Here is a 72,089-nt window from a genome sequence, read left to right on the forward strand (position 1 = left end):
GCAAGCGAATGTCGCAACAACAACAAAAACAAAGTCACCGCATGTAAATTAATCAAATTAAAAGGTAAAGCCAATGAAATTCTTGGCGGCTTTAGCAAGCAAATTAATGAGCGTTACCAAAAAAAAAACCAAAAAAACAACAAAAGAACTCAAAGCTCAAAGCAGTTGTGCGTGCTGCTTTGCTATGTGTGCGTGTGTGAGTGTGTGTGTGTGTGTGTGTGGGTTGTCAAACAAATTGCAGTGGCAAGCAGCTAATGAAACGTCTTTGCTGAAACTCAAAGTCAAAGAATCGAATCAGCGTAATTTGCGCTCATTACCAAACCAAAGACCAAACGAACTTAAGACTAAACACATAGTAATTTTCATTAACAATAGCGCGCACACACACACACACACACACATGTGCTTACTTTTCTTGTTATTGTTATTGTTATCGTAATCGTTTTTCGATTGCATTTTAAATGGCAAACGGTGCAGCGAACTGCATTTAAAAGTTAATCTCAACAAAACGAGCAACATAAAGTTGCAAAAAAAGCAGCTGCAGAGCAAAAATTTGAATAAAACGAAATTGAACGACATTGAAAATTTGTTGCGCTTGTTGTTTTTAGTTTTGCTGCAAAGCCAAAAGCAAACGACAAGCAACAGCAGCAGCAGCATGAAATTCGCATTTTGAGTTAAGAATTTTTCGTGCAATGCAAATAATCAAAGTTTCATCAGCAGAGCAGCAGCAGCAGCATAAATAAAAATGAATGAATGCTTGGCAAATGCCAATTTAATTTAAGAATTGCACAAATTATAGCTGCAACTCAAAAACTAAACTAATATTACATTTTTATTTGCCGTCGCTTTCTCATGCTGAGCGTAAAATGAAATTGTTGAATTTGTTGCTTATTGTTTTATCCATTGATTGTGTTTGCATCGTAGCAGATGTTGTGCAGTTTTAGCCTTGGGGCCAACTCGATTTGCATATAAATTATTAAAAATACGCACACACACAAATACAAATACCAAGCGCATATAGTTTACAAACGACTGATCAATTAAGCGAGTAATCAAGAAAAAATTGCTCAATATATTGTGAGCAGCCCCAAAAAGTAGGCTTCGCATTTCAAGTATTTATATTTATTATATTTATATTTTATTTTATTTATTTCTTCTATGTATATTTTTAATTTTTTATACTCAGCTCAGTTGTCTTTTGTGTGCGAATATAAAATTTTGTGGTTTTGCTGCTTTTTTTGTTTTTGGTTTTTGTTTATGGCAATGTTGTTAACTTTGTCAGTCACTCAATTCACACACACACACACACACACACAGAAGTTGTGTGCCTGTGTTGTGGCTTTGTTTGCGGCGCAATTAAAAAAATCAAGTATACGTCTAGCTTGACATTTGTGCCAAAAGCTGTTAATTTTGCTGAACACTGTAAGCTTTAAAATTTTATAGCAATTGCTTTGTGCAAATTCATTGCATATTTCGGTTTGAGATTTTGTTAGTTTGCGTGCTGTGAGCATGACGCAACGGTTTGCGGTTGTTTATGCTTTTGAGGTCTCATATCGTGGTTAGCCAATTGTTATGCGCATTTTGTTTTATTGCAAACACACAGAGAGGGAGTAAGAGAGAGACATAAAAAGATGAATTGTTGTTGCTGGCGGGCGCGTTGACATTTTGTGCGTGTGTGTGTGTGTGTTAGTGTGTGTGCCATAGGTGTTAATATTTCAATTAGTAGCCGTTTATGTTAACGTTGCGCACCACAAACGGCAACGGCAACGGCAACGGCAACAGCAAAAAGAATTTCTCATGAAATGCTTCACGCAACTGTTACGCTCTGGCTCTAGTAGTCGTAATGGCTATTGCGTGTAAACTGTAACTGTGTGTGTGTGTGTGTAGTAAATGTTTAATGTTTGCCCTTAGCCAGTTAACAAATGATTCGACTTTTGTGGCACCAAAGGCATTTAACATTAACATGCCACACAGATTGCAGCGCCATTTTATGCTTTGAGTTCTTCAGCAACAATTAAGTCTGCTCATTGGCCACAAGCCTACGACACTCGTTAAACATTTCACAAATCATAAATGCTTATTATAGCAACTTATTTTACAGTCAGCAGCTCAGTCAGCAGCTCAGTCAGTTGCGAATCGAATTGAAATTGCTCGACTGAAGTTCAGTACTGACTAAAAATTCTAAGCGCAGCTCAGCAAGACACATAGCTACTAAATTCAATTTATTTTTATTAGAATTAGCATTACTTTTTTTATGCAGTTTATATTTTTTTTTATTAAATATTGTAATTCAATTGACTGAGCATTGATTGCATTAAATTCTTTAGCAATTGTTATACCTATTTTATTTGTTTGCATAAGTTTATTACTTATTTCTTTTGTTTTAATAATTGCTTCGAAGCTTAAAGATTTACACTATTTCATTGCAATTGCTTAAATTAAATCTACAACAAATTTTGTTTCAACTTAAATTTCAAAACAGCAATCGAAGTATATTTCGCAACTCAAATTAAGCAGCTTTGCACTTAATGCTACTATTCTTAGTTTTAAGCTTATTAATAAATATTTTGGTTGATTCTTAATGATATTATTATTATTTTTTAAGGCATATTGTGCATATTTTATAGTCTAGTTTAAGGCTCTTAAGGCGCTTTTAGTCCTGCAGCTTAGCTCTAATAAATTATTGCTTGGCATACAATTAATATTCTTATTAAAATTAAGCCAAAAATAGGTTTTTAAAATTGTATTTAAGATTGAAGAAAATCTTTATGACTTGATTTTAAGCCATAATAATTTTTTTTTTTTGAGAAGTGCATAGAATTGTTTCTAGATTTTTTTATTTCCTAGTTAGTTATATATTTAGTATAATTTGAAGTTGCAGACTTGAGAGCTGACTACAGAGCTTAGTCTGAAATCCAAATCGCAGTAGAAGCAGAAAATTTAGCTTAGCTTAAAATTTAACTCTTGATTCTAAATGAGGTGAAAAATTAGAAAATAAATTCTAAAATTGTAGCTTAGCCAACTTGGAGTGCAGACAATTTTGTAATAATTGCAAGTCCTTGTATTTTAATAATATAAACAATTCAACTGGCAGTTGCTAAGTTGTGTGTTTTGTTGCTTAAATAATTAAAGGCAAGCTGCTCATTTTGAATAAAAGTTAATCTCTTACTTATGATAAATTGCATTTAACACTCGACAAGATTTATTTGCACAATATTGTTTAATAATTCATAGCGTTTAACATATTAATTTATCAATTGTTAAATAGCAGCAGCAGCGGCAGCGGCATTTATTGCTTTATGCCTATAACTCATATATTGATTGACAAATTGCTTTGTGCATTTCCTTTTTACATTTATTTATATTCGTACGCTCGTATTCTCGTATTTGATGAACGACTGAGACGGAATATGTGAAATGTTGCACGGCCATGCTCTTAATTTGTTTTAAATAAATACCAAGCTCAGCCCAGCAGCTGTGCCCCATGGCCACAAACTGGGGCCCACCGCCCTAGCGCTCTGGCTAACTAAATGACATTTATTGTCAGTTTTTGGATGACTGCGGATGCGGATGCAGATGCAGATGCCGCTGCAGATGCAAAAATCCTCGTTTGCCAGGCCAAAAATGTCTTTTCATATTTTTACCCATGCACAATGTCAAGAAGATGCTCCCGGTTTGGGGGGCAGTGGCTGGAGTGGTGGTTATGGAAATTCACAGTGGGCAGCCTTTGGAGCTCGGACACGCTCTTGTATATATTTTCACTTGTGTGTGTGTGTGTGTGTGTTTGTTTGTATTTATTTATTTACGTGACCAGAGCCAGACGTTGGCACAGCAGCAGTCGCAGTCGCAGTCGCCTGAGCGGCTGTGTAGGCGTTAGTGGGTGGCTGGGTGGGCGTGGCGTGGGCTCAGTTTGTTGCAGTTTGTTGCCCAGCTGGTAAAGAAAGAATATTGCAATGGCTGACAAATTTATTTCGTTGTCATTGGCGGTTATTTTTTTTCACTTGCTCTTATTTTGTTGTTCAGGCTCAGGCTTTTTGCAATGTGTCAGCCCTGCCATGAATATTAAAATGTTAAAAAAATCCTTACACCGACACGGTCACACACACACACACACACACACACACACACAGCCACACATGTGTGTTGGTATTTACTTTTGCATATTGCATAATATATTGAAAATATATACGGCACAATTTATAAACATGATAAGAAATAATAATAACGGGAAACAAGGCGTTGATAAATTTTGATTGCCAGACAGACTTGAGTTGACTTCGAATATTACGCAGGCGACATTTTCAGTTTCATGCTACAGTTAATCCAACAAATAAATAAGAATGGCAAATAAATTGCAGACACACATGGAAATGCAAAATAAAATTGCTTAAATGCATTTTGATTTATGTGCAGGCTTAGACAGACAGCTGTGTGTGTGTGTGTGTGTGTGTGTGTTTCACACTTGCTACATGAAATGCTTTTCAATTATTGACACTGAGCATTAGAATTTGTGCTAAATGCTAAACTTGCTTGCTACAAAGTCAAGGCTGGAAGACGCTGCTGGAATTGCAATTGCAAATTCAATTAGGCTCAGCTATTGGTATCAAGCATACGCAGTGTATGCGCCACTGTATTGTTTATTAAATTGCTCAGGTCTTGGCCAGAGCTGAGCAGCTTTGCATGCAAAACAATTTGTAAACTATAAACATAAACTGACGAAAAGTCTAAAAAAAAAGAGAGAAAAACACTTTGGCCGCTGATGAAATGGTAGTCAACATGTGTGTGTGTGTGTGTGTCCTTTGACAACTGCACGCTTACATAAACAGGATAATAAGGCACTTAACATGCACTCGCTGGCGCTCGCTGCTGCTCGTTGCTGCTGCTGTTCCATTGTCCAACACAATGGCGAGCTTGGAGGCCAGTAAACTGCAAAACGCGCCAAATGGCTTCGCTGTAGGCGTAGCCAACACAACAAGAACAACAACTCAGTGAGTTGACAACAGCAACAGTCACAGCAGCAGCAGCAACAGCAGCTACAAAGTCGACCCCACTTATGTCAGAGCAAATCAGGCGTTAGACTTGCAACAGCAGCAAGCTCTACTCACTGACTCTGGCTCTGACTCAGATTCAGATTCAGTTTCAGTTGCAGATTCAGACAGCGACTTCTGTTGCGGCCCGCGTCGCTCTGACGTTCAGTCACTTTGCCTTAAATTACGTTTTATGTCATGTCATGAGTGTAATTGAAAATGTTCATGTTTTTTCTTTATTTCATTTCATTTCATTCATCAACAGCTGTTGCTTGCATAAAAATTAGCCAAAGCATAAGCACTAATATCATCATATTTGCATAAAAACTTTATTTAATTATGCTATGAATCAGATTTTTTGTTTATTTGCTTTCATTACTTATTTTATTTAAAGCAAACAAATGCATTTTTAATAAGCAAAATATCTTTTTTTTTTTTAATATTTAATTTCGTTTTGCTTATGCTCAATAAAGCATAACAAGCATTTATTTATTCTTATTTATTTGTTTGTTGGTGAATTTATAATTACTCATAAAATGTTTATCATTTTCTTTAAGCAATTCAATATTTATAAGCAATTTACCAGCTGTTAAAATATATTTTTTAATTTACAAAACAAAATTGGATTTTTACTCTATTTGTTTTTTAACTAAAAATTATGCTGCCGATTTAATAATTATTTATATCAAAAGTTTTGTCATATTATTTAAGCAATTCAATTTATTTTTTATAAGCAATTTAGCAGTTGCTAAAATATTTTTTTTTTTTTAACTAATATTTAAAAAAGCACAAAATCATTTAATTTTTATTATTTATTCTCATTTATTTATTTACTTGCTGGCGAATTAATAATTAGCATTTTATTTAAGCGATTCAATTTAATGTTAATCAAATTTTATTGTAAGCTTAGTGCTTTATAATAATTTAGTTAATAATTTCAAATTTTTTTGCAATGCATTTAATTTTTTATTTATTCAATTATCAATTGCTTTAGTGTTTAAAATTTGAAATGCCTAACAATATTTGTTTAAATGAATTACGTGCTTGGCTATGCTTTTGAGTATTAATAGTTCTGCATGACAAATGATTGCATTTATTTTGTTTGTGTTTTTGTTTTTTTATTTAATTTACAGTTGTGTTGCAATTATTTAGAGTTATGCCAGATGATAAACCATCTTCATTATTGTTGTTCATGTGGCCTGATTAGTTTGGCTTCGCTGCTTGTGGCGCTGGCTCTGGCTCTGGCGCCCTCTGACTCAATTGCAGTGGCACTTAACTTATGTGCTTGCTTGCTTCCTTCCTTCCTTCCTTGAATCCTTGCGTTTCTCTCGTTTCTCTCCCCAACCAACTGCGAGAGTCTGACGCGCAGCACTTTAGCGCTGGCTAATTACAAAATGTAAAAACACAATTCATTTTACTTGTGGTTTATGCGTTTCCTACACTGCTCGCTCTCGCTCTCGCTCTCGCTCACACTCTCGTTCTCTCTCTCTCTCTCTCTCTCTCTCTCTCTCTCTTGTTTTGTGGGAGGGACACACACACGTTGCTCGCAGCTAGTTGCAGCTGCAGTTGTGCAGAGTTCACAACCTGACGCTGGTTGGCAGCGTTATAAAAATGTTTATGGCTGACGTTGCTCTTGCCATAAACTTGGCAAGCTTGACTTTGCTGCTTCGCTACCGTTGCCAATGCGATTAAAGTCCAGTTTGCCCCCCTCCCCCCACCCAGCTGACTGGGTGGACTGCAACTCAAGCTTCCGCTTAGCCCACACACTTCTCCAATTTTATGCGCTGCTCTTCGTCTTTATGTTGTGCGCTCTGTTTGTTAATAACATTTGCAGTAAATGCAATTGCCAATGCCTCAAATGCTAAGCCGTGTACATAGTTTATACACAAATACATATAAACAAATACACATACTATACTTAGTAGTAGCTTTCAAGAATTTATTCATTCATTTTTGTTGCTCAAAATACTTTGAGCACATTCAGTAAATTGGCATATTCTAAAATCTATAAAATGTGCATAGTTTTATAATTTTAAATCGCAATTATTTTAAGCGTTAAGTAATAGAAAGTTTCAGTTTCCAGGCTGAATTCAATTTGGGAAGCTTGTTTGATAACTGAACTGAAAGCAATAAGAAGCGAAGCTTAAAAGTAAAAATGGCATATGGTTAATCGATGATTAAGTTAAACTATGTTAAACTTCAACTAAATATATTTTGATTAATAAACAAAAAATAATATTAAAATATAAACATAATGAATAAACATAAGCGTGGCGACTTGAAAATTTGCTCAAGTACTTCTTAGACCATTAAAAAAATAAATTTAAAAAAAATGTTTTATGCTTTAAGCAAAAAGTTGGGATCGAAAGGCCTAAAACTCGTTGCCGCTGCGCACTTGTATTAAAAATTAAATTAGCATCGCCGTTTAAGCTGTGGATGTTGAAGTGACAGTCTTGTATTTAATATTTGAGTACACAAATTTTGTATTATTTATTTTATGTTTAATATAATTATTTGAAACTCTAGAAAAACTAATCGATACTTAATTGTTTCGATTTATGACTGCTTGATTTTTAAAACAAAACAGACTTGAGTGTACGACTAAAAAGAAAATTAGCTGAGACTTTAAATATTACAAAGCAAACTTAAAATAAAAAATATACCAAAAAACCAAAACTAATGGTAACAAATGCTTAAACTAAAAATCAATTTTGTATTTGAATCAATTAAGTCAGCAGAGTTTTGATTGATTGTTGGCATGCGCATGAATTGCCAACACTGCGTATGCTTAATATATAAACTGTTTTGTATGCTAGCCAAGCTGCTTAGCTTAATTTCTTGCAGTAGCTTAGCCAGCTGGCTTACGTCTTAGCCAGACTACGTCTTGGCTTGTCTAGCTGGCGATTAATTTATTTCAGCTGCTATATGTTTTCACTATTTTTTTAATGCGCGTTTTTCGTTCGCAGTGCAATTACGTTGAGTCCTTGAGGCCGCGCGCCTTGCAGCTGCTGCAAAAAAAAGGACATCGAAACTTTGAGGCAACGGCAACGGCAACGGCAGAGGCAACAGTAACAGCAACAGCAACTGCAACTGCAACTGCAATTGGTGTAGGAGTCGCCACACACATAATTCAAGCTGATGAAATATGGAGCTGCTGCAGGCGCTGTGCTACACATTTCTGCTGCTGCTGTCAAGGATGCTAGGTGAGTGCAAACTGCGAAATTAAAGCAGTGCTTTGATCACTAAATGTTGCATGCAACGGCCCCGCCTCGAGGTCAGTGTCAGCCGTGTCAACGATATGCGAAGTGCAAAACTGACACGCGCTTGCATAAAACTTTTGCAACTGCTGCACAAGCATAAGAAGCAGCATAAGTCACGTTCCATGCTGTTAGGGTTGGGGTTGGGGGCAGCATTGCGCTTATCCATGTCATAGATCTGGCCCCACTCTAGGCACATTAATTACGCGCTGACCCTCGCGCCTGGCAGATAAAAATGGCAGCGCCCAAAGTGCAGGGCAAACAAAGTAAATAAATAAATAAGCGTGACAACGAAAAAAAAAAACACAAACACACAATTTGCAATAAATGAATACGTATACGTTTGTCTCGCTCTCTCGTACGCTCTCACTCTCACTCACTCCTTAGTGCAGACAGCGGATGCAAGTGACCAAAAGTTTGCACATTAATCGAGACTGCTTAGCAACTGATGGGAATGGCGATTGCAATGGGGTTGGGGCACAGTTGCAAGGGTTGGAGTGTGGCAATCGATATTGCATAATATGCTTAGCTTAGCAGAACTTTTATTACCTTGACTGCAATAATACTTAATTAAATGACAACAGCTTGAAGTCCAGAGTTAGTTTAGCTTTTAAATTTCAAATGCTATTTTACTAATGTTTACTGTTTTTGTTAGTAGTTGAGCTTAGAATTACTAATCAATTAAATTATTTTTGCAAAATAATCGTAGTTCGCTTGTTAAAACTGTATGATTGATGATTACGATTTCAAATAATAAGACAACAAACTAAAATTACTACAAATTTGTACAAATAATCAGATTTAATCAAAAATAATATTTTTTGTTGTTCAAGATTTTGTTTTGATTTTGACTATTTTTGATTTATTATTTTATTTTTAAATTATTTATTTTAATTTATTTTTTACATATCCAAATGCCTTCAGAGTGGTTTATGCAAATAACTGAAGAGCTGATAGCAAATTAAAGAAGATAAATGTGAATAAATTCAAAAAAGTTTGTTCAAACCTTTTCCAATTGCACATACAAAAATTTTTATATATTTCTTAAGAGACGTTTGCCACTTAGGCTGAAATAAAAAGCAACGAAGTGCTTCGGTCTAACATTTAACTGTGTCGGAGACTGCAAATGAGTTTATTATCGATAACATAGTTGAATTACAGCCTTGCCAGATTATCCGTTTTGCTTATTAGCATGTAATTGAAAATGAATGCAGAATTTGTTGAACAACATTAAATTAAACTAATTAACTAGCAATTGTTAATAGCTGCAATTATTGCTGCAATAATTTTCAATTATTTTATTGAAATCTAAACATTTGTTCAGCGGCAAAATAAAAAATAATCTAATTACTAATAGTTACAATTACTTAATATTATTTAAAATTTTTCTTAATCAAAAATGTTTATACAGTCGAAGTGACTCTTCGACGTATTTTCATTTTGCTCTATTAACTTTTTGCTTTACATATTTTGGTTTAATTTGTAAACAATTCGAAAATAAAATTTAGTTTTTTGCTGATGCATTCAAAGCATAAAATTGCAACTTTAAGCTCACTGAGCTTCACTGTAGCGTTCGCATAGCACAGCAAGACGAACGAACGAACGAGCGAACGAATGAATGAGAAAAAAAGGATTTCAAGCAATAAATTTACGTTGAATTTTTGCAATAGTTGCTGCTTCGTCTGGCGCTGGGCTGGCGATTTGCAGAGCATCAAGAGAAATAAAACAGGCAACACAGCAGCTCAGCTTAGCTCAGCTCAGCTCAGCTCAGAGCTCAGGTTGCTACACTGAGAGAAACAGCCAGCGACACCCTTGGCGCTTTAACAATTGCTCAATTCAGAGCATTCAGCCCAGCTCAGCTCCTCTGGCTAGTCAACGCCGATGCCGACGCCGACGCCGACGCCGACGACGACGCCGACTTCAGCTCCTGGACGCTTCTTAGCCTGTGCGATAAGCAGGTCGCGTCTATGTTTGTGTGCTCCACTTGAAATGCGCCTTTCGATTAAACTAAACATAAATTTTATGGACAATAAATCAGTTGCCTGTGTGCCTGTCTCTGTGTGTGTGTGTGTGTGTGCTAAGCAGCAGCTAAGCTGCATCTTTGGCTGCGCTGCGCCACTGAGCGGCACATTTGGGAAATCGCAATAGTGGCCAAGAGCACAAACAGCAGCAACAAAAGCAAATGCCTTGAGTTTTGTTATTCTTTGCGCTTAACCAGCAGCAGCAACTAAATGCAATAAAAGAAAATAGTAATATTAAATCGGCCTTCATGGCATATAAAAATAATGAAAACAATGCAAACAAAAGTCAAGAGCATAAGCAATAAATAACTGCTATTTTAAATTTCATTTTGCAGTAACGCGTGTAGATTGCCATTGTTTTTGCAAAGTTAAATTTCGAACATTTTTAGGAAATTGAATATCGAGACCACGATTATTTTGCAAAAATAATATAATTGATTTGTAATTCTAATCGAAACTTAACAGCTTTGAACTTAAGATAATACAATAATACATATCCATACAAAATTAACCCGTTTGATAAAAATAATCTAAAAAAATAATAAAAATCAAAAATAAACAAAATAAATAGAATTTAAGCAATCTACTGCTAAAATAAGAATATTTTTACAAATTTGTGGTAATTTTACAGTCTTGCTGTTTTTTTTTTTTTGTAATTTTAATAATTATAAAATGCTGCAAAACCGAAAATAAATCATTAGTTACTTTTCTAGGAGCTCAAAAACTCACTTCAAGCATAATTTTATATATGAAATTCGAACTTACATCGATAGCTTACAAACTATTTTCAAACATTATTTAGAATTCTTGTGCTCATTTGTATTCGAATTATTTGTATATCTTATTAAAACAAGAAGAGCATAAATGATTATTTTATGATTAAAGCTAATAATACGAGCTATATGGTTAAGTGATTATCTTTATCATACATCAAATCAGTTCGGGAGTATTTTTAAAAGTGGTTAAATTTTTTTTATTTTTGAAATATAGTTTTTGATACTATCGCGTTATTCAAAGTAACGCCCTGAATTAATACTTAAGACTTGGTCCAGTTTCAAGCCGTAAAAATTTTCAAGGAAACGCTTCGATTATAAATACAAATTAGCAAATTGTTGTAAGCACTATTTTTCATCTATAAACTATTTAAGGTGAATATTAAGTGCTTTAATAATAAGAGAATCTATTTCATGTTTGTCTTCATTTAAAGTGAAGAAATTTTACAATTTACTTTATTTTTAACACCGCTTGACTGAGAGCGTTGGATCGTCTGACGCTCTGACAATTCTTTCAATCCTTAGCATTAATTTAGCGATTAGCACTTAAAATATGTTTTAAATAATTACGTTACTTTGATTGTTTAGCAGACAATGTTGACGACAGTTTGGGCCATCAGTTGCAGTCGCAGTCGCAGTCGGCGTTGCTTTTGTTGTTATTGTTATTGTCGGCATTTTTACGCATCGTTTGTTTTCAAACTGATTTCAATCTGTTTTAGCTGTCTTTCGATCTCTTCTGCCATTTATACACTTGGCCATTGTTTCATTGCTACGCCGAGAGTCAACCGCGTGGTTTGTTTTTTTTTACTTTTTACTTTTTGCCATCATCATCATCATCATCATTGGCATTTTGCCTTCAATTTGCGGCAGAGTCTTTGGAACAAAACCAGCTAAAACGAAAAAAAAAAAGGGAACACGGCAAAATGGGAAATCAAGCAAAGCCACAATGCGCCTTGTGCACTAATGAAAACCCAACTCGGCAGTGTTATTTGCTGTCATTGTTGTTGTTGTTGTTTGTATTCTGCAATTGAGAGCTGAGAGCTGCTGCAAAGGGAGTTTCTGGTTTTGGCCATGTTGTTTGTCTTGCCAGCCAAGTGGCTGTCAATTTGTAAGATCTAATCAAATGCAGCAGCTGATCGACAAGCAATCAAACAATAAATTTAAGCTTTAAATTTAATTCTATATAATATATAATTGCTCTATTATAATAATAAAAGCTAAGCGACAAACTTTGATTCAACAAATAAACAAATTTAAAGAAATTAAATTTACAGCAAACAAAATTATAATAAAATTTGTTCCGCTCGATCGACAAGTAAGCAAACAATAAATTAAAACTTTATAGTAAATTGCATAATTCTATATAACGCATATAATTGCTCTATTATAATCAAAAATTGTAACAACTTTAAATTAAATTGCTCAACTCTTTTCTTTCAACAAATTCAAATAAATTAACTTTACAGCAAACTCTGTAGTTGGAATAAAATTTGATTAGCTGATCGACAAACTTTCAATTCAATTGCTCAACTCTTTTGTTTCAAAAAATAAATAAATGCATTATAAATTTACTCTGCAATTGGAATTAAAATTGTAATAAAGTTTGATCAGCTGATCGACAAACTTTCAATTCAATTGCTCAACTCTTTTGTTTCATTTCATGGCAGCGTATTTAATATTCGAATTTGGTTGCGCGCTTTTTCTTTTTTTCGCTGCCATTTGTTTTTTTTTTTGTGCGTTGGCACAATGAAAATTAGCAGCTCAAATAATCAAGTGCAGTTTGAAAGTAATTTGCACAATGCGCTTGGCGAACTCTGCGAGCGAACGAGCGTCAAAACAAAAGGAATCAGGACTCAACTCAGCGCGCTGCAAAAGGCGCTCCAGGACATTGCCACTCGCCAGTTGCCCAGTTGCCCATTTGCCCATTTGCCAGTCGCAGTGGTTTTTGTTTAGCGCGCGTTCATAGTTTGAACCTTTTCTTTTGTGGCAGCCAAGCGATGTGGTCACAAAATAATTGGCCAGGCGTTTGACGTTTAAATTTTATTGAATGCCAGCTGCAATTGTCAGTTTGGGTTCGAGCTCTAAGCGCGCTTAATTGTTGAACGACTCGATGCTGGAAACAATGAGTAGCATAGCAAAGCGGGGGGCGGCGGGGGGTGGCTATGGTGGGTGGTTTGCTGGCGATTGCAAAATTCTTTTTCAATGCGTTAAAAACTTTGCTAATAAATGGCACCGGCCAAGCATAATAATTTCATTTTAACTTCTGCTTCTTGCTTCGTCCTGCGTCTTCAGCTTTAGCTTCAGCTTCGTTGGCAGCTGCCTTTTTGTTTCTTGAGCATTTTGCATTAATGTGAACAGTTTGTCTGCTTTTTACTAATCTACTGTATAAATTCTCTAGTTAGTTCACATGTGTGTGTGTGTGTGTGCATTATTCACGCATCATTTGGCTGCGGGCATAACCTAATTTGCTTCATTTCAAGTGCGACAGCATTTTACGCTTAATTTAGCATTGATAACATTGCGCATACGCCACCGTTGCCAACACACATATGTGTGCGTGTGTGTGTGTGTGTGTGCCAACACCTGTTGTATGTCTCTGACCCTAAAATGCGGAAAACGCACTTTTCTGTTCAGCCAGCAACACAGCATTAAGCACTTTAGACCCCAAAATCAACAACAACAACAACAATACGCATATCAATAATCATAACGAAATGTGGAAAGTCGTAGCGTCGTCGTGGTGCGGGGCTCCAACACCTCTTAAATGTCTCAAGATGCTGGCAAAGCTGTTAGGCAGCCAAGCTGGCGGCACAGTGGTTCAGATGTTATGAAAATTGCTACAAATAAATATGAGTCAATTAATTTTAAAGCAGCTTGCAGCTCATAGCATGAATTCTAAGTTACAATTAAATAAATAAAATATTATAAATAAATTGGCGAGTTCTCAAAAGCGGTTCTCAATTCTCAGTCTCAGCTGCAGTTGCAACCGTTTTTCTCACTTTTTCAATATCAAAAGCAAATGCAGCTCAACTGTTAATCAGTTCGCTTCGAACAGTTGGCCGACAAATAAATTTAATATATGCACGAATTTTTTGCTTGCCAGCAGCTTTAGCTTTCATAAATTTAAGAGGAGTTGTCCCTTTAAATTTTCATTATTCTTATGCACAATTTTCGCTTCGCTGATTTTTGTTGCCTCACTGTGCAGCGCATAGACAAAATCGCCCCCTTGCCCAAAACTTGCGTGCTGCTAAAATTTTATGCTCATGGCTCAGCTCATGGCTGGCAGTAACCGTTGCCATTGCCGTTGCCATTGCCATTTCCATGCAACAGCAGCACTTGGCTCAATGTGCTTGCCGCACAGGTGACGGCAAATTGATGCTGTTATTGTCATGCGTTGCCTCAAACTCGCAAAAACCCAAGCCCCGAACCTAATGCGCAACTTCTCGACCTTTGGCTTGGGCGCCAAAATGCCAAACGCTGTCAACTGTCAACGCTGCGCGCCGCTCTGCCCGCTTTCCGCTCTGTGGGCAAAAAGCCACAGTCACAGTCAGAGAGGAGGAGCAGCGCCCTGCCCTGCCCTGCGGCGCTTGGCTTGGTGTCCTTTTTGCACTTGACGCCCTCGCGCGTTGAGTGCTCGCTGTCATGTCAGGCAGCCATAATCATTGACATTCATATATAATGGACTCATTGATATTCGCAGTTGGCAAAATACAAAAAGAAGAATAAAAGTAGCAGCAACAAAAGCAGCCAAGTGACTTTGACTGTTTGGCTGCTCATTGTTGTTCTCATTGTTATTGCCGCTCCAGAGTTTTGTGGCTGACACTGACCCCAGCAGTAGCTACTACTACACGCTCAGTGGACTGGACTAACAATAATTGCCAACAAAGCGAGTGATTAAGCTGGCCAAGTAGTGCGCCCATGTGGGCGCGATTTGACCTTGTGCTGTGGCAAGCTCTTCGCTTGGCAGCTGCCATTGTGGCCACGTTCCAAATGCAAATGCCAATGCCAATGCCAATGGGTGAGCGACAATTTGTATCGCCTATTGTTGCAGCTTGTCACATGCAAGTTGCAAGCTCAATTTGTATGCAATCATTCTAAGAATGCATAAGTGGAATCAAAAGCAAAGTACAAAGTACCTTAGAAATCGCATTGAAAAAACAAATATATGTTGCTGATTAAAATACTAATTAGACTGTTTAGTGGCATTTAGTCAATGTGAATTGCATTCGAGTACAAAGTATGAGCTAATGATAGAGCTTAACAGTTAACTGGCAATGTGAAGTTCGCAGTAGTGAGAAAAGCAAAGCGTTGAGTTTGCTCTTTGCTTTGCTGGGGTAAATAGAAGTAACAACTACGAAGATTTGCTACATTCCATTTACATCATTTCGTATTATACAAACTAATATGATAAATAATGGTGGGGAGTACTAATTAATATGTCATTGTTGTCCAATTATTCAATTAGCAATTTTACACTTGTATAAGTTGTTGAGGCACAAAGAGAAGTTTAAACAAAGTAGTGCTAAGAAATATAGAGAGATGCAAGTTGAAGTGTAATTCAGAGCAGAGAAAGTCCCGAGTCCAACATATATAAATTAAATAGGCTACCAAGGTAGGCAGCAAAGGCCTGCGGCTATCTTTATGCCCAATGGATGGAGCTCTCAATAGCTGTTCCGTGTGATCTCCACTACGTATTTTGGGTATTGCTTGTTTTATTGAACTTAGAATAATTTTCATTAGCGTCAGTTCACGCTCAAGGTTCTTCGATTTTTATACACTTTGACATTTTTGTAAAAAATTTTGTAAAAAAAAGGTATTTTGAAGTTGCTCAAATGTATTAACAGGAGACCCCCAATAAACAAGTATATATATTCTTGATTTAACAACTCGACCGACGAGTCGATAAGCCCATCGCCGTCTGTCCGTCCTGTCCGTCTGGTCCCGTCCGTACGTCTGTCCGCTGTATGGTGCGTGTTCCTCAGCCAACTTAAGAGCTAGACAACCAAATTTGGTATCTACGTCCTATATTCCAGCACGACGCTTTATTTATTCTTTTATTTCCTCCCCCTCCCCCGCAAATCGAAAAAAACCATATATAAGGCAGTACAAAAATCTTTTAAAAATCTGAAATAAATCACAAAATTGCTTAGTCATACGTTTTTACGACCGATGTAAAATTCACACAAGATCGGATAATAACATAGGAATTATTTACATATCAATTTCAATATGACCAGCGGGGGCACGTCGACCCGCCATACAAACGAACGCTGCCCCTGAGAGCGCGGCTCCGCTGCTGACGGCTAAGCGAAAACGACTGTGACGCTTTAGCTGTTTTGTGTGTATGTTTTGGATGCCATGCGTGTGTTGCTGCGGTACACTAGTCCAAAGTCTTTTTAGAATGTTGGTGGCGCCCAACTTTAACCTGTCCACTTGTTTCTTCTCTTCTTTCTACCAGCACCGCATCAAACTTTAGAGTCGAAGTGTTGAGTAGCAACTACGAACTCTAAATAGCATTGCTGGAGTTAGATTTAGATGCAATAGACTGTTAACTATTGTTAACTTATATAAATATATATCGGAGCATGCGAATTGTCTTAGTTATAGAAACCCTGGTAGAGTAGGGCTGCAGTTCGCGGAACTGTAACTGCAACTAATGACAAAAATGAGCGCTGAGCAACTTAAATTTGGACTCTTTTCCTTTGTGCTGTTGGTCGAGTAAGACGTGCCGCGTAGATTCATTTCGCTCTATATTCTATAAGTTAATTAAATATGGCCAGCAACAACAATAACGACGCCATCTTAGGTGAAACTAGTAATCAGTCTACGATATATACATATATATATATTTCTTCATTCGTTCTCCACGCACTTGTTGCTCTTTTGTTAGTTGCTAATAAACTATTGGCTTGTCTATTCTTCGGCTTACTTGGGGATTCCTTTGGCTCAATCCACATTCAATTTCATTACTTGATCATGAGCTGAATTGAATTCTTTACGCTCTTTCAACAAATTTAGAAACTTAGCTTGGAATACCTGGAATTAAGCTCTACTTTGGTCGCAATTCATGCGAATATGAATTTAAGTGTTAGTTATAGTTCCTAAGATAGCTTGGCTAACGAGTTTGCCGCATTGTTCAATGTCCAAGCTGCTTCAGCAACTTTTTCTTTCACATTATTTTTATTGAACTTTCAACAAATGCAACAGTTGGCTCAATTACTAGCCCAAGTTTGTTTAGTTAGCCACTTAGAGTTTCTTGCTTTGATCATCTGGCTAGCAACAAAGCAAACTTGTGGGTCGCGACTTGTTTAACTATTTAGATGCGGCATCAAATTTTAATGCGCATGGCAATTCGAAACTAATTAGAATTAATTTAATTGCTACGTCTGCTCAATTATTAATAACTAAAAACTATTTCAAACACAACAGCGCACGCAAACTTAAATTCAAGATTAATAATGCAAACGCATAAAGCAAAGAAGCAATGAAAGGGAAACTTGTAGTCTAAGCATATCAAATGCTTGGCTGTCTGTCTGGTAATCTCACCCACCACCCAACCGTTGTCCGAAATGTCAGTCTGGCAGCAAACAAATCACTCAATGTGGATCAACAAATTCCCACCTTGATTTGCTGGCAACGAGTTATTGAGCATTTGTTGACAGGCGTAGAGAGAAAAGTTGGAATTTGGAGTTTGGCAAACTTTTCTAATTAGCAGTGCATTTAAAATTCTTTGAACAGCAGCAAATGCAATGTTTGGGAATTGTATAAGAAAATTAGAGACTCTGAGCATTCAAAAAGCTACAACACGACAGACGTGACCGGCCCCCTTTGGCACCTGCAGCACGTGCAACAATTTGCTGCATTCGTAGCAAGTTTTGTGGCTTTTCAACGCCTTGGACTTTAGCTTTAAGTTCAGCTTGCGCTTTTGCTTTATGTGTCTGCAGTTTGCAGCAGTTTGCTGGCTAAATTAAAATTACAAGTTTTGACTGCACGTTGACTTTTAGTTGTTGCTGTTGCTGTTGCGTGTTGCGTGCGCCCCAAAAAGCAGACTGCACTTTTTATGCCCAACTCGGCCTTTCTTTTGTTCATTTGGGGGCTAATAAAATTGGCAAGTACGTTTTGTAGAAATGCCAAAAATTTGCTTGAGAAAATGTTGAACGTCCGGGGCACGAACTATTTGTGTTGTTGCCTCTGTTGTGTGTTGACTGGGCAAGCGTTAAGTTTTGCATGCAAAACATGTGTAGAGAGTTGAGTTGCCCATTGCCATCAAACTGAGAACTGTGAACAGTTGTGCTGCTTTTTTCTTCTCGAGACTTCAAAGCAGCAGCAGCAGCAGCAGCAGCGAGTTGAACGTGCCAAGGCAAACGTCTTTGCCTGCTGGCCAAAAGTGGCCAATATGCCCAGCGAAGCAGCCAATCCATCCATCCATCCATCCATCCATCCGTCCATCCAACATGGTCAACATCAAGTCTCTCGCTCGCTCAGTTTGTCGAACTGCCGCCTGTTTGGGCTGTAATGCTTCGTTGCTCAAATTTAATAGCAGTGCGACTCGATTTACAGTTACTACGTTTTGTTTGCTCTTCTAACACACACACGTGTGTGTGTGTGTGTGTGTGTGCTAGCTGAAAAACGAATTCGAAATAAATAGCAATAGCAATAGCAGTTTGCTAGCATCTCTCAATCGATTCGCTTGGCTTCGATTCGATTCGATTCGATTCGATTCGCTGCAGTGCAAAACTGACTTAAGCTCAATCACATTTAAGCTCAATTTAATCGCGCATTAAATGCTCTTACACTTATTTTTAAAGCTTTATTTATAACGCATAAAAATAACAACAAAATGTGTCGCAGGGTCAGGGCCGCAGTTCAGCAAAAGTAAAACTGTTCTAATTTCCGTAGCCTGAGCAACAAATCAACAATTTAGTGCCACCTGTGTATTAAGCTCTCTAACTAACACACACACACACACACACATACTCACGTCGCCTGTGCACAATAACTTATTTTTAGTATTGCTAAGTAGCTGAGTGGGCGCTGAAAAATCAGCTAGCATCGATTTCTTGCCTGCTAACAAAATGAAATGAAACTGAAACGAAAATAAATGCCAGTGGCTCATTTATCATTGCCCCACACACACACACACACACACACACATTGCTATATATATATAGATACTTAGAGTATAGCAGCTCATGTTAATGCGAAAACCCTTGAAAGTTGTAGACTCAAGTCGACTCTGTAGCGCTTTTCAGCGCCTTTGCCACAACCACAAGGCAAAAGAAAAATGTGGCAGCAGCTAATGAAGAATTTGTGTCGGCAGCAACGCTTGCCACAGCAAACTTTCGACTGCCACACAACCCACCAAGCTAAGTCAAACACACCATACACACACACACACACACAAACACACATATGCATTGTACTAACGATGATTTCAAATAAATTGCAACCATTTGGCCGCATTTTGTATGGCAAAGCGCCCACTTCTGACCCTCAAGGTCGCTGCCACTACTACGGCCCATAAAATAAGTTCAAAGCACACATTGTCTGTCTGTCTGTCTGTCTGTCTGTTTATCTGTCTGTTTGTCTGTCTGTCTGGGTTTGACCTGCAAATGCATTTTGCATGTTGACATGACCACACAATCGAGAGCTGCAAATCTACAAAAAAATAAAAAGCGCGCAGCTAAAGTTTGGATTGAACTAACTTTATATACACTTTGACTAGCGAACCGCAGTTCAAAGCTCACATCAGTCAACAGGCATATGGCCACACATGTGGCAAATACAAAGAGCTACGATTGAGTCAATCCAAGCTGCGTCCAATGCACAGTCAATAGTCGAACTAAATGCAAATACTTTGTGTTAGTATTAAAATTATTAAGCATAAATATTAGCTAACATACAAGTGCATAACAATTTAATATTGATTGCTAAATTGATTGTTGATTGGCTTACAATATTTAAATCATTTAATTGCATTCATTTCATGCAATTAATTTCGTTCAAGTCTAAAGCATTTTTAGCTGCTTTTGTTTCGAGACTATTTTTTTAGCTGATTAATAATTTTTAATTAGCATATTTACTATATCAGTTGTTAATACAGCCCAAAGCAAATTAAATGCAGCTTATTATTTTAATCTAAAGGCAACTTTATCTTTAGCAAGTAATTAGCTGCTATAACTTAATAACTATTTAGTTATTTTCTGCCTATTTATACTATTTCCTTTTTGGCAAACAAAATTCACAAAAGCTTAGATTTGTGGCTTTGGATTTGTAGTAAAATTTAATAAATTACTTTTAGGCCTTACTTTTGTTTTAAGTTGATGCTACAAATATTTGAAATAAAAGTCGCTTTAGCTGAGATTTTTAATTGCCCTAACAACATTACAAAGTGAAAAGTGTTTAGAATATTTCTGCTGCCAAGTTTTGTGATCGGTTTAGCAGCGTCTTGCAATTTGCTTTTATTTTTAGTTTTCTATGCATTTATAAGAGAAAGAGAGCGCAAGTTTAATTTGTTGTTCTTTAGTTAACATATTGCTTGGGCCTTGATTCAGAGCTGAGCGCAAAGTTTAGTAAAATTTCGCTAAAAAGTTGGCTGAGCAATTGAAAGGCTGTCACATTGCTGAATTAGCTTGAAGTGGAGCCGCTGCTGCTGCTGCTGCTGCTGGCCTGAAGCGTTGATTTTGCACAACTTGAGCTTGAGCTGAACCAGTTGAGAGGCTACAACACGCGCAATGCGCATTTTAAATGGCCACAGCGAATGAAAAGGCCAAGAGAGAATTGAAACTGGCCAAGGCACTTCAAAAATTGCAAATACAGAAGCAGAAGCAGCAGCAGCAGCAACGCAGTTAGAATTTGCTAGCCAAAGAGCAAATGAAAGAGAGCGAGAGAGCGAGAGAGAGAGAGAGAGTGTGAGTGAAAAGTAGCAGAATGTGCAACGAGTACTTAAAGTTTGTGCACCATTGCCACTTAGACTAATTAACTGCGCCGTCACTTGATGTTGTTATCCATGTTGTCAGCAAGCAAACTCAGACCCAAAGCTAGAGCCAGAGCCAGACCCAGAGCCAAGCCAGAAACCGGGCTAACCAAGTCTACTTGCTGGCACTTAGCTCTTGTTGTTGTGGTCATACGGTCATCCGGTCAGACAGCTAGACAGTCAGATGTACGGACGGACGAATAGAATAGCAATAGGACGAAGCATCATTAAAACTCTTGGACAACTTCATGTCAGCTGAGGGGGGGTTGGCGGGTTGGGTGCTCCCAAATTGTGTGCAGCAGCAGCAGCGGCAATTGCAAATCGTTTGAACGTAATTTTCGAATGCTTTGTTGCAAGTTCAGTCCATTACGCTATTGAACACCTGCCACATGTTCGTGCCATAAGCTATTAAAGCTTTAACTTTCGTCTGTCTGTGTGTGCGTGTGTGGCAAGAGCTTGACAATAATGAGTGCAACTGCAACACGTAGCAACAAGCAGTCAGTCAGTCAGTCATTCAGTCAGTCGGCACTTCAGTTGGCAGCAACACTCTCTTTGGCAAAATGGCAACAAATCAGTGTCAGTGTGTAAAATGTGCGTTTAAATCTGACACTTCCCAACCCCCCAACAGCCACTCCCTCCGCCCATCCGCCCAACAAGTTGCTCTTGCGCTGAGTAGTGAGTGCAGTGCTCAGGTCTCTAAGCATTCTCGGCTCAGACATCAAGTCATTTGTTACTTTTTCTAATATTTTGCTGCTTCTCTGTTATTATACACTTTGTTATTTGGCAGCGGGTATCGACAAGTTGTATGCAATGTATGTAACAGTTAGTATAAGGCGTAGTATATATATATGCTTGATCAGCAAGTCCAGCCGAGTTGCTAAAACGAAAAATACGCAATTTCGTCTGTCTGTGCGTCTGTATGAGCAACGAAAACTCACAGACTATGCAAGCTAAAGCTATCGAATTTGGCATATGGCTGCTTTTAAGCTCCACGCAGCTTATTGTTATTAAACCTACCCAGCAAATCGAGAAAAACAATATTTAACATATAAAGTGTATTTAAAAGTTGGCTGCGCTAAATTTGCATGCGCTTACTGCTAGTTTTTGTTGCTGTTTTTGTTGCTGCAGCTTCAACTTGAGCTTGAGCGTGCTGGAACACAGACTTTTGACGCTTTATATTTAAATTTGTGTTGCGCATTAGGATTTCTTTTCATTTACCCAACTGTATCAAGTTTACAGCAGCTGCTCTGGTTAATAGAAGTATTTCCCTCTATTTCGTTTTTTTTTCGAAATGAATTTAACCATGCATGGATTTTTGTTGCCACAAGCCGCATGCGGCACTTCAACGTGTGTTGCACAAATGCACTTAAAGCGCAAATGCAAATGCAAATGGAAATCGAAAAGTAAAAAGTAAAAAGCAATAAAGCGAATAGAAGCACAAAGAAAAAAGCGGCGACAGGCTGCATAAAATTTTAGTGTTGTGTACGTAATTGAAATGGCATTTACCATTAGCCAGCAAATTGCAGGGAGTGGGCGGAGCGGGAGGCATGGGCAAAGCTGTAACGTGATAAGTAGTGAGACTGGCTTCTGTGGGGGGGGGGGGGGGGGGGTTAAAGTTGCGGCAACTTGATTGTGTTGGTGGCTAAACAACAAAGGCGCGGCCCAGCGTAAACGCAACTCCATAAAAATCAAAGAACAAGGTGTGGCTAAGGCTGCGGCTCTGGACTCTGGACTCTGGACTCTCTGCACTCAGGCTCTAGGCTCTGTAGCTTCAGCTCAGGCTGAACTCGATGGACAATGGCTGCTGGTCACTTGAAAAAGCGTTGCGATAGAAATTAAAAGCCAACGAGCGAGTGAGCACATAAAGCTGCCGCTAACCAACAAATAGAGGGGCGTCAAATGCGCCGAGTGGGTGGTGGCTGGGTGGTTGGTTGGTTGGTTGGTTGTTTGGGGGGGTGTGATTCACATAGACGCGAGCCAAGCGACCGAGCGACATTGATTGAAAGCTTTCACTTGTTTGCGTTTTTAAGGCACGGCCCTATTGCTGCGTATGTTCGTTCCACCCCCCTCCCCCCCTCTCCATTCCACCCACTATAAGTACACTTGGTAATTTGCATATAGCTTTGGCTAACTGTGTCCCCAGCGCTGGCTGCTTGCGGTGGTAGAAGCCGCGCAATGAAAACTAATAAACCAAGCAAATGAATTGCACTCGTTGCCAAGCAAATGGAGTGGAGCCTTAATAGTTCGAACACAAATTGATGGATCAGTTAAGCCAACACGTCTATATATATATCTACTCAGCATTGTCCCTTATTGCGCACATATATAAGTGAGAGCTTGCAATGGAATAAGCAGAGCTGAGCTATTCAAATGCCAGACTAAGTTTTCCCTTGATTAATTCACTAATTCAGTTCAATCGATTTCATTTCGCCAGAATTATGATAATTAAAAAATTATATCTATATTTAGTATTATCTTGAACATAACTTCTAGTTAGCATATGCTTTATGCTATAAGTTTTGAGATAAAGTTAATTCTTGGCTGCTAAATTATAAAAATTAAATCGGCGCAAACTTTTTTTTATACTTGGAGTTGATCAATCAAAACAGCGAAAAGCTGCTACAGGAAAATTCTTTGATTAATTCGTTACAAAATGAGAGCTGTGATTTCCGAGATATTTAAAAGGAAAAAAACAACATATTTTTAATAGTGGTTAAGCTTTTTATTGTATAGACTTAAATAATGCAAATAATAATGAAATTTAAATTTCTTTATAATTAAAAATATATTTCAGTATTTTATCACAAGCAGTATAGTAAGTATTATATTAAGTTGGAAGAGAGGCCATTATTGGGTGATTCGAAAGCTCAACACTTTAAATATTTTGCAATTATGTTTTATCGAATGTGAATTAAAATTGGATTGGACTTGTTATATAAAAAATTAATAATATAAAGCAAGTAACTGCTTATGCTAATATATTATTTAATTATCGTAAGCCAAATAATTGCATTGAATGAAACTGAATATTTTTTTTGAAGCCTACATTTAATTGAATTTCAAATAAATCTAAAGACAAAATGTTGTCATACTCTATAAGAATTTAATATGTCAGCTTGACGCGTTGGTGTCGCTCATATTACAGCCTTATGGGCTATGGGCTATGGGCTATGGGCTATGGGCTATGGGCACAGCATGAGCATATGGAATATATATAAATTTGCATATGGGTCGTGTCATAGGTTCGGTTGTTCGCTTGGTTAGTGATAGTGATAGATATAATCAAATTGGGCAAACATAAACAAAATATTATGTTACACACACAGCAGAGAGCGAGTTCGAGCCAAGTTAGAGGCACAGCACACAGACAAGCGAGTCCTGGTGACATGGCGTGCATTCGTAAGTTTTGTAAAAAGCAAGCACGAAAAAAAAAACAATCAGCTAAAATGGCAAAAGGCGAAGCCCATGACAGCGTGACTAAAATGCGCACGTCAATCCTTTTTCCAGTCCAACTCGCTGCTGTGGTTGTTGCTGTGCTGACTGCTATTATGGCCAAGGGCGCGCCAGGCATATGCCAGAGTCTTAGACTGGGCAAGTGATATGGCTGGCGACTCTTTGGCATGTTTACGTGTTTTTAAATGCGATGACGACGACGACGACAACAAACAAATATTAAGAGCAAACACGAGCTGCTACTACAAATGGACTGTTGAGCACCCTGTAGTTGTCACACAGGGTGTGAGTGACAAGCGTAGCGAAAAAACCAAACAGCATCGAAATTGAAAGTCATAAAAGCTGACAGGCAACGATTAGAACAATTAGCACGCAGAGCCAATAACAGTAACGGGCCAACAGCAATTAGTGACAAATATTTCAGCTTATTGGCTTTAAAGTAGCGAGTAGCGCGCGCAGCGAGTAGCGAGACAGACAGAACAGCGCGCAAAGTTGTCAGGGGCGACAAACAAATGATAAGGAAATTTCATTTGTAATTAATAGTAAAAGGCGCGACAGCAGCAAAATAAAATCAACAACAATAGCAACAGCAACAACAACAGCAACAGCAGCAGCCACAAAAGCGACAACCACAAACCAAAAGCCAGACAACCCCAGACATCAGACATGAGCTTTGACCTGCTGCTTCGTTCTTGTTGTTGTTGTTGTTGCTGTGTCGGTGGCAAGGCGAAACATAAGGTCCAGAACAGAAACAGCAACAGCAACAGCAACAGTAACTGTGCCATTTGTCGTTGTGCAGAGAACTATAAAAATTTGTTAAGCATTTTGTTGCCTTTTATGATTGTTCTAGGCCAGGCTACAAAGTCTGCTAATGTTGGGGCACTGACCGTGTAGACAAAGACTCGTGTACTTGGGGCCAACTGAGTCAGCCGAGCACTCCAATGCGCCTTAAAGTCGACTAGCAGCAATTTAAATGTTGAGCATTTATAGATAAATTCCATTTTGAAGCACTCAATGCATTTAATATTTAATTATTTATTTATAACACAACTCTTGCTCTCACATTCTCACTCATCCGCTGCTTTAGGCCAAGAAAGATTTAAGTGGCATACATTGAAATAACAAGCTCTTATTCCTCATTCTTAATATATACAGTATTTAATGTGACTATTACGCTAACTGTTATTTTGTAGTAATCTAACCTATGGAGTTGTTTATTTTTGTTCAATTGAAAAAGTTCAATCGTTCAGTAATTGGTAAGCAAAGTAATTTGCTAGTTTATTCATTTTCAGTTCAGTCAGTTCAGATCGCATTCCAATATCAAGAAATAAGACTTATTAAGCTGCTCGCAAGATAATTAAATAATATTAAAACACAAATTATAATAAAATTATATTGCAATAATTTCTTTTCTAATTAATTAGAATCTTTTCCGAATTTTTTATAAGCTGTCTTAGCTTTCTAGAGCATAAATTGAATAATAAACTACTTATTCAAAGTCAAAGTAAACCTCAATGAAAGTTAATAAGCTTAATCTTATTTTACATCTTAAGTTTTAAATAGCGTTTGGATTTTTATGTTCAATGTAAGCTTATAAATAAATGTTTTATTCATATTACAAACGCTTTGTATTTTAAATACTTGGAGTACAAATATAAATCACAAGTATGGTTCAGAATTATTGAATTGTTCCTAAACTTAGTGAACAAATCAACAACTAAGTTGCTCTTCAAGTTAGCAAAACAATTTAGCTTAAATCAGTTGCTGCTTAGCTTTGTTCCCTCGCTCAGCTTCGATGCAGTCGCAGTCGCAGTCGCAGTCAACAAAGCCCACGCACATTGTCTGGCTGCGCTCTCTCAGCAGCGACGCTCTCGCTCTCGCAGCTCACCAAGCGATCGCGCGCTACGAACGAAATGATGCGAGCAGCGCTGCCCTCGCTATGAACGTAACGGTGCTTATAGCGCTGCTTCTGTCGCTAAGCTACGAACGAAGAGCGCTGAGAGTGAGAGGCTGTTAGATAAAGCAGCTGAGCGCAGCTCCCAGCAGTTCAGTTGCGTATCGACTGTCGACGCTTAAGCATTCAGTGAGTGGGGTGCTGCATCAATTTTAATAAGTCACATGTTTTTGCACCTTGCTTGCATTTTTATTTGTTTCACTAAGCGCAATCATTATTTTGCTTTCGCATGCAATTTGTACTGCAAATACTTTAAAGACAAATCGTTTGTAATTAAACTGAATAAAATTATTTGTTTAGTAACTGCCAAACATTAATTGTTAACAGACGCTATGCGTGGCTCAATCTTTTGTTGCCCAATTTTTATATTGTAAGCGATGTGTTTTCTAATATGCGAAACTAAATTTAATTTGAAGCTTATTATGATTTTCAGTATTTAAAATCGTCTGTTTCAAGTCGATATATTATAATAAATAATAATATAATGCTGGGCTCTTCAGCTTCAAGTTTATGTCCCTAGGATTTGGAAAACTCAAAGACTTTCTATTCAATCGTATATATATTTATGAATGTATATTTAACTTTGCTGTCAAAGCAATTATCCTTAGCTGTAGCTAACGCTCAGTTGACTCTTTAAAGTCGTTGCAAGAACATTATCATTAATTTCCGCTTAACTAAGTATTCAACAGCAGACTCAAATGCATTTGTTGCTGCAGCGCTCAGCGCGCTAATAACTTTCAAATGGCGCAATGAAAGTTTTTCTGTTCTGCTGTTTCTGTTGCTGTTTCATGTTTATTTATTTTTTGTTTGTTTTCGCTGTTTGTTACGCTCTGCACTTCTGGCCATAAAAATGGCCAACAAGCAGGGAACACCGTTTAGTCGAAACGTGGCAAGGACATTTATGGAACGTCCAATGGATTTCCAGCACACTAAACTTAAAGCGAAATTAGACTTCAACCCAATCGCGCAGTTCGCTCTATGTAAATCTCACAATTTTTAGCTTGACGTGTGTAGCGCAACAATTTGTCGGTTTGCTTTCGTCCTTGATGTCCGCCCGCCCACAATCCTTCAGTGTTGGCGCAGCAATGACGCTGAGCATTTACAAATCCATTAATTTCAATCATTGCCCATGACTTTGCAACTAAAATGTTTGTTACGCGCATTGTTATTAACGCTGAAAGAGTCGACAAGCCTTTGCCTTTGGCTTCGAAACTTATTTGAAGTTCTTCATGTGTTTTCAAGGCACGATTAGTTTTCATATTAAGTTTGGCTTTTAAGAGAAATCAAATCAAATCAAATCGAAAGATTAAGTACAATTTAAGTTTAAAATTTCAAGCTTACTATAATTAAAAACAATTCGTTTTTCTTCTAATAAAAATCGCTACAAATAAATGGAAAATATTAAGTATACGTCGATTTGTGCAAGCTAAATCTAATAATTCTTAATTATTATTATTCTAAAATGCATATTTTGTCAAGTAATTTCTTAAAATTTAATTTGACTGATATTGGCAAAATAAAAATATTAAGTATACGTACTTGTTTTGTTCGGAATCGTTTTGTGTTTACTTAGCTTTAAATTTATTGTAATTCTTATATGCATATTTTGCTTGTATTTTATAATATTTAAAAATTTAATTTGATTGATTTTGGTAAAATAAAAATATTAAGTATACGTTTTTGTTGTGTGCGGAATCGTTTTGTGTTAACTCAGTTTATTTGCTATAATCCATTATGCATATTTTGTTCTTAAATTTAAGTTTGAGTGGTTTTTATGGCAAACAGCTTTCAATAGCGTGCGCACCTTGGAGCAAAGTGTATTTCGACTGAATTGCATTTAGCAATTGCACTTTGTGCGACGCGAGGCGAGGCGAACTGAAATGGGCAACGCTTTTTAATGACTCGACGTTTCTTGACTTTGATTTGAATCCCGCTACGGCAGTGCCACACAACAATTGTGGGCCGGGGTGAGGGGGAGTGTGGGCTGTGGCCAAAGGCGTTGGGCGTTGGGTGTTGCGCCCCCGCGCTCTTTTTTGTCGGTTGTCAAAATAACAAAGTGCTTTTGGCGCTTGGCAAAAAGGCGGCAGGGACAAGCGTAGAGCGCACAAAAAACTGTCGATGAATGTTAAAGTTAACAAGTGACGGAAGTAAATTTACAGCGCGCGCAAAAGAACAAAATCACAAAAAATTAAAAGGCAAGTAAGCAAAAATCATTTCAAGAGTTATATATGTATATATATGCTTATAGGTGTGCATATGTATGTATGGCTTTGTTTTGTATGTGTGCAAGGACTGTTAAGCATTGAAAAATAAAAGCGCAAAGCAAAGAGTTGAGCGAGAGCGAGAGAAAAGACACAATGACTGGAGTTTCTGTGGCTTGCTTTGCGCTGTTCTTTGACTGTCTTTGTCTCTTAGCGAGATTTTTTTTTTTTATTTTTTTTTTTTTTTTTTTTTTAAACAAGGACGTTGACGCTCCGCAGAGTGTTCAAGAGGCCCTTGCGAAATCAGGGCTGACCCCTGTTTTGTCTCCCTTTTCCTCGGTAGCCGACCACCGGTCTCGGAGAACGCAACCGCTAAAGTATCACTTTCAGCGGGGGGCATGGCCTTATCGGCCGTCTTCGGCTCTGCGGTTTTCTTCTTCCCGTCTCAACTTCCTCATGACAATGTTAGCCATTTTGTCTGCCGCTCTCCAGTTTTCTATGCTCATCAGCATATTCTTCACGAAGTTCGTTGGCGTCGGTGGTTCTCCATATGTAGTTTCCAGATGCGCTCTTTCTGGGCTGAACCTCGGGCAGCTGAAAAGAACGTGTTCAGCGTCTTCCAGATACTCAGGTCCACAACTGGGACATGATGGGTCATTCTCATGTTTAAATCTAAAAAGATAGGCTCTAAAGCAGCCGTGGCCGCTCAGAACCTGCGTCAGATAAAAGTTGGTCATCCCGTGCTTCCTAGTCACCCATTCCCTGACATCCGGGATGAGATTTCGTGTCCATGCGCCTTTTTCCGCTACTTGCCATCTGCCTTGCCATTCACTTAGGGCGATCTGCCTACTCATCTCTTTGTTTCCACTTTCGGCGTTTCCATTGCGAACAAGCTCGCGTACGTGGATATCGAAGGGCGTCAGCCCTGAAAGGACCTCCGCTGCTTCTCCCGAAACCGTTCGGAACGTGCTAATAATTCTCAGCGCGCATGTCCTGTATATTGCTCGTATTTCCTTTATGTAGGTTTTGTTACATACTGCTTCTGCCCATATAGGCGCAGCGTACGTCGTTATGGACCGAACCACACCACTTAGCAATCTTCGCCGCAGTTCCTTTGGGCCTCTCGTATTGTGCATGATTCGCGCAAGTGCTGCACATGCTACCGAGACTTTGTCAGAAGTTATTTTAAGGTGAGCTCTATAGGATAGTCTGTGATCTATTAATCACTCCTAGGTATCTTAATGTTGTGGGCGGGACGTTATTACGGTATCACCTACCGTCAGGTTCACCCTCTCAACTTGCTTTCCTTGAGCTTATTAGCACCGCTTCTGTCTTATGCTTCAGGCCAAGCTTAACCCTGCGTTGGCGAGCCATTCTTGCGCTTGAATAATTGCCGTGTTGGTGTTCTTTTCTATTTCTCTTAGGTGTTTGGCTACTGTCACGATCGCTACGTCGTCTGCAAAGCCAATCATCTTAACACCTGTAAGGGAGTCTCAGTCTGGAGGAATGCCGTCATACATTAGAATTCCAGAGTGTCGGTCTGAAGTACCGAGCCCTGTGGAACACCTCCCGTAACTGTATAGCTTTTTGTCCCCTCCTTGGTTTTTGTAGAGTAACGTTCTATTTCTTAAGGTAGTCCCCTATAATTCTGAACCAGGTATGTGGTCTATCCTTCTGGTTGGCTTAGACATTGCATAATGTTATTGCCAGCTCGCTGAATTTAAACGCATTCTTTAACATCTAGCGTCACCACTAGGCAGTACTCCTTGGTGCCACCACAGCCAGCGTTCTCCATCAATGGCCTTTTTTGCCAGGTCTGCCCACCTCTTGTATGGCTAATCTTGTGGAGCGAGCTTTTCCTGAATCCAAACTGGTATTCAGATAGGCCCCCCGCTCTGTCAATCTCTGCATTCAGCCTCGTGCATAGTACCCTTTCTAAAGCCTTGCCTACAGCTGTCAAGCAGACAAATAGGTCTGTAGCCTGAAGGGTCTTCTGGTGGCTTACTTCCTTTTGGTATTAGAACCAGGTCCTGTTTCTTCCATGTTGTCGGGAACACTCCCTCCAGTATACATCTACTGAATGTAGTGGCGAAGTAGTTTGGCTGGGCTTCGAGTGCCTTTTTTTATGGCCACACTTGGTACTGCATCTGGGCCCGGTGCTTTCCCTGGTTTCATTCGGCTTGCTGCCGCCAAGATCTCATCCTCAGGTTACGTGCCTCAAACGGTGTCGCTCTCCAGTTTACGCTCTCCATCCTATCATCCGGTCCTCAAGGGGAACGAGTGCGGAAATAGGTGTTTCCACTATGCTCCGCTAGTATTACGGGGCACGTTGGACTGGCTGGCCTAAAAGCATGCAGCTTCTTCATCGTCCAGCTTTATATGCTTTCCTCCCAGGAGGTCCTCGTCTGCCTGGTCGCAGAGCTCTAGAAAAAGCCTCCTTTTTTCTATCCTTAATGAGCTTCTTTAGGATGCGTCTTTTCCTACTGAAACGTCGTGTGTTGTTGGATAAGCATCTAGCCCCGCGGTCTGGTTCCTTTTGGCAACTCTGGCGAAGCTCTTTGGTAGGAACGCCTTGCCCTGAAAGCATTCTCTGCGGGCCTCGAACAATGTCCTGACACCACCAGTATACAGGCTGTCGTCTCGACCCGTTTCCCGTCATTTTCATTGACGCGTCACATGCCTGCGTTATGCTTTCCCATAAGTTGCGCCGACCATCTCCGTGGCAGCTGCCGCTAATATCTCTATCTTGGAGCATGTATTCAAACATGTCCTTGTCTAAGAGGTGTCTGCTCGGTACCGACTCAATGTGTGGGGTAATGTGTCTGTAGGATTCCTATGAATCTCCGTCATGAATGGCTAGATGGTCACTATGAGGTATACGACGTGCAGAACCTTCCATGTTGTTCTTGGAACCAGTGCGCTGCTTATGAATGTAAGGTCGACTATGGACCCTGCAGCTCCTTTGCTAAATGTGTTTACTTTTCCTTTGTTGAGGAGAACAACGTCAAGTACCGCAAAAGCATCAAGGACTGTACGCCCCCTTGAATTTGTGCTGGAACTGCCCCAGTCGGTCGCCCATGCGTTGAAGTCACCAGCGATTAGACATGGGGTTTTGTCCCGTGCATCCTGCACTAGTGCGTCTATAGTCCTCCATCGTAAGCGATGGGGCTAAGTAGCAGCTATATACATATATTCCGTCTACTCGGACACGCACAAAGCCTTTTTGGGCCATGGTCTCCGTAGGTGGGGTTGCTCGTCGACCACAGCTCCACACCGCCGCCTTGCGCAGCAGGTCCCCTGCCCACGTATTCGACGGTTTAATACGGTATGGCTCACTAAGTATAGCTACTTCAGCCCGCTCTTCTATTATCCTCTGTGTAAGGAGGTCTTGTGCTGCTTCGCAGTGATTCAAGTTTAGCTGGCAAAACCTTGTCATTTTCTCTTGGTCAAGCTCAGCGCTTTTTTCAGGAATGGGCACCTAGCACTGTTAGCCGGGTGATCCACTACCGCCTCTCCTTTCCTGACACAGAGTATGCACCTTGCGTTCTTCGTACATACTTTGGCTTGGTGACCGATGCCCCCGCAGTGGAAGCACGTTTGTTTGCAGTCGTTGTCTGCCGTGCATCTGCTGGCGACGTGTCCCAAAACTCCATGCACTGAAGCAACGGATTGGTTGCAACTTTTCCTCCGTATCCGGCATATCCCATCCTACTCTCCATCCCTTGGCCTGCTTCTGCTAGCTTAATTCAACTGAGTTCCGTGGGGATCTGCAATGTAGCAGTTTGCGTGCCTCCATAGGCCTTCCTATACGAGACAATGCTAGATCTCGTGATACTGACCTCGCCAAACTGGATAATCATGGCTTCCAATAGTTCTTCTCGGTGTACTTCGTCAATATCCTTTACTTCTACTAGTTGCTACCTCTCCGTTAGTGCCTACTTCGACTTTGGACCCCAAGAAGTCCTGCACTGCCTCGGATATGACCTAGTCTTTGGGTCTGCTGTCTTTGAAACCTCAAAGAGCAGTTCGCCCTTTGCCGTCTTCCGAGTGCCTCTCACATGCTGCGCGAGGTCCTTCAGCTTCGGTTCGGCTTTTACCGACCGTAGTATGTCGGCGTAGGAAATGTTATTTCCCGCCTTGACTTCTTTACAACTTTTTCCCATTTTCACTCTGGTTTAGCCTTTTGGGCTGGCCGTTGGGTAACGGTTTTCTCTATTATCATATTTACCGGCTCCTGTGTTCGTTGCCCTCTTATCTTCTTGGGTCCGGGAGGCGGTGAGGCCTGCTCACCTCTTTCACCCCTGGTCCGCTTGCCCTCGCCTGGCTTCTGAGTTCTTACTATTGCCGTTGCCAGCTCCTCTTCTACTGCGGTGTATGCCTTCATGATACCGTCTTTCAAATCCCTCATGGGCTGATGGATAGAGCGACGGCCTTCCAGTATCTTACTATGCTCCATTATTTTGGATCCTAGCAGCGCAAAAATCTTTGGGTTATTCTTCTCAATCTCCACGAGTTTCTCGCCACTGTCCATTGTGGGAGGCAGTTGGGTTGGGGTAAGTACCATTGGACTCTGTGCCTTATTTGGGGACCTGGAAATTTTCCTACTCGCTTTTTTTTTTTTTTGTTTTTGACTCGGCATGGGCTCGGGACTATAAACCTCCCTTCCAGCCCTTTCAATCGCTGCTTCATGCTTGTAACAATATCTGCTTCAGTGGCCAAGTTAGCCACCACTGGAGCATTGCGGTCCAGAGATGACGACGACGCGGGGGCCCGCTTGCTCACGCCGGCTCCAAGTCGCGGTACTGGGGATCCGCTCCTGCACGTAAAGGTTGGACTTTGTAAGACCTTCCATATTGATTAATTGTTTCTGGGGAATCACCCATAGCATTTATTTAAAGTCTTACTGCCAGACTGTATTTTCCTTCTCGCTTTGGCTAGCCCCTTGGACGGTTGTCCAACGAGCCTCCCGGGAGATACCTGATGCTAATGGTCGGCGGTAGCGAGCTGCTTGTCGTGCTGCAAGTGGAGTCGATCTAGCCTCTACCAAGTCAGGGGCAGACAGATCTTTCCGTTGTAAGGCACCAATTGTGGCACGACCAACTCCGTTTTCCTAACCCTTTAGTCGCCTCGTACGACAAGCGGGTTACACTGTGGAAGAATTCTCTTGCCCGGCTTTGCGCTGTTCTTTGACTGTCTTTGTCTCTCAGTGTGTGTGTGTGTGTGTGTGTGTGTAAGTAGGCTTGAAGTTGCAATGCTCCTTTGTTGCCTCAAGCTGCAGCTTGCAGCTTACCAATGCAGCTGCAAATTGAGCGCTTGAGTCGCAGCATTTTCTTTTTCATTTCCAGCCTCAAGCCAAAGTTAATTATTTAATTAATAACAACAGAAGTTGGCATTAACTGCTCAGCACAATAAGCAAATAATTTTACACAAGCACTAGCAAATAATTAAAATAGATATGAGTTTATTTTCATTTGCTTTTGTTTCAAAGCTTGTGGAGCAACTTAACTCATTACATGTAGTAATAAATTCTATTCAGCTTAATAATGCTAATAAAATTTAAAAATTATAATGTGCTGATTGTTATCGATATACCAATACGATCATGTTGCATGCCAGTTTTAAGTTTCGCTGTTAGCTCTAATAAGAAAAGGCGGCTAAGCCCTGGAAATGCGAAGAACGCCAACAGATATAAATAAACTTAATGTGCTACGAAAATATTAAGTCTTATTTTCATTATAATATGTAGTATGTACGTTTTATTTGCTCTTCGTTCACCGATGTTCGATAGTGTTGAAAGCAATGCTAAACCGAATCGACCTTGAGCAGTTATGATTAATTTGCTACGTTTAAAATATTGAATTGTTCAAAAATTCTTTGCGCTGCTAACAAAATGCAACAAATGCTTTTAATACAAAATATTTTGTTATTGTTTGGAGTACATTTGAATAGTTTTGAGCAGACCTGATTGGGTTTTGCCTTGCAACGAATGTTGGATCTGTTTAACACTCCCAATCTATAAGTTTATTCAAATTTAAAAACCCAAAACTAAATTGCAAATCCCTTTAAATTTAATTTTAAATTTTTAATTCTTTTATCGTCGACTGTTCATAGTTGACATTAAATAAATAAATAAATAATCGCCTAAAAGGTTTGAAGCAGAATGTCAAATTCATATTTAAATCAAATTATAACTAACTAATATTTTATTGCTAATAAACGAAGCATTTGCGAGAAAACTTAAGCGCAGAATTTATGGTAATACAATTATAGCTAGCCTAATGCTCAGAATGTTATACAAGCGATGAGTTTTATATTTCTGAAATGAATTGTCTGTTTTTTGCCATTCGTCACGCATAGCAGGCTTCACTGTAACTTCACTTGCCTCAAAGTGCAGCCATAAATTTAAGCATATTTCTTTTTTGTATCTTTTAGCTGAAATTGAAATGTATATTAAACTTGCCAACGTTTTTTGCTCTAAGCAAGTGACTCTGTCTCGCTCTTGCTGTGTTTTTGTCTTGCGCTTTTAAGATTTATGCATAAATAAATAATGCTTATTGTTTTTCGTTCTACTTGCAGTTCTGCACGCAGTTAGTTGGGAGGAATGGTGGACCTACGATGGCATATCGGGTAAGTAACTTGGAGCATTCCATGCCAATGCCATTGCGAACTATGTTTGGCTACTAATTTGCTATTGCATCATTTGCTTGGCAAAATGTTTTGCCTTTTTCTGCTGCGCACACACACACACACACACACACACACACACACACAACACCGTACAACACACACACACACACACACACACACACACACACACACACACACACACGTTGCTGCATGTTCAAAAATGCCAAACAACAAAGTAAATTTTAATCAAAGCTCATGCCCGTCGCAGCAGCAGCAGCAGCAGCAACAGCAACAGCAGCAATAACAAGCAACAGACTCTTAGCAGCCATTCAGCTCTAAGTGTGTGTGTGTGTGCAACAAAGTTGGCGTGAAATAAATGTCGCATACTTTTTGGCTCTTGCACCTGCCACACAACAAGCGCTCCCAAGTGCTGCCGATTGCTGCTGCCGCTCAAGCTGAAACTGTTGCAACTGTTGCAAGCAGCGCGCGACATGCTCGAACAGTTATTTTGCTTGTGCTGCTGCTGCTGCTGCTGCTTTTGTTGTAGTTAAAGTAAACGCCAGCCGATTTGCAAGCTGTCAAGTGAGCGAAGTCGGCAGACAAAGCTGATCACAAGCGACTGCTACTGGGTCTGGTCTGCGCTGCGCTGCACTGTTTGAGATATAGGCAACCAATGTGTCACAGGCAAGTGGGTCCCAGCAGATTACGGCACAGACGGCACAGCGACCAGTCCAAGCAGACGCAGCAGCTAAGCCCAAGCTCAGGGACGTTCGTCTTAATCTCATTAGAGACAAGAGACAAGAGCAAGCAGCTGCCGCACTCTCTCTCTCACTCTCTCTCTCTCTCTTTCTCTCTCTTTCTCTCTATGTGTGTGTGTGTGTGTGTGTTTGTGGCACGCAGCTGCTGAAGGCGCCGCCATTTGCACAAGACAAATGCATAAATAAGTTCAAGTGCTTTGAATTTCCAATTGGATTTGCAGCCAGTTGGCGAGGCACAAAAAAATAGCAAGCTAAAGCTATGCTCGCCAGCAAAGATACCCAACAACATTTGGTTTGTAAGCGTATAAAAAATAGAATATAATGCGCACGCAAAAGTATGCTACATTTTTTATTTTTTTTAAATAGCTCCGCAGCTAATTGAAGAATTATAAGTAAAACATATAACAAAAAGAAAATGAGCATTGCACATGTTTTGCTGCTACTTGCAAAACTCTTTCGCTCGCTTCAAGGTGCTTGACGCTTGACAAAGCTTGAGAATGCGCAATGCCTCGCACTTGGCGCTGGGGCTGTGGCTGCTGCTCCTACAGGGGCTGGGGGCTGAGGGCTGAGGGCGTGTTACATAGTCGTTGACGTTGTAACACGTGTTGTCAACAAATTGCAACCAAATCCGGGCAAACTTTGTGTCTCTTTGGCATAAATAAATTTGCATAAGCATTGCATACATGAGTGGCAGTGGCAGTGGCAGTGGCAGTGGCTGGGCTACCGGTTGCCATTCGCAATGGGATTGAAATTTTGGATTTGTGGGGTAGTTGATGCACCAGCAGCAGCAGCAGCAGCAGTGGTTGCCAGTTTTAAGCGCATCAACTGCCAGCAATGGGGCCAACGTGCCGCTGGTTTAACGTGATTTGCACGAGCAACGAGCCAAATAAAAGCGTATCGAGCGCTCAAGAGAGAGAGAGAGAGAGCGACAGAAAGAGAAAGAGACAGTCTATGTAATGCGCTTGCCGCATGCCCCACTTGCAACACTAATGTTGTTAATGGCTGCTAAAATCGTTTGGCAATTGCCTCATTGACTCGTCGCTGCAGCACGCGATTTAATGGACTTGAGCTGTGCCTTCACCTGCAAGAGAGTGAGAGAGAGTGCGAGAGAGATAGCCACAGTCTGTTGAGGTCAACAATCGCTTAAACGCGCGTACGTGGCATATCTATGATTGAAGCGTTTGATGCCGCTTTTGCCGATATGACGCTGCTTAAACGTGTTGATGCCACAGTTACCCGGATACTGCCCCTTGCAGCCTGCTGTACTACGTGACGTATACGTACTTTATCTCACTCTCTCCTGCTCTCTGTCTGCTTGTGCAGTCAACAAAGCATTCCTGCAACTCAAACAACAGCAACAGTTCTTGCTGTTAGCAGAAGCAGCAGCAGCAGCAGCAGCAGCAACGCTTGGCATAGATTTTAAGTCCAGAGATTATCAGCTTACCCAAGCAGCTCAATAAACGAGAAGAATACACGTAAAGGTGCTCCACACACCCCCCCTAACACCACCCCCAAGCGCACTCTCTCGTCTGCTCTTTAGCTCGTTAACCGCATTTAGCTGAAGCCAGTGCAAAGCCATTCCTTACAACTTGTTCCTCGCATTCAGCCAAAACTTTTGCACAAACTGCAATCGAAACTGTTTAGCTTTAAAAACCAACACACACACACACGCACAATCTTTGCTTAACGTTAAGTGTGATTAGCTTTTGTGCAGCAAGCAACAGATTTATCAAATATATTATGCTCATAGTCAGCATTTAATTTAGAACAAAGAAATCGATTGATTGATTGATAAATAGATTTATTTGAAATCATTTTTAGCAGTGCTATTATTATTATTATATGGACTAAAGTGCGCTGCGACCTAAAAGGTCTATTGTGCCTCCCACTCCCCTATTTTGTGCAGATATATCAAAATTTGTCCTGGTTTCAGGTTCCTCATATGTCTTGTATCTAGGATATGAGTCCCCAACTGATTAAGTCTGAGTCTGCAGAGCGCAGGACACTCCTCCAGTAGGTGCTCTAGAGTTTCGTCGTGCTCTGCATAAAGCATCGTCCACAATTTTTAGTTTGTGCAGATGTTTACGCGGTCTACAATGTCCCGTTAGGAAGCCTGTAACCATCCTAAGTGAGTTTTTGCGCAAATTCAGACAATCAGACAGTGCTAAGCCTTTGAAAGTTTTTTACATAAATTCATTTAAGCACTTTCATTAGCTATGTATGCTTTAGTTTTAGCTAATACTGAAATTCTTAGTTGGAGCAAACATATACTACAAATATTTAATATAATTGTTAATTGTTAAGCTAAAACAAATGCGTTGCTTCTTGCTTCTTCCTTTCTACATTGATTATTTTCTTACTTATTCTATAATAAGCTGCTGCTTCACTTAATCGTCCTAAGCATAATTCAAACCGCAAATCGTATAAATCCCAAATCATTTGGATAATTTGATATAGCTAAAAAGTACTGCTGTTTTAAGATCGTTACTAAATTTATTTTATGCTTGTTTAAATACATTTCAATACTATTATCATTAATTTTAATTGAGCAAAAACTTTAAGTAAATTGAATTGCATTTTGCTGGCGTATTTGGTAGGCAAAAATCTTTGAGCTGTAAGCTATAGTAATGACTGAATTATATGCATATATATGTTATGCTATATAAACGAGCAAATTGAGCGCATTTCAAATGAAATTTTAGTGCTTTGCATTGCAAATATTTAACACTAATAATTATAAAGTTAAAGCGCAGCTGAGCAAAACGAATGCAATTAAAATAGTCAAAGACTACGCGCATAAAAACAAATACTAGTTAAGCAAAGCGAATGCAGAAAAGAAAATATGCTGACCTAAGGCAAAAGCAAGGGCAAGAGGAGGAGCAAGAGCAGAGCCAACACCTATGGCTATCAAATAATTTGAATGTCTGCATTTTGAGTGCCAAAAGCGTCAGTTTGGGCAAGTTCGGCTGTACTATAAATAAAAGCAGCTATAAAATACACACACACACACAGACACAGACACAGACACACATAGAGTGCAGCGGTAAACTGAAAGCTGCGCAAATATGCGGGTGAAAAACTTTAGCATAGTTTTGTGGCAAAGTTGGCAAGCTTTGTGCATTAATCTTGCAGCTGTGCGGCAGGCTCAATTTGACACTGAAACAATAATAGAGAGAGTGAGGGAGAGAGAGAGCGAGAGAGAGAGAGAGAGTGAGAGAGAGCATTAGAGCAGTTGTGGTCAAGCTTAAGCGCCGTAATGAACTTTTATATTTTTTGCTAATTGCAGGTCCCGCTTTCTGGGGTCTCATTAATCCGGAATGGTCGCTCTGCAATAAAGGACGTCGTCAGTCGCCAGTCAATTTGGAGCCGCAGCGCTTGCTCTTCGATCCCAATTTACGCCCCATGCACATTGATAAGCATCGAGTAAGTGCCAAGCAACGAGTTGCAATTGGAAGTGCAAACTAAATTTGATTTGATTTTTCAGATTAGCGGCATCATTAGCAATACGGGCCATAGCGTTATATTTACGGCGGGCAATGACACTGTGGCTAATTATGATGGCATGCAGACGCCGGTGAATATATCTGGCGGCCCATTATCGTATCGCTATCGCTTCCATGAGATACACATGCACTATGGACTCAATGATCAATTTGGCTCCGAGCACAGCGTCGAGGGTTACACATTCCCAGCGGAGGTAAGTTAACTGGCTCATGGGGCTGGCTGGCTGATTGGCTGATTGGGTGCTGGCCTGATTGAATGACCGCTTGTCTATTTCAATTTGTTATGATGTGCCAGGCTGACTGGCTGCCGTATTAAGCATACGTCACGTTGACACTGCCAAATGCTTGAGGGACGCACATAACTGACTTGCTGCTATTTTTGTTTGCTACTGTTTTTTAACTTTCGTACGCCTATGCAGCGTCCCTCTTTAACAATTCAATTGTGTGTGTCAGCAGCAAATGCTGCAGGCTGTGTGCGAGCCTTGACAATTGGGGGGTGGTAGGGGGGTGGTTGGGTTGGATGCTGCTAAAGTTGTGTGTCAAGTTTTGAAATTGTCGTCGCCTCGTTGCCTCTTTGCCTCGTTCCTCGGTGTGTGTCTTCGTTTTTTATTTCTTTTTGATGCTCTTTCAATTCGTTTCATTGTTGTACTTGCTGTAAACTTGTTAGCTCGCCTGCTCAAATATTTACACAGATAAACGAGCGGAAGTGTATTTGATCAGCAGTTAACGTACTTGCCGAATGCCGATTTGTCGCTGCTTCAGACATGGCCAAAGCCAAAGCCAAAGCTAAAGCTGTCAAGAACGGCTCCCATTGTGCGTCCCAGTGCTCAGCCCAACGCTGCTTGAGCTAAGCACGCGGTTATCAGAGAGCAGCGCCCCCTTGCCCTTGTCTCAGTCCCTGTCTCTGTCGCTGTCTCAGTCGCTGTGTCTGGAATTGAAAGTTTGTTCTGCAAAAGTTGCACAAGTTTAAAACATTTGTAAGTTGCATTGAGCATTGAGCAGACGCTTAAATGCATCAATTTTTGTTCAGCCAAATCTAAACCAATCTAAAGCTACGCACAACTAATTGCCTGCGCTCATGCAGAACTTTTATTATTTAACACACACACACACACACACATGTGTGTGTAAGCCTTGGGCTCACTTGTTGTTTAGCAAATATGTCTTGTTGCCCTTGCTTCTTCTTCTTCTTCTTCTTTTTCTTCTGTCGTCAGTTGATTTGCGAGCAGTTTATTAAAAATATGCAAATACGCAAACAACACAACTGTTGTTGCTCACGCTTATTGCGTATACGCCGCATATGCGCTGAGCATTAAATTTCGTTAGAGCCAGCCAAGCAGTCAACTGTTTCTTTTCACCCCCCCCACGCACCCCTTAGCAGCCCCTTTGACATTCATATGATATGTTGTGTGTTTGGTATCAACAAATGGCAGCATATTTCTCAAGATTTCTGTCACTCACGTACGACTCGACTCGACTCGACTCACAGTCTTGAGACTTCTGCTGTGGCCGGCCAAATCCATTTGTGGCCATCAAGTGCAGCTGTTGTTAATTTGTTTAGCACTGCATATGCAGCTCATACACGCTCATGCCCAATTAGTAAACGCCAAATGCTAATTAACTCATATATTTTAACACTAGCTAAAGCGACTAGCTGTGCGCACTTCGTTTCAACTTTAGTAACTTACTTAATAAATTTCATTTTGTATTTCAAAGTTGCTTTAGTACATTTCAATTAAACTAAGCTCCTAAGACTTAGCAAAGCCATAAATATTTTAAGGCGCATATTAATATTTTTATTTGCTTTGATTTGCAGTTTGATTCCATAACAATCAATTAATACATAAGTAAGCATAATCAATGGAAATTAGATTATTTGCAATTAATGCATGAACTAATGATTAATGAATAACAATTAAACAAACATAATTGCGCATTTATTTGTTATTAATCGCATGAAGTTGTACAATTGTTTTGCTTTTCATTTTACAATCAGATTTACTATTTAAGCTTCAGCAGCACAAGAACGTGACGCCGACTTAAGAAAATTTATATATGAAGCTCTGTAGTCTCTGACTGGCCATAGAGCTGGACAGATGGGCAGCCTAAGTGTGCTCAATCGACTCGAGTATAAGCTCTGCCTTGCCCTTTTTACAGGCCCTTAATATAAAAATGCTGGAATTTAAAATGTTATGCTCTGATTAAATAAATCAATTTCGCAATAATAAAATATGCCATATGAAATGTAACAAAAAATAATATTTGAAATAATTAAAAACGGATTTTAATTAATGCCTGCTTTATTGCAATTAACTAACAAGCACTAAAATAATGTTGACTTATTATATAATTAATTTTTCAAAATAGTTTTTTGCGCTATATTTTGCAATTGACAGATTAGCAGAACTAGTTTTGTATGCAACATTTAGCTTAAGGCTAAGTTTTAAGCCAAGCTGCTAATGAAAAAATTAAGTAAATTTGAAACTTCGCAGCGATTAATGCTTAAGGTGAGAAAGCAAAACTTGTGGTGCTTGCGGTAAGGTCAAGTGGGTTAAATAAATTAGCAATTGTTTATTATGAAAAAGATTTAGCCAAGCTATGAACAACATAAATAAGCGAAATAAGCTTGAAAGGCATATAAAGTACGCATCGGAAGGCAGTGCTAATTGTTCAGCTCTATAGATAGATGAGCCTTAAAGCTTCGAGTGCAAATTGCTCTAAATGAGTTTAAGACTTGCTTAACTTTAACAAATAACAACTTGAAATAGCTTTAACATAAGTTTTCGAACAATATCAAGCAAAAACCGACTATAAATTTAATTAGATCTAATAATTAACAATAAAATTGTATGTCAAACGCAAACTCCTCTTCAAAGATAATTTAAAATTATATCTTAGTGTCTCGGCCTAATAAAAAGGCTTCAAAATATGGTAATAAATGTATGTATAATATCATTATTAACGTGAAATAGCACACTAAAATTAGTATAATTGTAAATTTTAATCAAATATTATATGCTTTTGCATTATATGTTGTAATAATTTTACTGTTTATAATTGAATAGCACATAAATTATGATTAGTGTTATCAATTTTCTAAATGTACAATCATTTATTAAGGGCCTGCAACCAAACATATTGTCAATAACAAACTGTACTATCGATTTACCATGAAATTCGCACTAAGAAATTATAGCTAAAAAACTAAATTTTGTAGTCGACTAATTACATAATTTATTAATTAAATTTAAAATTATCCTCCATATATTATATTTCAACAGCTCAGTATTTAATATAAAATTCTTGTTTATATATTTATAGAGTTATTAAGCTATTTCGTTGATAATAAGATTTGAGCATATATGCACGGCAAATAAGAGTATATTAGGTCACCTGTGAGAAATGGTTCTCGTGCTCGAATCTTGTTCTATCTGCGACTCTTACATCTCTGCCGTAGCACACTCCAGCGCTCTCTCTTTTCTTACTATTCTTGAGTCTTTGAGGCATGTTGAGAACTATCTGCTTTAATTTAACGTATAATGTATGCATTACCTTTTATCTTAATTCTAATTTGGCATCTTAAGAGCATTATAACAGTCTCACTATCCAAAACAGCCCCCATAATTTTGAACTATTAACAAGTTGAACAGATATGTGTCTCAACGTATTTTCTTCGACAGAATATTACGTTGCCAGAGTTTGTCCAAAGTTGGTGTGCTCGATGTGTTGTAACTCAAACTTCATTTGTTTTTGAGAGGCTGACTGTGGAACTTCGGCGAGTTTAGCCACGTGGCATTGTTCTCAACACACCTTTCAACTGCACCCTAACAATTATATTGGCCCACAGAGCAGAGACATAATGCAGTGACGCAATGATGAGGACGTCGCGTCTTTCTGATTGACGAACACATTATAGTTCGCTGTGCGTCCTGAGATCTGACCTGACCACAGTTGTGCATAACTACACACCTACATTACATAATTTTAAATAACTTTGCCAATAAAAGTCAACATTTACGCATAATAAAATTGCTGTCGTATATACAATCAAAGAAGTTCCTAGAGAGCCAAGACAACCAACTAAAGAATATGAAAGATGAAGACGATTGTTCACATATGATTGGACGCTATGAAGCCAATACAAAGCGAGTAGCTAAAGCTGCATTGCATGTTTCCACTTCAGTGATTGTGCCAAAACCTTTTGCAAGCAAAAAATGCTATAGAATAGAATAACATCAATAAAGCAAATCCCTTGCACATCGAATCTGCCATGTTAATCATAATATTTTAAACCTAATATAAGACTTGTACCCACAAAAAGCGAACACAACATCATGTTGAGATGCCACTTTATTACAACACATGAGTGAAGTTAGTGTGACTTAGAGCGTTATAGCTTAGTAATTAGCATAATTGGTGTGCGCTGTGATATTTTCTCTCAAAATATACTTAGGTGTGCCCCTAAAGATATGCAGCATTAAAAATTTGCGCGTATCATAGCAGACAGCTTTCAGTCGCGAGCATGATTTTGTCTTCAGCTGGCAGAATTTTATTTGTTCTGTGTTAATAGTGTCTGGCTTTCTCTGGCTTTGTCTCAGAGCTTGTGAAACAAAAAAGTGCTACAGATGTCTATAGTTAACAGAGATCACAGTTGCTGTTTCACTTAGGAAAAAAACTTTCAATTCGTGTAGTATCCGCTTAAAATTATTGTGGATCTGCTTGCGTCCAGCATTACTGATTTAATCTCAAGACAAGCACAATACACAAAATTCACCATTAAGTTCAATCAGTACTGCGATCACTATTGAGTCTATTATTTAGCAAAAACAAAACCATTGCACACACCATTAATTGAATGACTATTAAGAGAACCCTTTTTTAGGACATTGTGCCCTGACAAAAGTCGCTACACATGCAGTACATATCGCATCAGTGATTCCAGCAACCGTGCGGGCTGCTTGAACAACTCCGAATCAATATATAAGTAGCGAAGCTTTGTGAGTACTGCTCAGAACTAGTGCGATATGGTACGGTGTATAGGTGGTCTTGTACCAGTTTAATAATGAAATCAAGCACGCATAATCCACATGATCGCTGAGGTACTAGCTAAAAATATTGTATCCAATCAGCTCACTTAGCAAACAAGCCGCGCTTTTTTTCTCAATCTATTTGTGGACCAGGCCCATTTCAATGCTACCACTACACACACTACACAGCGTGCAATATTCAATTCAAACTTCAATTCATTCATTTTATTTCACATTCAGCAGTGTACAAACTTCTGAGATCTAACATACATACACTTAAACTTGTTAATGTTAAGCCAACAAAAGTGTCACAATGCTGTATTCAAAGCATAAAATAAGCCGACAATTGCTTAATAACGCATTTCGATAAGTTTGAGAGGCTTTGTGCTCAGGTACTACACTAATCGAGTAACAATAGTCTAGCTATTAGTTGCACGACGGCGCGCGTTCACACGTTATTATGAAAGAGTATATAAATAAGGTCAAATGCGATTATAGTCGTGGTTGTTAGATTTCTATTTTTTTAGATGATATGGTCTCTAAATTTTTGGTAATCATGGAGTCTGATGTACACAAAAAATTATTTACTTGACATAGCTAAAACACGACGCACCAATGTTAAGACAGTGCAGAATAGTCTGAGAGGTTCGTCATGTGTCACTTGTAACGCTGCTTGAATGACTTGCAGTAGACTGACCTATTTATGAGTCGTTACTGTGTGTTGTTGTGTGTGTTTGCGCTTGTCCAATACTTGCAGTTTGCTGTTCATGCACTAGCTTTCAGGATATTAATGCAGGCCATAAGCTGTATAAAATATACATTTTTGATCACCCTAATACATAGTCAAACTAAATGTGACTTCTATAACTTTATATTACGTCAGAGCTACTCTGGAGACGCTGGTTTAGGCCACTTGCTTGCTCACTATTGCCAACAACTCTTTCATAAAACATGTTTTTTGAGCGCGCATTTGCGTCCCAACATAATATACGACCTACACTGGCACCCACACACCTTCCCTTCACAACAACAACAAATTGGTCTATGCGGCTCAATTGGCTCCTTGCACTAATGTTGTTTGTGCTATGATCGCGAGCACATATACATTAAGCACGTCACGAAGTGTGTCCGCATGGTTGCTATGCTCGTGCAATTATACACAAGTTATTTCTAACATGCACTAGAAAAAAGCAAATGAAAACATTGTAAAGAGCTAAAAATTGTGGTCCATTTTGCATTTGCCGCCGGCGCCGCCGCAGCTGAATCAATTCACAACACATAACACAACCAGCTGGAACAGAATGAGGCGCTATACGCACACAGGCTAGGTGAAAGAAGCAAAAGAGACAGCAAACAACAGCAGCAGGAGCACACGACATCAGTCCAGTGTGGTGTTAGCGACAATGTCCCCTGTGGTTTGAGTTTCGAAGGTGACAGTTTTGCTGGGCTAAAATGTTAGACAATGTCCCCTGTGTGTTGTTAAGCTAATTTGCTTCATTTGTCTGCAAAACTGACTGACAAAACCCAAACACACGCTCACGCTCACATGCATACATAGAGATAGAGTTAGTGTGCGAGAGAGAGCGAGAGAGGGGGGTGTGGGGAGCGCCACGCACACATATTAACAATGACTAGGCGGCAAAGTGTTGACATGAGGCCATGTTCTCGTGCCTAGTCCTGCTTGCAACGTAGTCCGTTCATTGCAACACGAGCTAAACTATTCCCCCACTTGCCACTTGCCCCCTAAGCCACTTGCGAAAACAGTTTGACTTGTTTGTTGCAGCTGCTGAGCACAGTGGTTGCAAACTAATTCATGCTGTTCCAAATTTAATGCGCTTTGAGAGTTCTAATTTATATTTATGCAAGGGAATTTCACACACACACACGTTTCGCTGCGCTTTTGATTAATTATAGTATTTATTATAAGCGTTAGTGGTAAGCACAGTTTTATTGATTGCAAGTCAAAACTTATTTGTTCAGCACATTTCTTGTCTAACAAATTCATTAAACACATTTTATATATTTACTGTTATTTAGCAGTCAGCAAAAGTGTCTTAGCTTGCCAAGGCTACTTATTTTAATGCTTGCATTATATTTGTTATTCATTTTAGACATATTTAGACAACAATTAATGTTTCATGGCGAATTTCAAGCTGAATGAATTTTAATGCTGCTTTGCAAAAAACCATAGCATACCTTTGAGCGCAGCTGAACTTTGTCTTGTTTAAATTGAGAGGTCGACAGCAGTAAATTGTTAATAAAAATGCAATTCAATTGATTTGCCTAGTTGAGCATAATTTGCATTGTAGCTTTTATCAGTTATAAGTCAATTGCTCTGCCATGCCACTCGAGTTCTCAAATGGCAACCACTGTGTGTGTGTGTGTGTGTGTGTGTGTGTGTTAGCCTATCTAAGCCAAGGCAAAGTTTGCTAGCTCGATGTTGCCGCAGTCTGTTGTCCCCTCCTTACACAATCGCTAGCAATTGTTGCTGCCTTGCTGACCCACCCCCCTTCCCCACCTCTAACCAGCTTGGAATCCATGCTGTGAAAACATGTGTAATTGATCTGATTAAGTTGCCTTTGCCTCTGTGGCTGCCGCTCTGTGTGTGTGTGTGTGTGTGTGTGGCAAGAAATATGCCAGGAGCTTTGCTGGGTATATGGCCTGGCGTCTCTTCAAGCAAACGGACAAACAAGCTACAAATGCTATTCGACATAAGCCAAAGCAAGGGACGTACTAAAGTGGGGGGTCCTCTCTCTCTCTCTCTCTCTCCCTCCATGGGTATCTCTTGCTGCTGTCAGTTGCTTTGCTATTTGCCTTTGTTGCTGATATTGTTGTTGTTGCCGTTTGCTTCTGTTTATTTGCTTCAGCCGCACGTTTTGCTGTTTAATGAAACGGAAGTATAACATTTTAGTTTGTGGTCAAAATATTGTATAATTTTTTACGCACACACACAGACAAGCAAATGACACTTAATGTTTCAATTGCCAGCTCAGCAAATCACTGCACAGCGAGTTACTCATGCAGCCTGTGACTATGGAACATTTCACATGATTTTGTGGCAAAGATGAAAAGCATAGGCCAATTGTATTAATCAATTGAAGCTAAAAAACATTTGCAAACACATTAGTTGCATCAATTTATTATTAAAAAGTGTTTTTTTTAATAAAATCTGATTCATTACAATCGATTAGTTGCTTAGCTAGAGCACAAGCTTTATAATTTTCGAGTTTTATTAACTATAAGCTGCACAATTAAATTACGCTCAATGTTGTTTAAAGCTCGAACCTTTCAGTTTGATTTATTTCTAATATGCTAATAATAAATGTTTGTAATGCTGGCAAACTTTTCTAGCAATTGACCCATGGTCATGGCCCTGTTTGCACTGCTCTGAATAGAAATTCACACTTGTGCACTTATGCAATTAATTTTAGGAACTGATTTGTGCAGAAGCCAATAAATAATTCATACGTTGAATCAAATCAAAACGCCTTGCAAAAAAAAAAAAAAGACGTAAAGTAAAACATTTATTTCTTTGTTGACTGAATTTTCAGCATTTTAAGTGTTTGCCATTGCCATAGAGCAAACTGAGTGATTAGTTATTTATTCATGCTGGCAACTCTTGCAAAACTCACAAACTTTTGTGTAAAGCACACACACGCATGTGAGAGTGTGTGTGTGTGTGTGTGTGCAATTTTCTCGTCAAAATTTCAGTTTTCATTTACATGAATGTACGTGATTTTTTTTTTGTATTTTTTGGGTTTTTCGCCTCGACTGCTCGTATTTGCTTTGTGGCAAGTGAAACGAGCACACACTCCAACACAACTTTGGAAACTTTAATTTAATTTCATTTAATTTCTATTTGCCTTACTGGACACACACACACAGAGAGACACATTAAAAATGCACAATTTGGTTTTAATATTAAAACTATGCACATATCTACAGTTATACGTTCTATTCTCATATTTTTTGTCAATGCTGTTAAACGTAGTGGGGGTGGGGATGGGGCTTGGGTTTGTGTTTCTCTCTGTGCATTTAAAGCAGCTCTGTAGAACGATTAACAGGGCAGGTCCTGGCTGCTTACGCATGCAACATACTATTATTATTACAACTGTTATTATTATTATTATTTTTACTATTGTCTGCAGCATTTCCTTCCTGCTGCGTTTGCCTCGTCTGGTCAGCCAGTGAGTTCGGTATTCTCACCAACACCAACACACACGCACACACACATGTGCACAGACCTTACACAAATCCCTACAAATCCGCATATACTATACATATGTATATAAACAAACAATAAAAAAAAGTAATGCGAGGGCAGTTGCTAAATTTCGAAACGTTTAACGTGCGTCAACAGTTGCTGCAATATGCAAAACATTGGTGAAATCAGCAAGGAGCTATCAACAATTCGTCACTTGTAAATTCAGCAGCAAGCCTGATATATTTAGTAATACAATAGCCTGTAGTACGAAAGTTTAAATAAACTTGCATTGTTGATTACTTAAGCGTTAAGCGTGCAATACTTAGCGTTGGTGAAATCGTTGGTGAAGATACCAATTGCTAGCAGTCGTAGCTGTAAGCGTGCAATACTTAGCGTTGGTGAAATCGTTGGTGAAAGTAGTCGTAGCTGTAAGCGTGCAATACTTATCGTTGGTGAAAGTACCAATTGCTATAAATCCTAGCTGTGGGCGTGCAATACTTGGCGTTGGTGAAATCGTAGGTGAAAGTTACCAATTGCTAGCAGTCGTAGCTGTAAGCGTGCAATACTTAGCGTTGGTGAAAGTAGTCGTAGCTGTAAGCGTGCAATACTTATCGTTGGTGAAAGTACCAATTGCTATAAATCCTAGCTGTGGGCGTGCATAGCGTTGGTGAAATCGTTGGTGAAGATACCAATTGCTAGCAGTCGTAGCTGTAAGCGTGCAATACTTAGCGTTGGTGAAATCGTTGGTGAAAGTAGTCGTAGCTGTAAGCGTGCAATACTTAGCGTTTGTGAAAGTACCAATTATTATTGCCGTAGCTGTGGGCGTGCAATACTTGGCGTTGGTGAAATCGTTGGTGAAGATACCAATTGCTAGCAGACGTAGCTTAATTACTGTAGTTACTCGAATCGATAGTATTTCATATTAAGCCAAGTAATTCCTTTATAATTATTGCCAATCGCATTGATATAAAATCTAACTCATTGTTGAGTTTTATGCAGAGCGTAAGAAAAATAAAAATCCTTGTTTATCATTGTTGCTTAGCTAATTAGCATTGCAGCAGCTTGAGTAACGACCAGCTTAGTTAAGTATAAGCGGCTTATTTGTTTTCATTATACGTTGCTGCTTGACTGTAGATAGTTTTGTAGCGACCCTCGTTGTTTGCTGGCGTTGCGTTTATTTGCTTGTTTGCTTTTGCTTTTTGTGTGGGTTTGTGCTTTTCATGGTCTTGCCGGTGTGTTCTGTAGGCGTTTTTGTCGACGTGAAACAAAAGTGCAAATGCATATTTATCATCCATGTGTGTGTGTGTGTGCTATACATGTGTGTGTGCAACGCCTTTTGCTGTCCAAGCTGCAGCAGCCAGCGTCCACTACTTGAATGTTGGGCTAAAAGCAAAATATTTGTTGTTTTGGCGCCTGATCTGCGTCTGTTTGTCTGTTGTCTGTTGCCTGCTCGTCTGTGCATGTGCATATGTGTGTGTGTGTGTGTAGCTTGAATTTGTATTTGTCTGTGTTCTGTTGATAGTTGGGATTATTTTGTGGCAATTTATGCGAAACAAGGCAAAGCATTTGCCTGCTCGCCTTGACTAGCCCACACCACATGGCAAAGCTGGCTGGCTGTCTGACACGCCCACAATGGGGGCGAGAGCTAGTTTGCTGTGCAAACAAGGCAAGCCCCAAGCACACGTCGTCGTCGTCGTCGTCGTCGTCGTTGTCGCCGTTGTCGCTTTGTATGCATTTCGGCTTAAATTGAGCAACAATAAAGTTGCCCACAAGACCAAATAACTCGACACAGCAGCAACAGCAGCAGCAGCAGCCGCCCAGTCATGTTCTCTCGCCTTATCTCAAACGTCATCACTCAAACACTCACCACTTTTCTCTGCTGACCCTTACAGATACAGATATTTGGCTATAACTCTCAGCTGTATACAAATTTCTCGGACGCACTCAACCGTGCCCAGGGAATCGTTGGTGTCTCCATATTGCTGCAGGTAAGCTTAACGCTCATATCGCCTCAATTTGCACTCTGATTCTCTCTGATTATTGCAGCTGGGAGATCTGTCGAATCCGGAACTGCGCATGTTGACGGATCAATTGGAGCGCATTCGCTTTGGCGGCGACGAGGCATTTGTAAAGCGTCTTTCGATTCGCGGCCTGCTGCCCGATACGGATCATTACATGACCTACGATGGCTCCACAACCGCCCCCGCCTGCCACGAGACAGTCACCTGGGTGGTGCTCAACAAGCCGATTTACATAACCAAGCAACAGGTGAGTGCAAACTCAAAATCGAGCCGAGCAGCCAGCGCAAATTTCAAGCCAAGTTACAAACAAAATATTAAGCATTCAGTTTAAGACTAAGCGCAGACTAAGCTCAAACTCTATGGCTTAGTTAAACTAATTCACATTCAATGGCTTCATTTCCATGTCTATATTGCTGATTCCTGTTTAAAATATAAAATGAATGCTTTAGGATTCAAGCCAAGCATTGAACAGTAAAACATTTGAGCATTAGCTGGTTGTTGAACTTGTAAGCACGCCCTAATTAATTAAACCAATATATAGATATATAGCATATAGCTTAACAATACAGAAATCTTGAGAAAGTGAGCATAGCATAAAGAGAATTCATCCTCAGTCATATTGCTGTAATTTATGCACTAATTCATTATAAAAAAAAAAAACATTTTAAAACGCATCAAATGCAGTAGCACTTTTATTTTAAATTTAATTAAATATAACTTCATACATTATAAACGAAAAGCAAAGCTTGGCTATTGAAGTTTTTGAATAAGAATTAATTTGAAAGCATTTGAGCTATTCTGAGTCTATTTTGCCTAAAGTCAAGATATAGATTGAACTACTATATCGGACAGACTATTGGTACAACTTTACTCGTCGAGCATTCATCAGACTTAAAAGAATTCATTCGACGGATTTGCGTAGCCAAGGGATCTTATAAGTTCATATATTAATTATTATAAATACGCAAGGCACAATAAAATTCTTGCCCTCGACGACCGTTTATATTGAAATGAATCTGAATAACTCCCACAAAAATAAATAATTAATTGATTTAAAAAAATTAATAAATAAAAAGCAAAACTATCAAAGTTTCTGAATGTTTACATCTGAGCTATTAGTCTATTTTGCCTAAAGTCGTCTGAAAATATGGATCGGAATACTAAAAGCTGTAGCTATACAAGCATATGTAGGTATTAACAGCTGCTATCTGAACAATTAGTAGCTATGTTAAACTTTTTAGCAAAGCATTGGCATCAAATTAGCTTTGGGCAAACGGATATCGGATTCTCATTTCAGGCTTTTCCAATTAAATGTTTTGAAAAGATTAATAGATGGCAGAGCTGCTAGCGATAACACCAGACTATCGATAGCGACTAACATTAGCAATTGAGCAAGATTTAAGTGGCAAGCAAATAGTGGAAAATGCTTTAAGTGCCGCGCCCACAAAAAGCGCAAGCAATAAGGCAAAGGCAAACAAAATAAAAAACAAAGAGGGAGATGGAGAAAGGCGAAATGTAACGCAAATGTTTATTAAGTGCAGCGCCTGTAATAAAGACGCCAAACATGCACGGAGCTGGAGCTGGAGCCAACAGCGAATGGCATGAGCAGGAGACGGGAGAGTGAAAAGTGAAGAGCAGCAGGCGCTGGAGTTTGGCTATGGAAACCCTTTGGCCGGCGGCGTGGCGTATGTGTAAACAATGTAAATGGCGACCAGCAGTGGCAGCCACACACACACACACACACACACACACACACACACACACACATACACATACAAATGCACATGGTTGCATTCAGAAGCAGCAGCAGCCACCGCTTGTGCTGGGGCTGAAGCATCAGGGAAGAGCCAAGGCAGACTCATAAAAACTTCAACAAGCTCAATGGCACCCATGGGCACATGATTACAGCTTGCGGCTGCGCTGCTGGGCCAGAGGCTGGGGGCAGAGGATGGAGGCTGGAGGCGAGTGCCAGACAGTGCAACGTGCAACGTGCAACATGCGATGTAATTTAGTGCGGCCGCCACTTTTGCCGGCAAAGCATAATTTACCAAATTAAAGTAACACGGCTAGAGCGAGACAGAGCGCGAGCGCGCGCGAGAGCGAGAGAGAGAGAGCGAGAGAGAGAGAGCGAGAGAGAGAGCGCGAGCGTATGAGTAAGCAATGCATTGAATTGAGAGATAGTTAGGGCAAAAGGCAGTTAAGCCACGTGAACGGAAGCTGCAGAGTCCCCAGCTGAAATTGCAATTAACCCATTAACGTGCACTCGCCTACCCAGCAGCAGGACCAGAATCCACTCCTCTCACATTTACACACACACACACACACACACATGTGTATAGACAGCGCTAGACGCCTACGCTGCCATACATGATGAGCTTATATATATAATATATAAGCGATAATCGTAATTGACGCTTAACTTTTGCTTTAAATCCACGCCGTTCAACTAGCCGCGTCTCGTGTCCCGCCCCCGCCCCCGCGCTCGCGTCTGTCTGCAGCCAAAAATGTTCATCTAAAAATAGGAAAGCATCACGCTCTGCTGCCTCGCGCAGTAAACAAACGTATTTTGTTGCTGCTGCCTTCGTTTTTAATATGCCAAATTTTTTAGCCAAGCTTAACACGCGCCCCATTGATGGAGCCCGACTCGACTCTAGGGCCACTTAAGTTTCAGATTTTAAGCTTCATCCAATCTCAGAGTTGGCTCAATTTGTGGCCGCATTTTTGTTTCAATTAACAGCTGTGGCTAATATCTTGATGGCCAAACGAATTTGGCCAATTTTACGTTGTACGTTGCGTATGCGTAATTTCGTACAGCTTTAGTTGCCACTTAATGTTATGTTGCCCGCTTTTTGGATTGACACTGTGTCTCGTGCTCTTGGTTCAGCTTTCCAGCTGACTCGACTCTCACACAACTTAATTTCCACTTCAGCGCACAGCACATGACAAACCTTTGTATGTGTGTGTGTTCGTTCGTTTGTGTGTGTGTGTGTGGGTGCCGAACTGATGGCGCCCGAGACGTCACTCAAAGTGCTTTTGACGGAAGTCAATTGATAAACAGATTGTGTAGATTAAGTGTTATTGACTCGACTCGTTGTTGTCGTCGCACTTCCCCTTCCCCTTCCCCTCTGTCCACTTGCTGCTTTTGTTGTTGTTATTGCTGCTGCTGCTGCTGCTGCTGTGTTTCTTTTATTAGATAAATGCAAACAAGCGTATTTAACGATTTATACACATCGAGCACATAAATGAGTGAAAATTTATACACATTAAACTTACTAAATAAGCAACTAAGCTAAGCCTATTTCTTATAAAAACAAATGAGTAGAAATTTGCAGATTATAGAGAGTTAAATTTGAAATCTCAGATGCCTTTTAATAGTGTGAAAGCCTAGATTTTGGAATAGCGAGCAGTTTATGATAGTAATTAAATGATTGCAAGCAATTGATCTAATGTTGTCTTTTTTGCTTTGCAAGTCACATGCTGTGGGGGCAAATCAAATTCCTCACTAACTAACGTACACTCACGGCACTCGACAACTTGTTCGAATGTTAATTAATATATTTAAATATAAATATATTTAAATTATTAAGGGGGACTAAAGATTAATTAAGTGATAAACTCTGCTCTGATCTCAAGTTTCTAATCGCGAGTGTCGCTTGGGTTATTTATTCAACTTCAATGCGAGCCACGAGAGCGAGAGAGCGTCAACAGGGTGACCACTCTCACAACACTCTCGCAACATGCCAACTTATCATAATTAATAACTATTATCAGATGCCTTAACACAAGCCATACAAATGTTGTCCGAGTAGGCTTAAAATGTTACAATGATAAACCGATACAACACTTTGTGAACACACTAAATAATTTAGCGAAAGTATGGTAAACTTAAATTTAATTTATGTGTATGGCGACTTGAACTGTTGCTCAATTATCGCTTAGAATATTACAAAATGTATGGATTACAAATTGGAAAGCAAGCAGTTGAACATTAAAGTGTAAACATTGCTTACTATACTAATAAATTTGGCTTACATTTATTTTGTTGCAGTTGCACGCTCTGCGCCGCTTGATGCAGGGCAGTCCCGATCACCCAAAGGCGCCGCTGGGCAACAATTATCGACCGCCGCAGCCGCTGCTGCATCGACCAATTCGCACTAACATTGAGTTCAAGACGACGAAAGCGAACAGCAAGCAGGCCGCTTGTCCCACCATGTACCGCGAGGTCTACTACAAAGGTAAGTTGGCTGGCTAACTAACTGCTAAGCTTGTGGCATCATCAGCATCTGTGGCCAACTCTTTGTCCGTCCAACTCTTTGCAGCGACCAGTTGGAAACAAAACTAAGAGTCAATGCCAAGACGTAGCATATAGGACGTGTGACGTACGTAAGTAGCGTGTGGCGTGCAACAGGAGCTTCCACTAAACATATAGACAGGAGCGTGTGAGGAGGAGAGGGATGCAGTGCAGCAGCATAAGCCGAATGGGCGAAATAAATAAATACAATTTATAGCGGACAGACGACGACTTAACTCTGTAATAATAATAAAGCTAGCATTTAATGTGTGTGTGTGTGTGTGTGTCTGTGTCTGTGTGTGTGTGTGTGCCTACTCTACGTATGTATGTGTGTGTGTGTGTGTTTGCGTAGCAGAATTGTTTTTTTTTTGTATTTTTTTTGTGTATCGAGTATACTTAGCTTATACAACAAAAACCAAGCAGACGTATGCGTAATATAGTTAAGTTACATATTAGTAAGCATATATTAATATTTACAGTAGTAGTATGCATATGATCAAACACGAACGTTAAATGCCTAACCAACAAGTAAATACATATGCATATATTTAATAATATATTAAAACTAGTGAGTGTTAAATGCAAAACCCACCCGTGCTATATATACTAAATTTATACGAGTCTATTTAAACTTGTATAGCGTCAATAATCAAATACAAATTATAAATGAATTTTTAGTGAATTACACACAGCGATTAATTCTTGAGCTCAGTTCTCAGCTTCTCAGTGCTTCGCGCTTCTAATCGAAATATTTTCAATGCGATTTTCATAAATTAAATGCAATGCAATTCGCAATTCGCTGGCACAGCCACAGACGCGTGCATTTTGCATTTAAAATGCTTTTGACCGCAGCCAACGGCAGCAGCAGCAGCAGCAGCAGCAACATTCAGCGCCTCATGCTACAACAAAGTTATAGCCAGATATAGTCCGTGTGCTTGTCAGCTGGGAGCTGCAGAGTGGGTGGCAGTTTGGCCGGTTGGCTTGGGTGCCGCTTATCGAACATAAAATGCAACATGAAACCACAAAATCTGTTGCGGTTATTTAAAATCACGTTTAAATAGTGTAGTCTGCAAATATCAACTTTTATGGCCAAAAGGGAAATTATTGCGTATACGACGGGAGCGCAAATGCGCGCAAGTTTTACTTTATTTTTATTTTCATTTTCATTTTTTTTGCGTTTTGTTTTTTGTGTTTTCTACGCTGCTTTGGGGCTGCTCTAGCCAAATCACATAATAATTTGTATAAATATTTGCATTGCATTTGCCAGCTTATAAGCTCACACACACACACAAATATATATATTTATATGTATTTGTTGTTGTTATCGCTGTTGTTGTCATTTTATGTTTTTGCATATTTGTTTTCGGTTTCGGGCAAAAGCCTTTTAGTTGGCAATATTTGAGTTCAGCTGGGGATTTGTCCATGAAATTATGACTTGAATTAATGCACATTTGGAAAAATTTCATTTAATTTATTTATAGCGCAACAAGCATGTAAATTGGCTTTGCCCATTATGCATTGCAATTTGCATTTAAACTACAACGAGTCAAATCGTATCGAGCGACAGTTTTAGTTTAAGTTTAAGCTTTAATTATTTATTCAAGCGCTTAATGAGCAGCTAGAGCGCTGTAAGCTGCCACGCCCACTTTCAATCAATCAATTGGTCAGCGAACAGCGCCCAATGCGGTCTGACGGCTGCAGGCGGCGGCTGCTGATTTGCGGTAAACTCCCCCAACTGTTGTTGCAACTTGCTGCACATAAAAATTTGTATGGGATGCATATTTCTATTTTTCCTTAGCAATTCTTTCGCTTTTTTCTTTTTTTTGCACCACACTGCAGTTGGTAATTTTTCCATTTGACATTCGAGCATTGTTCACTTTCTTTTTTATTTTTAATGTGCAAGCGACGTTATCATAGTCCATGGCCCGTGGCCCGTGGCTCTTTGTCTGCCGCCTTCGCAGGCAGCTAAAGGCCGGCCCATCGATCAAGCCGCCGCCGCCGCGCCCGCGCCCGCCCTTGCTGCTCGACAAAAAACTGACAAATTTGTGCACATTTATTGTACATTTATTATAAAATATGAGTTTGAATTGCGATTGCTATCGCCCTGCCCAAGCCCAAGCCCAAACTCAACTGACAGCCGGCAGAACAAACTCTAGGCTGTCAGACGTCAGAGGTTGTTGGCGAAAATATGCAAAGCATTCGGCGTAGCAAATTAAACTGATAATATATTTCGCATACAAAAATATTGAAATTCAACATTTAATTAAGCGCTGATTTTGAAATAAAAAACATGGCAGTTATGTCTGCTTTGGAATGCGTTGATTTGAAGTTTGAGCTTACAAATTGTTATTTGAAATTCATTTAAAATTAATGTGCAGTAATTAAAAAGTAATACAAAAGCTCAAATTGTTATATTTAATTAGTGCATTAGTTGTGAAGTGATTGAAAATATTTCACACACAATTTAAAATTTATTAGTAAATTTGCTTGAGCTGCAGCTAAGTAAACTACAAATGTTATTTTATTTAATGTTTGTTTATTCTATCAATTGAGCTTAATTTTGCAGTCGAATTGCCTAATCGAATGGCAGCTGTAAGAATTAAATTGCCACGCCCATTGAGTTTGTTTTGTCTGCATAAAAGGCGTTTACATATTAAATTATGTTAATTGAATTGAATTGAGCAGATATTTTGCACAAGTTCATAAATTCACGATGGGCTAAAATGTCAAATTGTAGTGTTTATGGCGCTGACACGCCCCCTCAAACCGCCCACATGCCATAGTTGGCGGTCAGGCATGTAAATCATATTACAATAAAATGCAAAGCGCAGCAGCAACATCAACAGCAGCAGCGGCAGCAACACACTTAATTATGACATCATTAATTTTTAATAATGACAATTTTGCGACAATAAATCACTTAACTAATACAAGCGCAGCTTTGGTGTTGCAGCCAGCGCCAGCAGCAGCAGCAGCAGCAGCAACATGCGCGCAATTTGTAAAGTTTAACAAGCGCAGCACAAATATTTCAACTGTGTGTGTGTGTGCGTGTGTGTGTGGGGCATAAGCAAATAAACAGATTGACTCTCTTGGCATTGAGTGATGGGCAGCATATGTGTATGCATGTGTGTGTGTGTGTGTGTGTGTTGCCACAGCGGTGTTGCTGCTGCTGCTGCTGGGGAATGTGCATGGATGAATTTAATTAATCTCGCTACCGTCAGTTGCACACAATTGCAATTAACTTGCAACACTCGCATAATTACAGGCAACCTCATGTTTTGCTACTTATCAGCATCAACATTGACCAGCTACAGCAGCAGCAGCAGCAGCGCTAACACCAGCAGCAACATGCGACAAGCCTTAACAGACTGCATGCGAAATGAGTGCGCGCCACCGATGTGTGTGTGTGTCTGTGCGTGTGTGTGTGTCTGGTTGGCTCATTGGTCATTTGGTTGCTGCTCGGTTAATGTTAGCGGTTGCTGTTGTTGTTGTTGTTGTTGCTGCTGCACATTGGTCAACGACTGATTGCAAATGTCGCTGTCTATTTCCACAGCCGCAGCCAACGCAGCGCAGCGCAGTTTGCAATTGTCCTTGTTGACTATTATAGCCAGGCCAACAGGCTATACCAGCTGCATACTTTAGTTTTCTTTTGGGCCTACAGGGTATTTCGCTATTGGTTCTGGCCAAATGTTTGTCGACTTTAAATATCAACAGAGCAGCGCACAAAGCTGCGCCTTGCGGTTCTGCCACCTGCCACAGCTGCTGTTGCAAATTAACATTTTGTAACGCGCGCTCTCTCACTCCATCTCGTTCTATCTCTGTCGCTCTCTGTTCGTGTGTCTGTTTTCATTTCACACTCTTGCAGTCTGTGCCTGACATCCATTTGACATGAGCAGGCTGCATCAATGAACTGCGGTGGCGCCTGCAATGTGGCAACAAATTGTTGTATTTGTATTTGCGCTTGATTGCGAAATCAAATATTTGCAATTGTTCAACGTCCCTCGTCCCCCCAGTCCAGTCCAGCCAACAATCAACTTTTAAACGACAAATTAAACGGCTGCCATTTCCACTTGCCACTTTGCCTAATTCGTTCGTCGTCGGCGTCTTCAAGTCCAAGACTCACTCGCAACTAACAGTAAAAATATAGCATAAAACTAATTTTGGTAGAAAATACTAAATACATTTTTTTTTCATTTAATTTTTAAGCCACACATGTATAAATATATTAATTATTAGAAAACTAGTTAATCCAATGTAAATTTAGAAAATGACATTACGCTTTTTTCTCAATTGCGTCACAGTTTGTTGTGAATTATACACTTTGAATATTTTATAAAAAAAGGATATCACAAAGTTGTGCAATAGCGGGATGAAAAACACTTGGCAATACTCATAAATTATATATTAAGACAAGCTGCAGCGATATAGCCTTCGTTTGTCTGCCTGTCTGTCTGTTTGTCTGTATGAGCAACAAGAACTCAGCGACTCTAAGAGCTAGTCCAACCGAATTTGGTAGTTATGTGCTCTTATTTATTGCTTATATTTTTGCATAAAATTTCTCCACCTCCTTGCTCTCAAATCGGATAAAAAACAATAAACATGCATAAATAAATTCCGAAAAATTTCAAATATATCACACAAGCTTCTTTTTTGTCTTTGAGCGATATCGTTAATTGCATATATAATGATAGGATATATAACTCAACATAATGCGCTTATTTCTGAAGCAAGTGTAATTTTGAAAATTGAATACCCTCGTCTCATGCAAGTCAAACAAAAATTAATGAGCGCTCACAATATTTAACGGAATTAAACAAAAATGCTATCCCCAGTCAAAGTGTATCAAAAAGTTGGCTGCACCCAACTTTAATGCGTGTGTGTTTGTTTGTTTAAGTAGCGCAAGTGCTTTGCATGTCGATTAACTTAAGCTAAGCAGCAGCAGCAACAATAATAAGATGTGTAGTGTAAATTCATTATGATATATATCGATATATATATAGCCACACACATACATAAACATATAGTGCATATGGCTAGTTGGTAAACGAGCGAGCTCGCTTCTAATTTTGTTGTGTGTTCACATTACTTAAACTACAATATAAGCTGACATATGTGTGTGTGTGTGTAAAAAGATTTGAAGCAAATAAAAATTATAATAATAATAATAATATATATACTAGCATATGACATATATACACACATATTTATATAGTTCTGTATGTATGAAAAGAGCGGCAAGAGAAAAATAAATAAATAAAATGATAATAAACAGCAACAATAACAATGGTTCATTTTTTTATTTTGCCAACCAAAAGGAAATTACCTGTAACAGCATAACAATTACTTATTTCCGTAAGCTTAGAGCACGCCGTAAAGCGTTGAGCGCTGAGCGTGGACCGCGTGCGCCTTAGAAATTGTCACAGACGCGTAGCCCTGGCGCTGGCCCTGGCACTGGCAACGCTTTTAATGACAATACACCAAAAGTAGGTCGTCAACAGAAAGAAAAAAATAAATGAAAACGTGTAAGAATAATAATAATAAAAAAAAACTAATTTCCGCCACGCCTACAGATAGAATTACCCACCAAGCTAGCAACACCCACGCCCACTTCTTGCCCCTGGCCCCGCCCTCATAATGCGCTGTCATAAGAGCCGCTTAAACGAAACACTTATCAAAACACAAAAGGTAAATATTCTACATACACACACGCACACACACACACACACACACACATATTTAGAGCTTAGCACATGCTTAAGCTTAATACCTGGTCGAAAATATTGTTTCGAAATTGAAAATAAAAATTCATATGCCATTTATTTTTGATAAAATATTATACTATATCAATAGAGCGATATTTATGCACACCATACATTTAGTATTATATTTAATTATATTATAAAATATCAATTTTCAAATCAAAAGTTTATAGCTGCAGCTTAAATATTTTATATGGCTTCATAACGATTGTGTTAAGATAATTTTAATTAATTTTATTCATTTCGATTTGCCAAAAGTATTCAAGTGCTGGCATATTTATATGTATTAGATTAAAAAGCAAGCCAAGAACAGTTATGAGCAATAGCGAATAGCGATAAAGTGTGAGAGCTAAACATCAACTTGCTCTGAAGAAAACAGTTGCTGAAGCTTGCATTTGCATGAAGAGAATCCAAAGAAGAAAAGGAAAAAAGTGCGCAGTCAGCGATCACAAGATAAGATAAGAACAGCTTCAGCTCTACTAGTTAGCAACTGAACTCACCCCCGCGCTAAGCTGTCGCCTATCTAAAGCCAAAGCTCACGCATACAACGAAGCTGAGCGGGTGGCTGCGTCGCTGCCTTAGCAGCTTAAGCAGCGCAGCCGAACGAATGAAGAAGAGAGAGGCAGAGCGCGAGCACATGCAGGGCTAAGCTCATGTAGGCATTGAGAGATAACGGCAGGTCGCTTTGACTAAACAGCCAAAGGTGGCGTGATCTACGTGACTGAAGAGCGGCAACCAAGCAAAACTTTCCATAGCTAACTAATTCACTTTTAGTGCAAGCGCAGATCTGGTTAAAATTGCTAATAAATTAAATTATGTTTGTATTATAATTGTAGGGATTATATAATGGCTAGGCGAAATGTTTGCAATTTCTAATTACTGCGCTTATGTATAATTGAAAAATTTTAATTCCACTTTCATTTAAAGAATTGTCTCAACTACTAATCAAATACAAAAGTCTAGCGCAAGTTGTAGCTCCTCACAGAACCTTAATTGGCTCGACTGTTACTACAATATTATTATTACTTACAGCTTACAAATATTATACAAAAGCTTACAAAATGAAAAGTAAGTTCAAATATATATAAATATTTTAATCGAGAATAACTAATTATATTTAATACTTATTTAATAATTTTGTTGTCCAAATTTAAAAGATAAAAATTGTATTGATTGATTTCTTTGATCTTGTTTTGCCTCTCATATATTTTTTTTATTTATTAATTATTATACAAATTAATATAATGGCTAAAGATGGTGAGTGCTATTGATTCAATTAAATATGTATTAAGTATGTATATCAATTTAATTTAAACTCATAATATCTATAGTTTTCAAAATTTATTTCAAATTATTCAGTATTTTAAAACTGCTATTCTCAAGTTGAATACACTGAAAATCTTTTGTTGTGTTGTTGTTGTTGTTACTCTAAAGCTAAACTACAGCAATGTGTATATAGTATAGCTATATAGCATAAGTCAATGTAAGTATAATAAGCTGATAAAATGGATTTGCTTGTTTATGTGCTTAGCCGTTTTCTTGGCCTCTGGCTCTCGGCGTTGTCGCCAGGCGATAAAAATCTCTTTCATTTCCCATTTGAATTTGTCGGCGCACGTTGTTAGTTCTACCCCCAAAGCGGCAGCAGCAGCAGCAGCAGCAGCTGAACGCATCTTATCACCTGCCAGGACACAGACAGACAGACAGACATAAAAAGCTGCTCGCTGTTTGCTGCTCTAACGAAATAAATGCCGGACATCCTGGCTGTCCTGGCTGTCCTGGCTGTCCTGGCTGTCCTGGCGTGGCGTGGCCCCTAATAAAAACAACAGTCATCTTAAGTTGGATCCCTGGAGCGCGTATCAGAGGGCTTTAATAGATTTACCGGCTTTGGGTATTTAGCTGAAGCTGAAGCTGAAGCTGCAATGACCGCAGTTCAATGGCCGTCGATTGGCCAATTCGACAGTCCGCATGGCAATCTTATTGATTTTTTGTAGCAATCTTTTAATTTGTGGCTGCCACAACAGCTGGCTGGCGTTTTCAATTTCATGGGCGGACAGAAAGCCAGCGGCGCGGCACCAGCCCTGGTTGCTAGCGGCTGCTAACGGGTTACGACAATGTCCATGATTTTGCACTGATGCCAATTCGCAGGCTGTTGATGGCCGTTGATGTTGTTTCGGCATTGCGCATACGCCGCGTGGTTTGCTGCCACAAAAACTTCGCGCCAGACAAAAAATCCAAAATAAAAATCTACAGCACACAAAAAATTCTTTTATTTGGCCAATGCAATCGGATTACACTCGCCCATGGGCGAGAGACGCACATCACAGAAAGAAAAAAAAAGAAAAGCATTGAGTAAGTTGAATTTTGAATTTTAATACTAAAAAGCAGCCACATAGCTTAATATACTTGCAGCTATAGGTATAGATATTTATAAATATTGAATTCATTATCTCAATCAATTGAGTGATTGCCAGTGCTAGCTTGTCGTTAGTTTCTGAATTGAGCTGCAGACAAAGATAGAAAAGTAAATTGGCAAAAGGAAATGTGTAAGGATCGGATCAGGTAACGAATACGAATGGCAGTGGACAGTGAGTCCGGATGAGATGCGCTGTGGCAGAGAGAGTGCGGGTCACTCGGAAGCCGGATGTTAACGGCAGCAGAGGCCGCCGCTGCTGCTGCTTCCAGGATGCGACCAGGCAGCGGCACAAAAGAGGAAATTAAAATATGCAGACACAAAACCGCGCGTTTTGAATTTTGGCGCGATTTTTGGTTACGGTTTTGCATAAATTTCCGTCTGCCCCAGCTGCCCCAGTTCCCAAGCGAAGAGAAGGAGACAGCGAGAGCGAGAGCGAGGCCAGGAGAGTGCAAAAGTTGCGACCCATGCCCCAGCACGGTCATGTATCATCAAAATATGCAAATCTCGGCCTGGCCTGGCCTGGCTCTGGCCTGGACTCGTGTTCCGTTTGCTCTGCTCTCATATGTGCGCGGGTCAGCATAGGTGGCTCCATGCTATGAAATTAGTAGCAGTAAATAAGGCTGTCAGTCGCTCGCTCGCTCGCGGGCACAATACAAATAGTAAGAGGGAGAGAGCAGGAGTGAGAGCGAGCGAGAGCGCAAAAGTCATTGCCGCCGTGCTCGGCGTTGGCTGCTGGAATTTATACTTATGCATTGGCCCCCAGTTCCCAGCGCTCCCCCAGCCTTGCCCCATCCATCTCCCAGTGCTGGAGGCATCCAACAACAACAACAACAGCAGCAATCATGAGCAGCAGGCTGCAGGTCACTGCGGTGCATGTGGCAAAACGATTTATGCGCTGGCAGATAGAAATCGATTGAACTTTAGTTCGCATCCGTTGAAACAACTGCAAACCCCTTGAACACAGCATAGCCAAGTCCAGAGAGCTGCAACCCTCCCCCTTACAGCTGCTGAGTGTTTAGATTGAATGTAAACTGCACTTATGACAATGAACAAGTGACCTACCCACCCTCCGCCGCCCACTAAACTGTTACCCCACGCGTTGCTTACCCGCAATTGTTCCGCAGGGCAACAGCAACGCAACAGCAATGCGAAGCGTTTTCCCAGCTGCAGTTACCAGTTACACTTACACTACTGTGCACAGTGCCAGCTAAAATTTTACAACAATGCACTGTGGGCGTGTCAGTTACTGCTGCTTGGCTACCATGAGATGAGTCAAGTTGGATTAAACACCACGCAAATTTATCACAAGCTTAGTTACATTTATCATATATTCTAATTTGGTAGATAAATAATATGGAATGTATAATTATTAGCTATGAATTAAATTATTATTGTAACAAAAGCGTAGTTCGTACCAATTACAAACTTTATGCTGTTATCAACACAAATGTTTCTGATTTTAAGCGACTAAGCGACTTATTTTAACATTTGTAAGTATTTTTCTTTATTTGGGTTTTTGGATTTTCCTCCACTACTTGCAACGAATGTTGGTTTTGCTTAAGTCTATCAAATTTTAAATTTAAATTTCAATAATTTATAATCATTTTGTTTTACTATCAACTGTTCATACTTGACATTAAATAAATAAATAAATAATACTCGTGTGAGGCATAAATTGGTATTAAGCATTACATTTTGGATTTTATTATTTATTTGGTAGTTGAATTTTTATAGTAAAATGAATATACTAACTAAGGCAGCTAGTTCTAGCTGCTAAGGCCATCGACACGGAAGTTTATTTATATCTTACTTAATTGTTACTTTTTGTCTAAGAAATCAATTTCTTTATCTTCATTTCATTATCGTGAGTGCCCAAATAGACTTTTAATCTTACAATATTATTTTTCAAATTATCGAAAATCTTAGATTATGCAAATTTGATTGCAGTTTAATGGAAATGTTAATTAAATTCTCAAATCTGTTGCTTATTCTTTTGCTCATAATTGCGCTAAATAATTTTTTTAAAGCTAAATGCTTGTACTCAATTGAAGACTGTTTACCACGCCCACATTAATGCATATATAGAGCAGTTAGATTGATTTTTTTTTAACCCGAGTTATAGCTGCTCAAAGCTTTAATATTTGAATTATATTTACGCATAATCAATGCTTAATGTGCAGCTATAAAATATATTTAACAAGTGCTCAGTTATTAAATTCAATAAATAATTAAAATAAGCTCGAATACCAGCTAGTTGGCTATCGATTGGATTTATAGCTCAATAGCTTTATAAATGTGATTATTAAGCTACTTATGGCTCGTCTAATAATTACTCTAAAATATTAAGTATACGCAAGCGTTTATGTATGCTTACTATACATATTTCTTTTCTTTTTGTGATTGAAAGCAAGGCTAATAGCATTAGATTCAGAGGCTTTTGTGTGCCTACAACTGTTTGCTATTTGCTTAAGCTACAGGCAATGTATTCATATATCGAAGCTCAGCAGACGAGTGGCAGCTATGAAGGACAAGGCAATCCCTGCAGTAAGTCTAACAATAAGTAGTGAACTTCACTGGTAACTGGTCATCAGCTTGGCGTGCAGCTTTGCTTCTTATGCTTGAACACTAAACTAAAGCTCGAATGTTTGGCTGTTCATAATTTGAGCTGCTTCAGCAATTGCTCGTTGGCGTACTGTAGGGTGGTGCACACATTTATTGCAGGCACTGTATGTGCTGCTATTTGTGTGTCAACTATTTTTACACATATGTAATTTGTATAATTGAGTTCGAGTGGCTTGCAATCAAAGCAATGGGCGCGTAGGCGTTTGTGCCATTGTACAAAGTGGCACCAATACAAGCACACACACACACACACACGCACACACACATGCATAAGGCTGTTAAATGCTTAAAGCTGCAATGTGTGTGTGCGTGTGTGTGTGTTTGGGTTCTTGGCGTTCACCTTCAATTCAGCATTCTTTCGTTTTTATTTCAAATACTTCACGTTTATTTTCTTTTTTTTTTTTTCCACTATTTTAGCTGCGCGGCACCCTTGGCCAAAGAGTCATGGCATTGGAGCAGCCATTGCTATTTCTTTTTCATGATTTATGGCGCTGAAATATTAGTTTTGCTTATTTCATATAGAACGCCCTCGACTTAACGCCCCAGCCCCAGCCAAAGTCGCAGCCAAGCTAAAGAGCTCGCTGGCTGGCTTTTCTCTCAGCAAATGTTGGTTGGGGCTGGTGGGTGGTTGGCTGGCAGGTTGACTGCAGCAAACTATTAAAGTGTAGCAGGTTATAGCTGCTCTGCTCTGGGCTCTGGGCTCGGGGCTCTGGCGCTCGCTCGGCCACGTCTAAGTTGCATAGCTCATTGCAGGCGCCTGGAGAGCGTTTATAATAATCATGAAGGCGAGGCCAGCTGTGTGGTGTGGCAGGTGTGCGTCTTGGCTGCCACACAGCTGCCACATTTGGATTGGTTGTGCAATTGATGCACAAATCGTGTGGCGCACAAATTGCCTGCGCCCCCCCCCCCTTCGACTGCGACTCCAACCACGGCTAAGCCTTCAAAATGCGTGTTTGACATAAAAATTTGATTAGTGCCAAGCAAAGTGTGGGACGGGGGCGTTGATGACATTGCATGTCAATTGTCATTGTCGCCTTTGCGCATTTTTCACGCTCTTTTTGGCGGTGGCTCATTAAAACTGACACCCCCACCCCCACCCACTCACCCCCGCCCCTGCTCTCTCTTTCGTTGTATCTCAACGCTGTTAGCGATGTGGAAAATACTGCGTAGTCAACACGCAAGTGTTCAAGTAGCAACTGCAGCCAACTCTCGTTTTGTCACACCTCAAAGTACAATAACAAATAACACACACACACACACACGCACACGCACACATGTATGCGTGTGTATGTCAATGAGCAGTTAAGGCCAAAGCCAAACAAGAACAAAACAAAAAGTAATCGTCGTCATTGCCGTTGTCATGTCTTCGTGTCAACCCCACGCAACACATGCTCACCCCCCACCCAGCCACCCCACCAACCCCTGAGCACACCCCACGCGACACACACAACACACAGCCGCCCCGTAAGCCACAAGCTCCTTTGTGTTCTTATGCGTGTCAATCGCTTGATGTGTTTATTTGCCAAAAGCAGCAACTGAAACTCGCTTGAAGCTGCCACAATTTGAGGCGCGACACTCTCATCAACTGCTCAACTGTAATCGATGCGAGAGTTTTGGCAATTAGACTGCATTCATTTAAATGGGGCAGCACTAAGCTGCATATTGCAATTGCAATTGGTTTGCCAACTTCTCAATTCACAGAAACAAAAAAATTGTCATAGACTGCAAATAAGCAACTAGAGCTTAAAAATTAAGTGCGCATAAACTAAGTGCGTTTTGCTTATGCGCAGCTTAATTTATTTAATTGATAATTATAAAGTTCTAATTGCCATAATATATAAAATTGATATGCAAGCTTAGACTTCTTGCTAATATTTTTAGGCGTACAGTCATTTAAGTTTTGCTTTGAGCTTTATGCTGTAGAAAAATGTACTTGCATTTGCAAAAGATATGTCCGCGTTATTTTCTCCACACATCTGGGATCAACAATTAAAGCAAAAGTTGCTAAGCAAGCACAACAAGCTAAAAGTTATAGCCACTAAAATATTGCATACTCCTAGGGGCGAACATGGCGGCCAGCGACTCGACTGTGATCGAAACTTCATAGAGCAGCATCAGCTAATGGGCTGGCGTCTCGAAAGATTTTAAAATGTTATGCAGCAACTTTGGCATCAACACAAGGGCTTAACAATTAGAAATCTATGCTGCAGCTTAAAATTTGTTTCAATTTTGTACAATTTGTAATCATAATTTGACATTTTACGTTTGTTTGATTGGCTTGCAATTCAAATGAATAAAATATATGGCCAAGGATTAGACAAAAAAGCAAATTAAATATTATGCGTATTTAGCAGCGGAATGACTTTTTAGATCAAGCGAGTCTTAATAATCTTTGCTTGTGACTTATTTTATTTAAATTTCCCCAGACTTGTTTTAAATTGTTTATTAATTCAACTGCTATTTAGCTAAGCTGTACTTTCTCTCTCTCTCCCGCTTTCTCTCTGAGAATTTGGCAACTAGGCGCTTTTTAATGGGCGCTCTTAGGCGCTGGCGCTTAAACGGGGAATTCAATTTTATGGCTCATTATTTTCATTTCGTTGCTGTTTTTTTTTTTTGACACGCAGCCTTTGCATGTGTGTATGTGTGTGTGTGTGTGTGTGAGCGCATTTAATGAGCTTTGTCACACGTCTTGGTAACTTGTGGGCCACACTTGTGTGTGCTGTCAACACGGCGCACAGTGGAGCAAAAGCATAAAAATTGGCCGACCTTTGTCTGAGTTTGAGCAACAAAATTGCATTTGATTTGGAGCCCACTGTGCATTGTGTCGCCTTAGCAACCTTTTAACCATGCCCACTGTACCCTCCGGCCGCCCCGTGCCAATGCACTGCGCACTGTTTATTTGGCTTATTTATTTGCCATCGTTGTCGTGCTCATTCACATTCCCATTCTCATTCTCATGCCCAATTTTGCTGTCGTTTTTTACTTTTACTTTCTATACAATTGCCGCTTGCCACTTGCCGTGTGTGTGTGTGTGGCAAAGACACTCGTGCGGCTTTGCCACGGCTTCCAAACGCAGCTGCGTCTGCTTGGGTGTGGGGCACATAAACCTGCGTGGGGCAAGACGCTGAAACGAGCTCTGGCCCCATGTCTATTTAAATCGAAGCGAAATCAATTTCGGGATTCGCGTTTTATGCACAGGGCAAACATAAAATGTGCGCTTCAAGTGCGTTATAGTCCCAGCCACCCAGATACCCACCTCACCCACTCACCCCCTTAGCTTAGGCCTATTGCTGGGCGAGCGGCAGTTTAAAAGCATAAAGAAGTCAGGGGCTCTTATCCATGATGCATTCACATTAAGAGCACACACACATACGTACACACACACATACGTACACACACACATACGCACCATATGGCACATTGTTGACTATTGAATTGCGAGGTGTGTGCGCTCGTGTGTATTTGAACCCCCGTGCAGCAAGCAATGCAGTGGCGTCACCCAAAAGGGGTGAAGTCATCAAAGCAAAAGTAAAAATTCCACAAACATTTCCACTTTTGACATCATTAAAAGTATTCAGTGCCTAAAAATTATTACAACACAGTAGCCAAAATTAATTAAGATAAATATTTAATATTAAATGTTCTACAAACTCAAACACTTCCAATCTATAAGAACAAAAACTTTTCAATTTAATGTAAAATGTTTTTTGTAATCATTTTTTTCTTTTAACGCCGATTGTTTTTAGTTGACATTAAATAAATAAATAAAGGCGATTCGAATAATCCAGCATTTATTGCAAGGCATGAAGCCTCCATTAAGTTCAGAATTAGTCTTACGTATTAACAATTAAATTATATAAAATACAACGCTTAAGATTCAAGACAATATAGTCTATTGTAAGCTATATTAAAATAAATGTTGGGCCTTAAGCTTTTGCTTTGCAATTCTGCTGAAGTTCCAAAGCATTTTGAACTCAAACATGATTCAAAATAATAATATAAAAATTTAGCTGCTGAAAATAGATGCTAAATAAAATGAGATTTGTTGATCAGAAAACAAATTCGAATAGTTCAGCTAAAAGATATATATGTAGTATATAGATAATGCTGAGTTTTCTGTACACTTCGTAGCTTAACAGATGAACTGGAGCTCAGCAAAAGCAGCAGCTATATATTCTATATATATTATTCCAATTTAAATCTATACTATTTATATTCTATAATAAAGAATCTGATCATGAAGAGTTAATGACGAAAGTTGCAATGAAGTCAAGAACGTTTTCGTTGTAGAAAGTGAAGAGCACTTGAGCTTAATTTAATATAAAACTATAATAAGAACATCAGAGTGAAGATCGTTTAAGCTCAAAGCATTGCATATATAACTATATAATAATAATTGAGAAGAACACTTAGGCTTAATTTAATATCAATTATAATAAGCATTTCGATTCAAATAAATAATGAATAAACATAATTGTAGAACCAAACGCTACAATACAAAATATTATTTGTATTATTTGCATTATTTGTATTATTTGCATTATTTGTATTATTTGTATAATTGTTTATTCTTTCTATAATTATTCAAGCTTTATTATTAATGAAATTATGTTGCATTATTTATTATGTAATGTATTATTTGCATTAATAATTTGTATTATGGATGATCATATATCCTGTACTAGTCCATGTATTATATGTGCGATATATTCCTGTAATAATATATGTATTATTTGCATTATTGGATTTATCTGTTTATTTGTATTATTTGTAATTATTTGATATAAAATTATCGGTATATTGTTAGCTGCTCGACTTAAAGAGAGATAAATCGACTATGAACAGAGTAAGCGCTCACGACCGAGGCTTTAGCTTAAGAAAGCCACTGCAAAAAGTCTGACTGTAAGCTAGGTGATGTGTCGATTGTATGTCTAGTGTTATTTCCTGTTTGTGCACAGTGTGATGGTGCGATCCGCCAAAAGTAAAGAACTAAATCGCATTTCCGAATGATTGCCGACTGATATTAGATCTCGCGTTAATGCATAGAAAATATGTGGAATTGGTACTTATTTATAATTTTTGTCAAAGTGCAAGCTTTTGCAGTTAAACGACTTGCAGATTTGGCTGTAGATAGTGAACCACCATAGCGTAAACGCACACACACGCAACACCAGTATTGGTCAAGCTAAGCGGAGGAACAGTGCAGAGTCAAGAGACATTTTGAATGAAGCCAATGGTGGCCAATGGCCAAAGCCAAAAGCACTGCAAAAAGTCAACGGCCAAAACTAACTTTCAGTCAATTACCTTTTAATGGGAAGTCTGTTGTTGTTGTTGTTGTTGTTGTTGCCGGTTTAGTTTTCATCAGGTGCACAAAGTAATTTATTTCGAATGACTGCACTGCCTACAAAGCGCACCCGACAAAGCGGCCACGACAAGCAGTCCACCACACCCACACACCCCGCTCCCCCTTTTGACCAACATACAGTTTTTACCATTGCAGCCAGCAACTGTTTGAATTTTCAATTAAAAACTATAAACTTTTGTCATACTCACCGAGCTACTTATGCTTGACCCCCCACCCCACCAGCACCACCCAACCGACTCAATGCCCGCAGGCATTGCTGAATGGTTATTCATAAGCATGAATCAATGCGAGTGCGAGTGCAAAGTCCAACTAGGCTGCCCCATTGTGCCACAAAATTCAACAACGGACACGGACAATTTTATCAGCAGTACTCATAGCGAAAGGAATGTGCAGAGGGGGTGGAGGGAGGGGGGGCTACATTGCTATGTCAGGCATACTGCTGACGGGGTCCTTAGGTGCCAGGCAGGCGGTAACATTATCGCCAGAAACATTATTCATTATCGCTGCCGTCCGTCCGTCCGTCCGTTCGCTCCCGCCCTTGCCGCTTGCTAAAGTTGTTGACATTGCAACAGATACTTTTACTCAAGTTGCCTCGCTCTCTCTCACACTGTCTGTGCTGCTCAAAGAAGTCAATGAAGCTGCACACAAGCAACACCCAGCTAGCCCACTCTGCTCAACTGGATGCCTTGGGGCCCGCAGCAATGCGATGCGCCCGCCTTTTTGGCGCCACATGAAAGTCAAAACGCTGGACAAAGTTTTGCGCTTGGGCCATAAAAAAAAAAGAATATACGAAACAGGCAACAGGAAAAGCAATGCCAACAACGTTGACGTTAACGT

The 72,089-nt window shown here is 39.5% G+C and overlaps 1 protein-coding gene across 1 annotated transcript; it reads left to right on the forward strand.

Annotated features, from left to right (window-relative positions):
- The first annotated feature begins 8,172 nt into the window (after positions 1–8,172).
- Positions 8,173–55,355, forward strand: LOC108604959 (carbonic anhydrase-related protein 10). The gene is made up of 8 exons (XM_017994529.2): positions 8,173–8,230; positions 35,239–35,289; positions 39,334–39,470; positions 39,532–39,744; positions 50,674–50,769; positions 50,828–51,049; positions 54,851–55,037; positions 55,122–55,355. Exons 1-8 carry the CDS (start codon positions 8,173–8,175, stop codon positions 55,142–55,144), a joined length of 987 nt encoding a protein of 328 aa, XP_017850018.1. The 3' UTR covers positions 55,145–55,355.
- The last annotated feature ends 16,734 nt before the right edge of the window (positions 55,356–72,089 follow it).

Source organism: Drosophila busckii, chromosome X (genome assembly GCF_011750605.1).
Source record: "Drosophila busckii strain San Diego stock center, stock number 13000-0081.31 chromosome X, ASM1175060v1, whole genome shotgun sequence".
Classification (NCBI taxonomy): Eukaryota; Metazoa; Arthropoda; class Insecta; order Diptera; family Drosophilidae; genus Drosophila; species Drosophila busckii.

Excerpts from the sequence above, each read along its gene's own strand:
- LOC108604959 (XM_017994529.2), top strand. The coding sequence starts at position 8,173 with ATGGAGCTGCTGCAGGCGCTGTGCTACACATTTCTGCTGCTGCTGTCA. Across the intron at positions 39,471-39,531 it reads TGCACATTGATAAGCATCGA|ATTAGCGGCATCATTAGCAA; the intron begins GTAAGTGCCAAG and ends TTGATTTTTCAG. Across the intron at positions 51,050-54,850 it reads TTTACATAACCAAGCAACAG|TTGCACGCTCTGCGCCGCTT; the intron begins GTGAGTGCAAAC and ends ATTTTGTTGCAG.